General features: G+C 41.1%; 1 protein-coding gene across 2 annotated transcripts; it reads right to left on the bottom strand.

The window, feature by feature from the left end:
* Window positions 1–16,858: 16,858 nt before the first annotated feature.
* Window positions 16,859–51,448, bottom strand: CXADR (CXADR Ig-like cell adhesion molecule). Of its 2 annotated transcripts, XM_050331576.1 has the most exons (8): window positions 51,307–51,448; window positions 34,018–34,187; window positions 33,172–33,376; window positions 32,651–32,806; window positions 31,036–31,158; window positions 30,626–30,764; window positions 30,089–30,275; window positions 16,859–17,435 (listed from the first exon to the last, which is right to left on the bottom strand). In XM_050331576.1, the coding sequence occupies exons 1-8, from the start codon at window positions 51,380–51,382 to the stop codon at window positions 17,394–17,396; spliced, it is 1,098 nt and encodes a 365-aa protein (XP_050187533.1). In that variant the 5' UTR covers window positions 51,383–51,448; the 3' UTR covers window positions 16,859–17,393. The 2 variants fall into 2 exon arrangements, with proteins under 2 accessions (XP_050187533.1, XP_050187532.1); XM_050331575.1 differs by lacking the exon at window positions 16,859–17,435 and having other exon boundaries at window positions 25,829–30,275.
* Between the last annotated feature and the right edge of the window lie 20,641 nt (window positions 51,449–72,089).

The raw sequence follows: 72,089 nt of genomic DNA, 5'->3' as shown, positions 1-72,089 counted from the left end.
TTCCACTGGGCAGGTTTGCATTCACTCTCCCCCAGCCTGCAGCACTGCCTGGGGTTGTTGTGACCCAAGTTCAGGACCTGGCACTTGGCCTTGTTTGAATCTCACACAGTTGCCCTCAGCCCATCGATCCAGCCTGTCCAGATCCCTCTGCAGAGCCTTCCTGTCCTCCAGCAGATCAACACTCTCACCCAACTTGGTGTCTCTGCAAACTGATTAAGGGTGCACTCAATCCCTTAATCCATATTGTGATTAAAGATATTAAAAATTTATATAGATATTAAATAAATGTTTTATTTCACACCCCTACATTCATTTAAATAAGTAGGTGTTCTCAGGAGAGGTCAGCACACCTTGAGCTGTGTGCCTGTCTCCTGAACACAGCTGAGTGTTGACAAGCCCAAGTGCATCCTGGACACTCTCCCTAGCAAGGGATCCACTGGGGCATGTGCTCTCTCAGCTGAAAACTCAGTGGCATGAGAGAAGGAAAGACCTGTGCTTTGCCCTTACACCGAGCCCTTCTTGCAATCCTCATAAAGAGTTCAGAACACTGCAGGGACAGACTGATTTCAGGAGTAAAGATTTATTTTATCATCATTAACTCTGAAGGATGAAGGTGGCTAAGAGGAGAACTTCACATATTACCAAAGGTGCTCAAGGTCTTGCACGGTCAAATCCTATATTATTTATGACAACTTTTCACCTTGTCTCTAAAGCACAGTCTTGAACTGTAGCAACTCTAAAATCATCACTTGGAGCTTATGAATTCTTAATATGATCAGCCCTGATTACATACCTGGTCAATCAAGTGGTGCAGCAATGTGTCTGTCCTCATGGATGTCAAGGCCTGGAATACATCAAGCAGCTACTACAACGATCACAAATAAAGAGCTTACTTTGGGGTGAAAATTAGGGTGGAATAAATTTAGGAGGCCCATTTCTGTTAAAATAAATATTAGAAGCTGCATTGGAGTACATCTACTGTCACAATGGTGGTTTTGAACACACAAAACAACTAGCCTGCTTCTGTATTAGGATACTTGAGTATAGCCACTCATTCCTAGGAAGAACTGCTGAAGTTTGAAGCCTTGTTTATATGAACCCCAAACCCAAACTAATAACTTAGTTTTTTTAAGGACTTCACAAAAGTTGTTGGGTGTGGTTATTTATTTAGTGACACACACATGAAATAAAACCCTGGAACACAGCATTAAAGACAACCCTTAATTAAGTTGGCTTGATGTAACATGCCAGAATAATCCAAGGGACCTGTAGTATGGCCATTTTCTTCAGGGCTTCTTGGATGTCCACGTATACATACAATTAGATTGTGTGCAGCTCTGACATGTTTGGCTCACTCAGAGGATATGTGTTGCTTTGGTGGCTATTAATATGCTGTTTGATCCTATCTCACCAAAAAAAAAAAAAAAATTGAGTACACTGGGACATTGCAATGAAGAGTATTTAAAACACAGTAAAAAATTCCTAGGTCAGGCATTCCTAGGAGTAGATGGTTTCTGGAAGAGCACAGAGGCAGCTGCAATTATTCTCCCTGCAGTGAGAAGTGCTTATTTACAGGCCTGAACATGCCTCTTCCCCAGCAGTCCCTGGAGTTTTAGTCTGGGAAGGACCAGTGTGGGCCACTTAACTGAAACAATCAAACAATAACAATCATCTTCCTAATGAGAACAAAGGATATCATTGTCTCAATGAAGGTTTCCATCCATTCCCAGATAGGTCTCACTCACAGGAGTCACAGGAGGCTCATGTGATGATGGTATCATTCACCTTCAAAACTGCAAATACATTTCTGCAACAGAAGTGCAGAAGGGATATTGGAGGTGGGGAGGGCAGAGAGGGGGATGCTTCATCTGTAATCACAAGGCTGGTGTAGATGCTGGATCACAGTTATGGTCCTGGTATCCTCTCTACAACAATGAATGCCCAGGAGAGAAGCTGAGAAGTCTGCAAACATGCCATGACACTTCCCAGAAATATGTTCAGAGCTTTGACCCACCTGATGTTGTTCCTGAGGCAATGCTGGGGCTTTGCCACAAACAATATGAGACATCAGATAAAATACATTCCAAGCTCCACCACGCAGACAAACGAAGGGTAAAACAAAAGTTTCTGTGAAGTTGTATCCATTTCAAGGAAGCTGGGTTTTTTCCACTTAAGAAATCAAGTGATCCAAAAAAGGATTTCAAATCTTAATGAAGATGTGATTGCACACATTTGAGAAATATATTGCAATTGTGTGACATGTCAGTGGTGAAAACCAAAAGCGATACTCACAGAGCAAAATTATGCCTGAGATTATTTGGTCAGAGATTGGATCTTGGAGGATTTTTCCAAACTAAACAATTATATGATTTCATGGCAAAGGAGAGATGTGCAGTGCAGGTCCCCACTCAGCCAGCTCAACTTCAAGGGCAGTTCCACCCTTCCCAAGGTGTCCCATGCTCTCTAGACCATAAACCGTGAAACCAAGCCAAAATCAGAGGAACCAGTGTCAGACCAGGACCTTTGTTGGTGCGAGTCACTCAGTTCATACCAGCTCTCCTCCGGCTGACGGACATCAGTTCCCCCAGCTGTCCTGATTGCTGTCACAGGACCAAGTGTACTATTAAAATGACACAGAGAGCGTTTACATTTCCTACCAGTGCTGCGAATCTCGATTCTTTTGCTCTCCTCCTGATACCCGCAGAGGAACAATTTAACACTTAGAAAAACTTCCAAGAGCTGCAGCACAGCTGTTTGCCGTGTCCCTAAGAATGTCAGCAGGACAAAAGCTCTCTCTAGTGGTACATTTCGGTAGTCGCGCTCCTCCTTTCCGCCCCTTCCCTTCCAGGCACGCTGAGCAGCCCAGCGCTGTCACTCCCTTCCCTGAGGAACCCACCCCAAGGTGCACCAGCATCAGTGACAGAGCTGGAGGAAACAGGGCGTGAGGCATCGTCCTGTTTGAACAGAGCAGCACACGCTTGGGATAAGAGAGAGTGTAGATGGTGAACAGGAAATTGTATCTAAAGCTGTGAGGTCAGAAAATTCCCATGTATTGGCATGTCTGACAGCTTCATTCATATCATTAAGCCCAAACACATCCAGGAGCTCAAGAAACAGAAACTACCCTAGGTTTTAATGATTTACTCATTCTCACAGGAACAATTTATTCCCACAGCAAAATATAAGCTGGTTGCCTTTTGAGCCACAGGGGAAAGCTTGGAACAAACATGCTTATGTTCAAATCCAATTTCTATACGTTGCCCTGACTGCTGAGCAGCTATCACTCTAAATTCACTTGCCACTTCCAAAGAGGAAACATAACAAGTAAGTTAATGCCCTGGGGGACAGAGATACCCACAGCTTGTACAGATTGCTGCTGATTTCCCTGAGTACAGTTAACATCAGTAGAAGATTTATCTTTAGTAAGGATAGTGTTAGTACAGCTAGTAATAAATTATAAGACAATGTGTCTTCCTGTCCTTTCACATAATATCATTACACATCTTCTTTTAGGGAATATGTTCTAAAAAAATCTTCTACAAGATCAAAAATACACAAAACCAAGGAATCCTTCAGTCTCTAAGCCAAAAGCTAAGCCACAGACTGTGTTGTTTCTGCACGTGCACGTAATATTCAGCTGCCTGCCAACTACAGCCCAGTTACATTTGAACACTGAGAAAAAAATCAGATGTCACACAGAGAGTCATATTAAGGCTGTCTCCTCATTAGGTATTTATCTGTATTCAGCACAGGTTTGCCATTCACCATATTATGCGGCCAAGGGATTTCACAGAATTGCCTTCTCATTCCACTGACTCGTTTGTACCTTTTAGTGCACACATCTAAGGAAGATAGGAGAGACTGGAGTCAAAAATACCTGGGTAAGGCTCAGAAGTTCATCTGATTGCTACTAGGTTGTTACATACATCATTATCTTTTGTACAGATATATATATGTATGTACGTATATGCACATATACATATTTATACATAGACTGGATTTTTGCTTTCTGTGTAATGAACTAGCACATGACTGGGAAAATCACATGCAGAACTTCAGGCATGTGACCTACTGCTCATAAGTACAAATGAAACAGAGTTCAAGAAGCATTTGGATGATACTCTCAGGCACATGGTGTGACTCTTGAGGGTGGTCCTGTACAGGGCTAAGGGTTGGACTCGGTGATCCCTGTGGGTCCCCTCCATCTCAGCACATTCTGTGATTCTGTGAAACATTTGCTTAGGTACTTGGCTAGGGTTAAGGCCAGGGTAAGGGTTATACCTGGTACCCAGGCATCTTGGAATGATGTGCAGGGACAAGAAGCAAATTTATTTACTTCACAACGAATGATTGCACATGCCAAGCTTAAGGTGCCTGTAGCACCTTGTCATGTCTTAGAGGAATTTTAAGACAAACAAATATATTTGAAAAATTTGTTGCCAGTCTGTCACAAGAGGGAAAACTTATTAAATCTTATTTGTTATTCTTCTAAACTTTGCCATTAGTGTTCAGTAACAATGCTGGTGGGCTTGCAGCACTCCTAAAGCAACCAAAGAGCTTGGGTCCTGTCTCACAGTCCTATCAATACTTGTAGGCCTGAATTTCCATGTCTTTGAACGAGAATTTCTTCATTAAAAGGATGGATTCTGATGTTTGCTCTATGGCAGAGGATAGCTGGTGTGCTCAAGGAGCAGCATGTTGTAGATGAAGAAGAGCATACAGAGCTGTGCCACCAATATACATAAAAGACAATAGGTATTTATGCTGCTTCTTGCAGAAACATACCTGAACATCTTTGTCACAGCCCTGGTGGATAGAGAGGCTTTCAGTGGCGGTCTCGAACAGGCAGGGTAGAACATATATCTGGCGTGGCCAGCAAGGGCTGTCTTTTAGAGGAGGATTTCTCCAGCTGATGTAATGCACTTTGCCAAACTTGACCTCATTCCATCCCAGCAGTTTAGAGGTGTAAGTCTCCCTGTCACTTTTCATATTACTTTGTTCATGGCTGAAACTGGTGCCTCACCTAGGACAGTGGGCACCAGGGAAACAACCTTTTCACCCATTTCAAATGAAGCTTTGGGAGGGATTGTGTTATTTTCTTCTTCTCACTTATGTCTAGCCTGCTGCAGGGTCCAAAGGAGAGAGCAAGCTGCTGATATGGGGGAGGAAATGTCTGACAGAACGACCTGTTTGGGATCAAATCAGAAGCAACTGGTTGACCTTTGTCTGGAGCAGGGACCAAGCTTCCCAGTGCTTGTTCAGACTTGCTCTGAACACAGAAACAATGGTGGAAACCCACTCTTCACCAGTGACTCCTGAAATTTTAGCTTGCTCACACCTCTCCCCAGTGTGCCAGGGGGTGAGGGCAGAGTCAGGACTATGGTCTGGAGCTGTTACTGCCTAATCAGAGGAGACAATAGTGCTGCTGGATCTGGACCTGCCTTAACAGAAAGCTGCTTGGAACTCCAGCTTTAGCATGCATTTATTTCCATTGTCACAGTAAGACCTAGCTACTTGTGCTCTTCTTCCCCAGGGATTTTATATTGCCCAGGAAATTGGAGCTTTCCCTCAAAGACTGCTTTCCCTGTATACTGAAACAGATACCATTTCACACCCAGAATACGCAAAATTTGCCTCCTTTTAGTGCATGATGTCCAAGCGAGTTCTTGTTCTTCATTCCTCTTCCAATCACCAAAGACTGGTTCTGGACAGATGGTGCTTCTTAAGCCAGCTAGCCAATGTTTTAAAGTGGGAAATGTAGCCAATAACGGTTTTATCTCTATTAATAAATGGTCAGAACACAGGTCCACAGGGAGGCAGCAAACCAATTTATTGTGTACAATAGTGACCTCACAGCTACAGGCATGATGGAGTAAAACATTAAACTGAAGAAATGGGACACTGCTGTTTATAAATGGGTAAGTGGTGTTTCTAATCATGTTGTTACTTACAACAGTCCCACCAAACTGAAAAGCAGATTAATTTAGCAATAAATATTATCAGTAAAATGGCATTAAAGCTCTTCTTTGAGGGCAGTTCTTGGGGGTGCTGGTGGGTGAGAGGCTGGACATGACCCAGCACTGGGAGCCCAGAAACCCCCCGTGTCCTGGGCTGCATCCAAAGCAGTGTGGGCAGCAGGGGAGGGAGGGGATTCTGCCCCTCTGCTCTGCTCTGGTGAGACCCCACCTGCAGTGCTGCCTCCAGCTCTGGGGTCCCAGCACAGGAAGGACATGGACCTGTTGGAGCGAGTCCAGACGGAGGCCACCAAGTTGATCAGAGGGATGGAGCCCCTCTGCTATGAGGGAAGGCTGAGAGAACTGGGATTATTCAGCCTGGAAAAGAGAAGGCCTCAGGATGACATATTTGCAGCCTTTCAGTGCCTGAAGGGAGCCTACCAGAAGATGGAGAGAGACTTTTAGCAAGGGCTTGTAGTGACAGAACAAGGGGGCAATGGCTTCAAACTGAGAGTAGGTTTAGATTAGATATTAGGAGGAAATTCTTTACTGTGAGGGTGGTAAGGCACTGGAATAGGTTTGCCAGAGGAATTGTGGCTGCCCCATCCCTGGAAGCGTTCATGGCCAGGTTGGATGGATCTCTGAGCAACCTGGTCTAGTTCAAGGTGTCCTTGCCCATGGCAAGGGGGTTGGAGCAAGATGACCTTAAATGTCCCTTCCAACACAGGCCATTCTGTGATTCTGTGATTCAAGCATCACTAAAACATGACAAACTAGAGAAGCACTGGGACTGAACCGTGGCCAGACAGCACTGCCTTCTCCCTGTCTCACAAATCAAGTTGTAAACTGAAATGGACATTCAAGATAGAATCTTCAAAGTAGGGTTTAAATCTTCATGCACCTGTTCTCAGCCAAAATGCAGCTTGGGCTGCTTCCTACCACACCTCCTCCCTCTCCTGAAAGTCTGGCCTTTAATTTTCAGTTGTTTAGTAGTGTGTCACATAATCTGTCTTCTAGACACAAATGCTGCCAAAGTACTCCTAATTAATGTATGAGAATCCACTTGATAAACTAATGTTCTTTAAAGAAAAAAAAACAAATCACAAAACAAGCAATGAGTTGGCTCACATTGGAGCTGTCTGCTGCATTGTACAAAGTGCCTGCTTCACTGGACAACTAATCCAAAGTAATACTCTTTTGAGATCACCGATTCACCATCTGATTTGTACTCTGATTTGCACTGGGAATGCCTGCTGCTGCAAATTATTCCAAAGTGGCAGATTAGATTATTTTTCACTGCCCACACTTTGATCTCCGGAAGCTGAGAGACAGCACAGCCTTTCCAACAGCTGATGAAATAAAACTGAAAAAATAAGATCCACACATTTTTATAAAGACTCCTACTGGGAATAAATCTAAAATAAACATCCTATTTTGGCAGTCGTACCTCAACTCTCTATGAAGGGAAGGTTCACAGACTAAAAGCTTTGCTTTTAGCTTTTCCATTATCCTATCCTCCAGCTTCCCATTTCCTCTTTTTACCTAGTGACTCACAATTCTGTCAGCCTCTTCAATTAATGCCTAGGTATTCTTTCTCCTCTTTTACTCCTACAGCTCTCGTTGCTGGAAGAATGCTGATGTGGTGAATGCACTGGACTTTGATACAGGAAACCTGATTTGGGTTTATCTTTCTGTTGCAGGGCAGCTCTTCGATCTGTGGCGTCTCACTTAACCAGTTTCTACCTTGGTTCCCCCTCTGTAAAACAAGGACAAAAATCTGGCCACTCCTTCATCTCTCAACATTTTGAGAGGGTCTATATGGTAGGACATGTTTCTTACTGTTTTCCTGTACATGTGAATATGTGTGTGTGGTGGGTTTTGTATATAAAATGTTGTGGGTTGGGGTTTTTTTTCACTTTTTATACTTGCTTCATATTCTTAATCAAATATTTCCCCTCCAAAACTGCCCTTTCATTAAATAATTCCAGTAGTTAGAGACCAGGGTGAAAAAAATATCAAGTATCATGAATTAAAACAAGACTGCAGATTCTAGGACCTTCTTCATAGTTGTATGTGACATTTCAAAATCAAGAATGTATAATACCAAAATCAGTCATTCTGGAAGGAAGTTTTGCCATGTGTTTCTTTTTCTCATCAGTTACATAGATTAGGAAGTTAATATTAACTGAGTCCATAAGATAAATAAAGACTACAACCTGGGAACAGAGAAGTACAGGGGATATAAAAGAGCAGAAATATTTTCAGATTTCTGAAAGTTTTGGATTTAGGGCTATGACACTTTGCCATATCTACTGAATACACAGAGTGCTGGTCCCCACTTGCACTTCTGGTTGATGTGTGGCAATAATATTAACAGTCATTTGAAAAACACTGGCATTACTAATTAGCTGGAGGCTGATTTTATGAAGGCTGTCAGATTTCTTAGATAGCTCTATGATATATCTAGCAGAACTGATAATTGGCAAGAGGCTATTAACCACATTTCTCTCTTTCACGCCTGCCAAAATATATTGTAACTTCCAAACAGCAAGTGTTCCAATGCATATAAACAAATGCAAACCCATTTCCCAGCAGCCTAGCTGCTTCTGTAGTGAATCTGACTGAAATGGATGTTTTCATAATGCAGCCAGGTCTGATCGACACAGATTTCCACAGGCAACCACAGAACACCCTTTACGTTGCTTTTAATGAAGCTGTAGTTTTCATTCTTAGCTACATTTTGTTGCCTGAGCAACAATGGCTTGCATTTGGCTTTGTTTTTCAGTTTTACCCAAATTAAAAGGAGGAGTGTGGGGGGGGAATTAGCATGGAAGTCAGCAAAAAGTGCTGTGCTTTTCTAGCCCCATCTCCCTTAGATTCGCTGCCTACCCAAAATGTGTCCCAACAGAAATCAGTTGAAATTAAATGGTACTTCCTGCACAAGTTTAAAGGCATGGAGTTTCATCTGCAGCATCCATAACTTATGGCATACGTTGGTTCTAACATTGATGTTACTTGACAGGGAAAACTGAAAAAATTGAAAAGCTGAATTGAGAAATTGAAAAAAAAATGGGAAAGGCAGGAAGCTGAAGAGGGGAAAAGTGGTCAGCAGGGAGGCTTGGGAGGCTCTCTACCATGCAGCAGTTGGCAATGATGAAGCCAACAATGCCTTTTTGTCATATTCTTCCTTTAGTACTAAATCCCAGTTCTTACTGGCCCAGCACTCATGACCAACAGTCAGGTCGATGGATCTGCAGTGGCTGGAAGAAGAGGCCCCTCTGGTGATGTTACCTGGCCAGTGGGGACCGAAATCAGCGGCACAAACAAGCTTCACGTAGATTCCCAAGCAGCTCTCCAGTGGCAAGAGCCTTTCATCCGCTTAGACAGGAGTGGAACTGACAAGCTAAAGACAACCACAGTCTGCGCTGTGGTTTTGCTTTGTAAATCTTATTTTTCAGGGCTTGTACACCAGAAACATGTTGTCATGCCTGGGTTGTTCACAATGAAGACAGGAGCTGAAATCTGAGCAGAAGAACTGTTTCTTTTTGTTTGTTTGCTTGTTTTTCTTTTTCTAGAGGAGAGAGTTCAAATGCAGATTTTCTGAAAGTGTCTGTTTAACATAACATGCTGTTTGGAAATTGGGCACTTATGTCCCAATGAAAATCTTTCAGAGAAAGCTTTCTACAGAGAAACATGTTAAGCTTGATGTTCCCTTTCCCATCAGAATAAATTCATTGTATAGAAAGAAAATGAGCCACATTCAAGTGCACGGCTTGTTATATCCCATGAATTTCCACTGTGCCTTAAAAACAAGTAACAAACATAAAGTGCATTTCCTACAGTGCTCATTGCTGGAGAGAATTCATGCCAATTACAGGGTTATGATAACATCTCTGGGAAAGCATGAATGTTGAAAGTTGAGAAACGCTTTCATTTTGCTAAATATTAGCTCACATCTTTCACACTTTAGATAAAGGAAATAACAGTTTGACATCCAGTTTCTGTTACATTAACTTTATCCAGCCCTGTTCTAGTAAGTGTTGATGTGGTACTAAAGCAAAATCTTGTAACTAAATTGGAAAAACACCTCAAGAAGTGCATATTGTAAAAAAATACACATAAAATACCTAATATATATAAATATGTATATAATACCTAAAATCAAAGAACAAGCTACATCTAAAAGCATTTTGAAAATAGAATAAAGAACAGCAACTTCAGCAGACATGGTCAGACAAGCAATAACTGCTTAAGATTTCAACTTTAGTTTGAATTCCTTTTATTAAATACATTTTCCCCTGCTCAGCTATTGGTTTGCCGCTGCTTTTTATTACAAGCTTCTCTTCAGTGATGCATTCTTGAAATCTCACTGCTTCTGAGCATGCACATTCCCCATACATGAATCATCTCACAGCAGGACAAGCCTAATCCTTATTCTTCTGCATGAAAGCACAGTGCCAAGCCAGAACATTCGGGGGACACAATGGAAGAGAAGCCACCACCAATATCAGCACACAGGATATTGTTTATCTTCTTCCATACATTTTCTTGCTTCAGGCAACTCACGGACGTGCTAAAATACGGTTTTATGGTGTAATAAATACAAGACAAGAATTTAATCGTGCCTTTTATGAATAGTAATAGTATTGTTTTAGGTCAAATAACAGTTGTGCTTACTCTCCAACTAAAGGGAGCAGTGGAGTTGATCCTGAGTGGATCCTGATCCCTAGGAGTGAGAGATAGTGGCTCTGAAGCCCACTTTCCCCTTGGTCCCCTGGAGCTCCATGCTCTGTTAGTCACTCTCCTGCTACTAACAGAAAAAAAAAGCAAAACGTGAGTTTTCCATCTACCACAGCCGTAGCCGGGGAGTTTGGGAAAGGAAACTCCTGTTTTGCAGGAGACGGACACCAGAGGGCATTTAAAACCCTTGAGCCCATGCCATGGGGATACCTCTCCTGGCCCACGTCACTGCTTGTCCTGGCTGTGCGTGGCACAGGAGCCCAGTGCACACACCTGATGCCTCCCTGCCTCTCCTGGGACCCCCCAAAAAGCTCATGATCAACAAGCCAGAAGGAAGATGAGATTGCCAGGTCCCAGGGCTATGTGCAAACTGCTAAGAAAGGGAGGGCAAAGGCCCAGTCCCTAAACTGCAGCTTGTCCACCTTGATTCCTTTTTATAGTAGACAGAAGACACCAACTCTCTAACAGCTTAATGTCTTTTTTTATATCCTGATGCCCAAAACTGCACACAGTAATGTAATCAAGGTATTTTCTTTCTTACACATCACAAAACTTTTATAAATAAAGAATTATTACAGCTTCCTTTTATCAGCTATGTAGAAAAGCACATGCAACTTTTCATACTACAAACATGTATTTCTTTTTTTTTTATGTTACCATTTCCATTTCTTATCACCAAACAAACTAGGCCAAGAGAGGCTCTGCAGAGATCTGCACAAGAGTCATTAAAATTTGTCTTGTGATATCAGGTCAGACCCGTTGCTTTATCATGTCTCTGTTCTACACAGGTGCTCCCCAACAGCATCTCCTCTTCTGTATCTAGATGGAGCAGATGAAGATATTACCCACACACCCATTCTGCTGCCAGATATTTCTGAGGGCATAGTAGAGGTTGTACACACACACAACCTCCCCCCCCAAATTAACTCCAGCAAAAGCCTACCCACTACCCTACTACTAATTTAATCCATCCTCATTAGCTTACTGCACTGAAGCCAAAGCAAAGGTCCTGGAATGATGAACAGCCATCAGACAGCCTAACACTGGTCAGTGAAATACGACATTGAGAGATGACAAAAGATTCTTCTTTCTTTAAAAAAAAAAAACAAACCAAAAACAAAACAAAAAAAAACAAACAAAAAACAAAACAAAACAAAAAAAAAACCACAAAAAACCAAACTTGAGCAAAATGTAGGACACTTGCTACGTCCTTGGAAAGTAACCACCCCACCTCCCCAGCCTCCTGCGGCACATAGCCCAGGGAGAGAGACCAAGGGCTGAGAACTGTGTGGAAACTCAAACTCCCCATAAAAGACCATTTGATCTGGGAGAGAGGCAAAAGTGCAGAGAAAAGAAATCCCTCCCTCAGCTCTGGTTTCCAGAGAGCCCAAGAGCTCTCAAACCACCTCACCTTCACCCCTGGGAATAAAACCACCCAGGATGGCAGCCAGCACTGCGAACTCCAGGGCATCGGGTCCGTGGTTTGGCTAATCCAGGGCATGGCTGCTGCGGACCAACATTTTGCATGCACAGGGATTATGACTGGCAATGCTTAAACACAGTTAGCCCAGTGAAATTCTGCTCTAAGGTTTGAAACTAGCTTAGCTACTTCTAAACGCATTCAGGACAGAAATGTCTAGTTCCCAACTCAACTACAAAAACGTATATAAAAATTTGAAGGTATGAAACTTTTTTGTCTGTCATAGGACAGGTTTTGGTGTGCTAGTACTCTCTTTCCCAGTTTCAGTGATTCACTCCTTTGAGGAGTCCAGCAAGGCTTGTATGCACCTTGTTTCCACGTTAGTGCGTGGTGTGAGATGCATTAGAATTACCACCTTCTTTCCTGTTAACCTCAGGACTACTGGAGCCTTTGGAAAAGTTTGATTTATGGTAAGAGGAGTGCATGGAAAAGGGTTCAAAGCTGAGAAAAACATATGTGAAGGGAACATGATCTTTCCATAAGGACAGCAAATTCTTGTTGCATTAATGATGACTCAATCATGAGGACAGAGAGAAGACATTGGCGAGTTAAGATATTCAGAGACAGTAAAATGCAGAATGACCCAGCATTAATGAAAGAGGCAGTAATTCCATTACTATATTTCTGTTGGACAAAACTTGCATGCCTTATTTTGTGATATTCATAATTAATGTATTAATCATAATTTTGCATATTCAGTGTCAGCCCAGGCTCCTGCTCATGTCCAGCTGCCTCCTGAACATCAATGCAGCCTGCATTATATTATATAAGTGATTCAAAATGACTTGAGATTCTTAATGTATCAAATTTTCCTGTAAACAGTGGCAGTCATATGAGGCATACAAATGAACTAGAATGAACCACACTAAAGTTGCAGCCAGGCCACGTTAACAGCCTTGTTAAAATCCAGTGAGCTGGGTCTCCAGCGTGAGGATTTCAGTGAGCACTCTTTGAATGTGGCATCAAATTGCAGTGAAAGGATGCTGTGGTTTCCTTTTAAGTAATGCTTTTCCCTCTGTACCTTCCACGATGCTGTAGTTGACACTGAAGTAAGCTATTCCTCTTTTTTAGCATTTGACCCACCTGTATTTTGTCCATAACACAGGAGACCTGGAGCCTGCAAAGGGAACTGCAGTGCCAGTGACCCATCTGCTGAAGCCAAAGGTGATTTGCCCACGTGGATGTTCCAAAAGATGCCTCAAGAAAAGCCTTTGAATTACTTCAGAGTCATATGAAATAACTACACACACCTTTTGCAAGCTCACAGTTGATGACAACATCAGCATTACCAACTACCACCTCCTTTAAGTCTTAAAAGTGGCAACAGCTGTCAGCGTGCTTTGTTCCAGCACTGACTGGAGCAGGATGCCCTGGGAGCACATTCTGGGTACCCATGGACACTCCTGAAGGTTCATGTGTGCAGCAGCCAACAGGATACACTTGCATTGCAAGCTGTGCATCCTACTCAGAGTAAAGGGTTTCTGTGCACGGTAGGAGGTTAGAGGTGCCTGGAAACATCTGTATCAAAAGCTGAGGAGTCTGTAGCCTTCTGGCACCTTCAGCCGAGGATCACCATGCAGGGAGAATTTGGCTATGTGCATCGTTTTTACAGGACTGCAGAGCACTGAAGTTGGAAAGCACCTGTGGAGTTTGCCTGGGAAAAGCCCCAGCTCAGAGCAGGGCAATTCAGTGCCTTGAGCCCTTTTAGCTGAAGCCTCTTTGTTGTTGTCTGCCTTTCACTTATACTTTGATCCTTCTTTTCCATTTTCACAGTGCCTCCTTCCCCTGTTGTCAGCACAAATACAAGTGCACCTGCCAGCTCAACTGCAACGATGAACGTACCTGAGTTCAAACTACACTTCACATGCAAGGAATTTTAAACTGCATCGTGTCTCTGATGTGGCTCACAGCAGCTGCACCAACGCTTATGCTGACACGATAAGAGGCAGCCCAAGGCCAGCAAAGAAAAGTCAAGAGCGCGGCAGGCTGGGCCAACTCTTTCTGTGGCGTGCCAAACGCCGTCGTTCAAAGTGCATATGCCTCTGACAGGAGTCATGGTTTGAGGTTGCTTAATTTTATGCAAATACTTACAATGATACCAATTCAGGCACGGCTACAGCTGCAGCAGTGTGAAATTGCCTTGCACTGGCGTAGATTTTCCCATTTCTGAGCCTGTTGCAACCACACCGCCTGCAGGGCATCGTTTCAATCTGAATCAGCCCCTCGACCACGGTAAAGCTGCAGGCTGAGCCCACAGAACCAACCTCAGGAACAGCTTGCAACACAAATTTTCAAGAGCCTACACCAAACCTACAGGTCTACATGAGTGCAAGGCTTATTTACCACAGAGAAGGTCTGGGCAAGCGTGGGAATGGCCGAGCACGGCGCTGCTCCTCAGACGCCCGTAATTCAAATGACTTTTGGAGAAACGAAACTGAAGTGGTCGAACTAAATGGATAAAGTATCATTTGCAGGGATGGTTGGAAAGCACAAGTGAGTTTATCTGCTTTGCAGCAAAGATACAGGCTGCCACAGGTGACATTTAGGTTGGTCTGGCTCTCCAGGTCCAGGCCAGCTTGCATATAAAACATCAGATGAGATATTTTTGGGCGTGGACAACAGCTCAGCTACCAAACAAACTTTACGTGCTTCAACTCTCCTGTAACAAGCAAGCCCTGGCAAGAAGTAAAGTATGTGAAATTCACTACTTTTTCTCATTTAATTGTGTTGGCACAAGAGTCAGGGAGTTTTCCACCTGCTGACCATGTTATGACCAAGCCACTCAATGTATTACAAAGGATAATGATCGAAAAATTCATCTATACCACGTAAAAATTCCCCCTGACATCTACAATCAGTCCTAAACAGCCAACTGGTCATGATAATCTGCAAAAGGCAAGACCTTCAGGCTTCATGATTGCATCTTCCTAGTCTGAGAAAGGTGGCAGAGAGCAGACGGGGAGTGAGAATTAATCTTCACACTTTCTGTGTGGCACTAGGCAAGCTTCAAACCTGTATCCTGCTTATACCACAGCAATATAAAGTTACCAACACTTCCTTGGTGACCTCATCAGGGTAGACTTCTGGATTAAATGCCCAATTCACAATAACTTTCAAAAGACTCAGTATTGGTCCCTGAACATCTGGTAAGAATATGGAGATTAGCCAAGCAGCTCCTTAGACAGGTGAACAAGGAAACTGGACAGTTACAAGTTTCTTGGAGGAATAAAAAAACAAAATGGAATTTTCTCTGCAAAACAGACACACATTTAATTTCAATAACAGCAATGTACATTCTTCTTTACTTAAAATATATACCTATTAAATTAATTTAGATAGGAATATTAGTACAAAAAAGTTTATTTCACTTATTCCTTTAAGAACATACTTTGGCGCATCAAGTTTTGCAGATGTTTCTGAAAAAAAAATTCTAAAAAATTCATTTTTTAAAGAAAACTATAAGCTTGTACAGTTATTCCTACATTTCTCCTACCTTCCAAAACACCAGCACTTAGATGATGGGGATTACTGAGGGGGGAAAAGACACTTATCTTATATGGAGCACACTGTAGCAAGAAAGGTAAGTTAAGTTCTGTCCATAAATCATTATATTACAGAATATACACTAAACAGACAGTTGCTGCTTCTTGACAAGGCAACTTTCATGCTGCTCCCAATGGAATTTTACCCTGATTAATTACTTGCCAGATTCATTCACAGACAAGTTTAGGCAGCGTGGAGTCAAAGGAGAGTGTGAGGAATGCAGTGTTTTGGCATAAAAACAAGCACTTCTTAAAGGCAAAGCATCTTTTCTGTAATTATAACATTGCACTTAAGTTAGATTTGCAATGATTTTTTTTTAGTTGGCTACTTAAACCTGTGATATTTAAAAACCCTCCATGCTTTCGTTTTTCTCATGAAGATACTCCTGTTTTCTCAGATGGTTTTACTTGGTTTTCCATATGCAGTGACAAAACTACTTAATGGAACTTTTGCTTGGAAGCATCTGAGTTTGAGTTTATACTGGAATTAGCCGTGCTCCTCTCAAAGACAGAAGCAAAAGTAATTTAATAAGTAACATATTTTTCAGCATTATAACCATCAGTTTCACCACGGATTATATGGTTGCTTTCAGACAACAGCACAACACATACCACTGGATTAAGGTTTAAATTAGTATCTACATATTTACAATGGTAAAAAGTCATCACGTGCATATACACCCAGTATTTCTCAAGTGCACAGGAAGATGTAGTTGAGCAAAGACAGGTTTGAGTTTGTAAGTCACTGCTATGGTCACTGCTACTGCCTGAATGCTGGGGTGTCCTTCAGCGTGCTCAGATTTGTGTGGCCTGTGACAGGGAGCGAGTTACCAAAAATGCCCCAAGTACCAGCAGGGTACCATGCTCCAAAAATTAATTTATTAAGTTCCATCCACTAGATCAGTTTACAGTGGCCTCATCTTTAAATGGTTGGGTAGATTAATATTTTCATTATGAAATCAATACCCAAAGTCTCCACGTCGCAGGAGGCAACGAGGACCCCGTAACCAGCCAGGTTTAAAGAGCACCTTCCTCTTCCCTCTGTTTTCCTGCATGGTAAGTCGTGGAGCAGGAGGAATAAGGAAGTGCACAGACATGAATTACCACAGCACCTGCATTAACAGATCATGCTGAAGCACGTGTGAACTGTAACATTCAAGTATATTTTATTAAGTGTTATAAAATATATACAATCTTGAAACACAGCGCATTTCACACACCGGTTTTAAGGTCTTGTTGGCATCACTACAGCATCGAATAGAGAACACATTTCCTATCAAATGAGCAGACCCAAGAGCTAGGAAAAAACAAAACTACTCTATTTCAGATTACAACCTCTTTCAATGCCCCGCTACTTAAGGCTATATTTCTGCTACCTGAGTTGATTTTGTTAACTTCGCAATTTTTTGCATTTCCGGGAATGGGGCGTGGGGGAGCAGAGAGGATTGATGGTGCACCCTTTTCAAAATACAAAAGTAGCAAGAAAAACGTTGGTAGTCGCTTTGTAAACTTTGCATCAAAAATATGAAAAAGAAAAAATTTGGTACTTACAAAACTGAAAATCTTGAATCTAAAGTGAGATCAAGTAAAAAAAAAACCCTGCACTTCATTTCACAATGTACTTCAGTTTCACCATACTGGAAAGTCATGCAAAAACTGATGCCTGTTTCTTCATGTTTATACCACTGTTATGTCACCAATCTTGTGTGCGATGTCATACTACAAAAAGAAAGAATATCAATAATCTACATTAACAAGATGCTAGATACTGGCATATACAGTAATTAAATGCACTATTCAGATCATCACCCAACTTGTGGTCATTCAGCTTGGGGTTTATACCAGTGTCTCACAGCAAACCGGTGCAGTGGTGCAGCAAACTGACACTCTGTTTATTAATGCATGTAATTTAATGAATGAATGTAAGTTTAAATCGATAGCAAAATTTCAGTATCTTCACAAACGTTATTTAACAATCCTCATGGATTTCCCAGTGCATACCTACTGCAGTGCATTTCTGAAGTACCTGTCAACATCTGCTAAGATGTCTCTTTCCTCAATTGCATACCAGTAACCTGAATTATCAAAGAACAACACATTTTTGTTGTTTACTGTTATAAACACTCTTTTCTTAATGAATCCAGTGACTCATCCCAATCTGCATACTGGCTTGTTTCACCATTTCCTTAGAAGTCAGTTCTAGTTCCCCGATTATTTTTATTGACTTTTCTGAGGATACCTTTTTGTTGCACAAAGATAATAAATAATTCTTTGTTCCAGTTACAGTTCTTTATCAACTCTGCGAACTGACTTCATATTCTAAGAATTATATTGTAAGAAAAGTGATAACTCAGCATTTTTGCCACCACTCCAAGCCACAAAATGCCCCTTCTACGTGCTGCCTGTGCTCAGTTGCTGCTGAGAGCCACCATTATTAATTTTGCAAACATGATATTCCACCAGAAGGCAACTCTTCCTAATTAATAATCCACAAATGTATATGGATGCATTGCATTTACTAGAAACCTCTCATTTTCTTACTCCCCCATTTCAGCTTATTACAGGCCTTTGTATAATTACACCAGTCCTCACAGATTTTTAAAACATGCCTCAATGCCACAATAGTTTCTCCAAAGGCCAGTAATTAAAACAAGTGACTCAGGCTACCTCTCTGCAACACCTCACTTTCTTCCTTGCAAACTGTCACACTGCAATTAGAGTTACACATCACACAAAATCTTCCAGTTGCACGCGACAGTAAAATTAACTGAGTCCCTTCCCAAAGCCTCGCTTGGAAGTGTAACTGGAATCAGTACCAAGGACTGCTTGGCAGGAAACCAGGACCTTTTGATTTAAGGCTATTACCTGGCATGAGAACCTGTTTCACTGCTTCATTCTGGCTATTTCTTATGTAACTATTATTTTAAGGAATATTAAGCGGTGTATTAATTGGCAATGGACGCTGAGGTGAGAAGAGTCCTTTCTGTCCGTGTTCCTGTCTTTGCACCACGGATAACACAAAACACCTATTTCCCACCTCTCGCATTAAAAGCCCTCAAACAGATAATGAGTTAATCATTAGCAGACATATGCTTTCTAAACAAATATTAGGCTGTTCCCCCATACAGCTCATCCTGTCCCATTCTATCGGAAAAGCCCGAAGGAACAGTGCTCTTACACAGCAAAACGTTTGTAAATCCAGCTTTTCTCGGGGATAAAGCAGGTAGGTGTTCATGTAACGATGTGTCTCCATCAAACACATCCTCTTTGCTTCCTTTCATGAATGAGTCAAGAGACAATTAACACACCTTGCTTATGGAGAAAATTCTGCTACGTGGAACACAGATGAGCTGGGATGGGGGAAGAGCTTTTCATAGTCCAGTTGTTTGTAAAAGCAAATGTTTTTTAAAATCTGATACTTAAATGAGCTAGGAAGGCAAAACGGAACAAATACAGCATAATCTGTCCTCCTTTGCCTGTGCTGCCCTGATACTTTCAGTCTTGATTTTCTTTTCCTTTCCTTCTCATCTAAGTAAATCTCTAGCAATGGGGAAAAAAAAAGAAAAAAAAAAGAAAGATGCAGTCTGGCAAGTGAACTCTAGCATGCAGCTAGAGGCTATTCATGCAGCTGTGATAAAGAATAAATAAATAATAATAAAAAAAATTAAAATCCACTCCCCCAGTGTTGTAACTTATAAACAAGATGTGGTAAGTCCTTTGGATAGTGCAAGGAAAACTATAAGTTAATAAGAAACTACTGTCTGCCCAGGTACTTGTAATCATAACCCCATTACATTTAAGCTGGAAAAACAGGGACTGGTTTAAAACACACTCTATGTAATATAGTTTAAAGTGCCTAATGCCTAAAGCAGAGGCAAGTGAGTGAAAATGGTTAGGAACAAAAAAGACAACAGAAAAGGAACAACCCCCCACAAAAGCATGATCAATAGCAACATACCATACTCAGAAAAAAGGGAAAACCTGTCTAAAACTCCATCCTGCTTCAGTAGTGAAATCCATCCCGCAGTCAGAAATAAAAAGGCAGCATGTGACAGAAAGAGGAAGGTCAGGCACCGATTTAAGTGGGAAGCTGTAGGCAGAGGAAAGTCGTACAGAGCACCAAACACAGAGTAATTTGTTGCTGACAAGGCCAGTGATGCCAGGAAGGAGCTTTCCATCCCTGGGTGTGTACCTCAGCCTGGCAGAGTAAGTAAGCACACATGTTAGACACCTCCAATACCAGCAACGATGAAGGAAAATAACACACCTTCATTCTATATTTCCATTATCCTACTCTAAGAATACCTTCCAAGTCACCCCCAGTGAGCAGCAGGGAAAGGGTGGTGAGAGAGCATGAAGTGGCCCAGCAGAGTGATTAGGACCCCAGCCCAGGTGAACACTGTGTCCTACACAATACCGAGTGGGAGCAGAGAAGCTGCTTCACTCCGAGGGGATGCCAAGCAGGCATCCAAGCTGGGATCGCTGACCAAACCTCTGGAGTGAAAGCACTGGCAATGGGCTTTGGGAGATCTTCCACTCTCAAAAAAGCTGCATAGTGAGATCTGCCCTACTATTATTTTTACTAGAACTTGAAATATCCAAGGAGTGCTGTAAGTACTGGAAGAGTGACTGTTGCCAGGGCAGAATTAAAAACCAGTAAGCAGCACAGGGACAGAGAGAACCACAGACAGTCTGACCAAGACAATTAACTTTAAATACATCTATTTCAAAATTTTCTAAGACTATGGAAGAGGGGAAAATAAGCACTAAGGTGGGCATCTGGTGAAGACTGAAAAGATTTGCCAAGGATAACTTTTAAAAAAATGACAGTGTGACGGGAAATTCTAGTTCCAAAAGTCACCAAGAGTCAACAGTACTATTTCCACTCTAAAAGCTATGGAAGACAATTAACAAGGAGAAAATCTTAACATTAATAAAAATTACATAGCTAAATCATTACAGAGCCAGGTCATCAACCCTAATTCTCTGCTTCATTAATCAGACTCCTCTGCCTTGGGATTCTTTTGTTATTATTTTAATTGCTGGTGAGTGAGCTTCTGTTAGCCACGTCAAGCACTAAGGGTGTCCTCAGCTTCCTTGCACATTCAGCAATTTTCCCCCCATGCACAAACCATACAGCCAGCAGCAAATTAACTAGTTAATACAGCTGGCACAGACCTGAGATGCTGTCAGAATAAAATTCACGTGTGTAATGTAACGACCCAACTCTCGCTGTCGTGTTGGATGCCCCACTCGGAGGGCTGATTAAAATCCCACTCTGCTCAGGTAACAGCAGGGGCAGGGAAATTATGCTGATTTCTAACAGGTAACAAAAAGCACTGTTTAGCATAATGGTTCTTCTAACCCTCCTTCCAGCCCTTTCATCTAGGAAAAAAGGATTTTAGTGGGTTGCCTGAGATTCCTGCCAGCCCATCCAGTTCAGATATGCATACATCATATTTAAAATAATACGCCTAAAATACTTCAAGTAGCAACATAGCCCTGATTTTAAAGACATATAATTTATGTTTAGAGCTCCGATGCCTTTCAAGTATGCAAGTCTGGCATGATCAGAATTGTAGGTTATCTGTGCAAGAATCACAGTTTTCATTGTCTTGCTCCTAAAAGAACAGGCACAATTAGATCTGTCTGAGGATTTTTTTTCACTCCAAATGAGCTGCAAATGAAGAAACATTGTTGGTGACTCAACTTCAGTCAGAGGAATACTGACATTTTAATGACTAACTCTATGCTCTGGTCCATACTACTCAATCAGGCATTGGCTACACTTTTTTTTTTTTTTTTTGGTAAATTAAAGGGATATAGAAGTACTTCCATCAGAGTGACTGTGTTTGTAGACATACATAATATAGTTTCTCACCACAACTGTTAAAACCTGTCAAAACTTACATTCATACATCAGCTGTACATTTCTACACTTTACAACTTTTTGTTAGAGCTTATTAAAAAAAAAAAGAAAAAAAGCCTTTACTGATGTAGATTACAAGAATCATTTTCTCACCTAAAATTATTTCCTGAGTAAGCAATAAGAAAATAACCATCTCACACCTAAGAAGGTTTCTTAGCTTTCTGTTGGGAAACATATTCTTAGCAAGTCACTGCAAAGCACAGTACAGTCAGTTGTGTCTGGCCACAGAGAGAAAGGCAGAGAGGATGCCAAGGCATCAGCCATGGGGGACATTCCTAATTCCCAAACAAAACATTTATTACTTGGTTTCAATATAAATCACTCATATTTCACCATAAACTGGTTTTTTTCCAAGTGGGCTGAAGAGAGTATGGGAGACCACAGCACTTTACATTTCTTTTTAAAGTTCTGTTTTTAAACACAGCGAGTTTTCCCATCTTAAACAGGGATACGAGGTCATTAAATAGGTTACTTAAAGAGGTCACACAAACCACAACTCAAGGCTGAAGTGAAAGAAAAAGGATATTGCAACACTTAAGCAACTTCATATCGAATTACAAAATACAAGGACAAAACCAGGGCAAGACCAAACAGCTCAATTCAAGCTGCGTCCTTTTAGTAAGTATGAATTTTTCCCATGTACCAACAAGAAACAAGAAAGAATACATGAAAAGAAAGTAATTGCAAGGTTTATTTTTTATTTTACAGCTGAGGTGAACTGTTTCTGGTCTTGACAGTTACAGGATTGGAAGTGACATGGAAGGGCATTTTATTCATCTGAAAGCGCAGTGCTAACAGTCACAACATAAGCTTTTTGACATGTTCCACAAAACACCAGCTGTGCCCCAGAGTTGGCACTTTCTTTAGCAGTCACAAGCACTTCAGCAGTTTTATGTATTACCGCTGTTTGCCTTCGTTCCTCATCTAAGGGTATCAGTTTCCCTCCCACCTGAGCTACTCTACTGGCAAACAGAAATCTAACGCAATAATTTTATCTTGGTCTCCTACAGTTAGGTAAGGCACGGCACAAGCGTTTTGACTTGAGCAAAGTTTCTTAGAAACACCACCCACTCAGCTGCCTGTCATCAGCGAGTGACTGCTGCCGAGAGCTCTAATCAGAGGCCTTAAAAACCGAGAACAAACACTCACTGCAACTTCAACTTCCGTGAAATCTGACTAATCCCTGCTGCTGATCCACGGGTAAAATATTACCAAGTGAGATGAAGCAGGGAGCTTCTAAGTCCTGTACGGGATAATACACTTACAAATCCCAGAGCAGGCCAAGTCACAGGGTACAAAAAGGTGCTACTTCACTTGTAAAGCTGTAACTGGCCACAAGAAACAATGGCTCAAGTTTCTTTCCCGTTCATGCAGAATGTAAGTTGAAAAATGAACATAACTGGAAGCTGTTATAACAATGGTACTATAAATCTTTTTAATGGACTTTAAATGGTACTATAAATTGCTTTTATAGCTCCTTACCATGTGATTGAGTATTCCTTGATACCAAATTCTGAGCAAGCTGCTACCTAACCTGAGTGACAGGAGATGTTTGTGCCCTGAGCACCAAGTCTAGGGTGTTCAGGAGCCTACAGTTTCTTCTGTTTCTTTATACAATACTGTTGGTAATAACATAACCAAACACATCAGATGCAGAAATTATGCACGGCAGGAAGAGTACAAGTCTCTGCAATTTAAGTAATGAAGGTATGCTGGCTATATGAGCAACTCTAAATGCAAAAAAGTTTTGCAGACTCTGAAAACCCCTGAATCAGATGTTACTAGAAACCAGAGTAAGGGAAAGGCTCCAACAAGTTGGAAAGTCTGTGCGTGCTTCCAGAATCCCCATCCCTGGCACAAAACTCCCCAGACTCACTGCTTTTCTCTCCTCATTTTGCAATTAGGAAAAATACTTCAGGAAAGAGAGCACAATACCCTTCAGGTACAGCACTCGACTTTGGTCCTGCCTGCAGCTCCCACAGCCACAGCATCCAGCCCTGAGAAGTGGGACAACTGTCAATGCATCACGCAGCTTTCTGCGCTTCCCAGCGGACAACGCTGCCTCCGGAGGCCTTTTCCCCCCAAGAAAAAATTAGATAAGCAAAGATAAAATTATGTGCTTTCAGATGTTAATGTCTCTTCTAATACTGCCACTTTTTTAAACTGTTACATAATCCAGTTGCGTAACCAACACGCTCAACTTCTCCGTAAGGCTGCTCCCCTCCCGCCATCCATCAACCCTGGCATCACAGAGGGTTCCTGCGTGAGCTGCACAACTTCCTTTGTTTCCCAAATAATACGGTCACTTGTCCTCCATCTATTTCTTGTGCTAATCCACTAAAAATGAGGCCCCAGACAGCACCTGCTGCCACTGCATGCTACTGACCCTCCCTATTCCAAGCAACCTGACTGACCAGTAAGTACTTCAACAGCTGAAAGCTGAAGTCTTCAAAATGCCAATTTACAAGGGTGGCACTAACACTGACTTACAACAATGTGAAAATCAAAGGATCCTTAAAGGATCCCTCTTTTCAGAAACTTGACTTTGAATGGTAGTCAGACACAGGGACGGCACAATCCTCCAGGCCAGTTTTCTGCCAGAGTGGTTATTTTAAAAAATTAAAGGTTCATACTCTTCCCCTGATAAGCTGAGCCTGCACCATTCTGCAAAAAGCCTAAAGCAAATTAAAAGAGCAACAGAATTATCATAAGTCAAGTGCACGTTATTTTTATACTAAGCTGCAAGTCTTCACGTTGTGAGCAGTCACCTATAGTCATACACAAGTGAGAGGTAGCTTTAGAATAATCTGAGATTTGAAAAGGTAGGCAACATTTATAGATTTTTTTTATCCTACTCTTGCCTTTGCTTCTTAATCAGCTGTTTGTCTTACAGATTCTTTTGTTTTATGAGTTTTACAGACAGAAAACAAGGCTAAGATGCTGTCATGAACTGCTTTCTAAAACAGCCTTTCAGCATTATGAACGATGCTGATCCACCCAAAAAGTAAATTTTTGAGATAGTAAGCTCAAAGGACACAGCCAAAGACGTTCAGAGAAACAAGCAAACAACCAGACAGACTTCTAACCAGACAGACTTTAAGAGAGACTTTATCCAAGGCACTGTCTAATACATATACAAGGACCATAAAGGTTCTGTAGAACCACCACGTGATGAGTGCCCTCTGTTCTTTCAGGACACTCAGGAAAGCTCGAGATGGCTTGTTGGAATTCCGCAGAGAAGCTGGAGGTACTCAGCTTCTGGTTCACGGTCACCTACTCTCCAAAAAAAAAGACCTGGAGCAGCTGAGGCATGCAAGAGCCATCTGTGACAGAACTGCCACCTTAAGTTCAAGACTTCCATCCTAAGTCTTGATGTTGATGGTAAAAAGTGCAGGAAAAGTTTCTTAGAACTCTACAAAAAGAGACAAATCCGAACCTTCATTTTTATTAGGGTTTCTTTTTGTATTTAGGCACAATTCTTAAGCTGAAGTAGAAAAAACTCCTAAAGGTTTTCCCACCAGTACTTCATATGCTTGTGCACACATGCATCGGGGGTTTTATTTACACAGAAAGACTGGAACATCTGGCACGGCACAGGCACACATTAACATATGAAGATATGCATGTATTATAACATAAACATGCCTACACTATGAGCAAATGTAAGCTAATTATACCTCCAATGATATGAACATCAGACATGTCATTAATGCAAACAGAGCTCATGCTGGACTCTGCTTCCTAAAACTAAGTATGTGCCCAAGACAACACTGGAGAAATCACATTAATCTCAGGTAAAATTACAAGGAAAATAATATCAGTTGGTCTGCAAAGCCAAGGGGTGCAGAGTATGCCAAGTCAGCTTCCTTTGAATTGAAAAAGTGCACATTAAAGTGACAACACAAAACTGAGCGTTTTATCAACATCCTTTGAGTGCTGCAAACCTGCTTTTTTGAACTTTAAAGGACAAAAAATAATCAGGTTCAGGATTTTTTTGTTCTACTGAAAATGAAGAGGGATGAAATGTAATCTAAAGTTCCTTTCCAGCCTTATGTTTCAGAATGACTATTGATATCTACACTTAGTTATCAGTAAGGGCATGTAATAAATATCTAAAGATTTAGTTCTCCTAGGAATCAGTGGGGAGGGAAAGAAACAAATAAAATGATTAATGCCAGCAGGGTATACACAGCCATATTTATTAGCTCACTTCCAATTACATAAAAGAGAAAGCTGAAGCCATACACAAGTACTGCTTTAAAATAAAAGACAGACTACTGTTTTCTCCAACAGTTTTATTTCAAAAAGTACACAAGTCTGTCATGGAACTACAGCATTTTAAAATTTTGAATTTTGTTGTTTTTTTTTTACAAATTCACTCACAATACTCTTATTTTAAATTACCATTCCCCCAAAAGTGTGAATATAAAACCTCATACTGAAATTCATATCAATATTCAAAGTCCATGCTTTGTGCATGAGAAGTGTAACGTAACATCGTAACATTTGGGATTCCAGGAAGTTTTATTGCTCCGATTTCAACTGAGCTGTGCCTCAAGGTTAGAGGACCAATAACCAAAGGGTCCCATAAAGCACCTATCAAGTGTATAAAACAAGGTTTAAGTGACACAAAGAGCTTAACGCCTTTCGACTGGAACAGAGACCTAAAGTGATCCAGAATATATACACTGCTCAGAACAAAACTAAAAGCTTGTCATGGAAACCAGTAATATACAATATTCAGCATTACAGAAAAAACTTAAGAAGTCTTACTTGCACTATTAAGCAGGAAGCATACATCTAATACGAATGCAACTAGCCAGAGTTGATAAAGACGTATGCAATGTACATTTCTCTCAAAAGTCATGTTTCACCCCCTCCAACAAGGCATTTCTGTGCACTACACAGTTTTGGAAGAAGTATTAATTTTCCAGGGAAGGAAGTTTCACACAATTATCTTTAAATATCCACTGCAGGAAGTTTATGAAAATGTTTGAACTGTATGGACAAGTGTTACGGAACCTCTACAGTATTACAAGTCTAACACTTTATTCACACCATGCTAAAATTGAGGGGTTTCTTTCTATATAGAGTAGTCCTCAACAGGCAAGTTTACAGTCATGACATTAACTAGAGGTTTCTTGAGCTCACTTAAGAGTATTTACACAATGGTACCATCCTCCCTACCCCCTCCCCTCCCCTTTTTTCTTTTTTAATCAAATGAGACATTAAAAATGCCACCTCCTAAGTGGCATATCAGCTGCCATTATTTCCTAAAAGTGTTCTGTTAGCAGAGCTATCTGTAAGATTGCACACCTCACGTGTTTAACCAGTTCATCTCCTGCACAGCTAGAAATCACTGTTAGACTACAGTAGCTGCTCCTGAGAATCATAATCCAGTGTAAGTGAACAATCTAGTGACAAAAGAAATAATTTATGATTTATAATAGTAGTGTTCTATCCATCCAAAAAGGCATGATGATAGCAACTTGAGGCCAAGTTTACCTCAAGTCAGGGGTTCTTTATTTCAGATAAGGACTATGTCAGATTCTATTTCTCCTCTTTTTCCATGCAATTACATAAATAGACAGACACTGTCAAGGCTGCTGAGCCTAACAGCCAGGCTCTGAGGGCACATCACGCTGTCCTTCTGTCCATTTATTATTTTGCACAAGCTGACAGAGCATCAAGCATGTGTAAGCTCTGCTCTGTGTGCTTTACTGAGATAGGTTTCTGGTTCTGAGTGTCCTAGGGCTTAAATGACTTTAAGTACAGGGTCTCAGGCCAAACAAAGAAAACAAAAAAAACCCAAACCAAACCCAAAAGAAACCAAAACAAAACCCACCGAAAAACACATATGACCACAGATGGCTAAGAACCAAATTTAGTAGGTTTGCTGCCTGGTTGCTTAGGTTTATAGCTCTCTCTCAGTCTGTGATTCAGCTTAGTTTTGTACTCAACTTGCATTTATAATAACTATACCCTTTTGATTAAGGAAGGCCTTAGTTTCAAGGTAAACAATCAGTGTATGATTAACATCTTGGAAGTCTCTTCTGTCACAATAATTGGATGCAAGAAAATGTCTCCTCATCTATTGTTCTTCAGAAGCTATGTTTGGCACATTTACTAAACCTATTATTTACCACACAAATAAATGTCAATCATCCATCTCATTGGTACAACAACTAAACAGTTTTCAGGAATATAAACACTTAAATCGTAATTAGCAATTGAAGGTGTAAGTGACATTTTGAAATACAGAAGAATACAGAGAGAGACACTGAAGTCACATCCAAAAATAGGCATGAAGAGGTATATATAGTACATAAGAATCAAGAAATCAGATCACAGTGTCATGTTTTAAGAACTGTACCATCATCTAAGCACCTGTTCAAACAGTATGTTTAGGCACCAGAAATTTCATAAAAACTGAAGTTACAATCAGGCAAAGTTTATTGACAAGGCACACATGAAAGATAAAAAATCTGATCTCTAACAGTATCAGTTTACAATCTAAAAAAGTCCCAAATGTGTAAAACTAAGTCTAGAATACTTAATAGCTGTTCAAGTTTCTAAATTCAGTATGAAGGGTATGTTAGGATTATAAAATGGTTTGGGTTGGAAGATGACCTTGTACCAACCACCCGGCCATGGGCAGGGAAATTTCTTTACATTAATAGTGCCAGCCAAGGATTGTGCACCTAAGTACAGATAGGACAAACATTTAGTAGTAAGCCAAAGAATTCATCACAGATCTATAAGCAGCTACAAAAAAAGCAGACACTCAACCTAGAAGTTGGGGAAATGTTTTCTCTCACACTGCTGCTACACACGAGCAATCCTAACATCTTTCAACAGGCTATTCAGATATTTCCTTCATCAACATCAGTGCCACATACTATGTGCTTTTAGTTTTCCAAAATACCTTGCAGTTCAACCTCTATAGCTAGAAAAAGCTGAAGGGACTCTCCCCCACCTGCACCCCCAGCACAGGATGACGAAGGTAGAAAACAGGAAGGAAGATTCAAGCTGCACTAAGCTTTCACAGGTATGTAATATCAGTTATCAGAAGCTATCAGAAGTCCTAAATACATGTGAAAGTAAGAGAAAGAGTTGTTCTGTTTCTCCTGTATTGCTTTAAGTTTGCGAAATCGGGAAAAAGCGCTTTCAATTTTGAAACATGAGATTTGTATGAACAATTCTGGATAACTATTTCCTCTCAGCTGCACAAAACTCTTGCTCTTAAGAAGTCTGAACGTTGGTTCAGAATATCTAGAGCTGTTGAAGAGGCAAGGAGAAATGAGCTTTAAACTCCTTCCAAATTCATACAGGAAGACATTAGCATCTTGAGTAAAGGCTGACTACTGCTTACATGTATATGGGAAAAGTTGTTTCCACAGTGATGTTAGAGGACAGATATCCAATACCAGTTACATAACAGCTTAATAGCTCTCATTAAATCCCCATGGAGCTTCTAGGTAATTGGTTTGGAAAAAAAATAGGAGCACTGCCTTAGTATCTAAACAGGCGTTGGAAAATGCAAGGTACAACTAACTTAAAGACCTGCATAAAGATACATAATCCATTCTTACTGTGACAGTAATAGTTGATTTATAGATCTCAAAGTTTAGGTACCAACAACCTGACAGGACCTCTTGCATCAGATAACACAAGTATTAAGTCAACGTGACTAGAACTAGTTATTACAGATAAATTCATGTTTCAAAGAGCTTGCAAGGTCTCCTGTCACACTTCCACTCACTGACATTTTAGATTCAGAGTAGATTAATTAAACTAACTGAACCAATTTAATAACTGGCTGCCCCTGAAGTAAGAGCTCAAGTGCTCCAAACAAACATTATCGGATCAAAGAACCACATAAATATGAACAGAATTCGAAGTCATCCTCAGTATTTCAGCCCCATGCAACTCATCAGAGTTCAATATCAAGTTCAAATATTTCTGTTATTCCATAATTGAGGATATAGCTACAGGAACTCTGAGAAACTCCATGGTCTACACATGAAACACTTTTGCTAATTCTCATTTGTCTCACTGTTACACATTCAGAACTGCACATTAGCTGACAGTGTCAGTGTCTCTTCAGCAACCTACCACAGGTCCAAATACCTTCAGTGTCCAATATTTATTTAGGAACTTCAACGCTTTTAGCAAATAGTTCAACTGTCATATTCTAATAAGTTTAAAATTAAATCTGAGAATTGGTGGCTTTTCACACTAACTTGTTCATTTGCTTCAAGGAAAATTTCATGCCAGTGTTTAAATGAGGGATGGAACACAGTAGTTTTCTCTAATACTTACAATGAACACTTTAAAAAACAGCTTTTAAATTAATAATATTTTATACTATTGACCCATCTTTGCTTTGTGCTGGAATCATCACAGGAACAGCTCCCATTCTACTTAAATTAGGTGCAGCTACCTTTGAAGGTGCAAAGGTTGGGTTTTGACCAGAAGCACGTTCAAAGTCTTCACTTGGGACTTGGCTGTATGGAGTTTTGGTATATCCTTCCATATTGGAGGGAGACATTGAACCCAGAGAAGAACGATTGCTGCCGATGTAGCTGCGAGCTGTTGAACTGCGGCTTTTTGGAGGTGGAACATCTTCTCTGAAATAAACAAAAAAGAAAAGAGTTGCAGAACAAGAGTTCAGTCACCACTGCTACATGGGAGCTTACAAAACAAGTATTCAGTTTGTTTCTTTCTATTCTGATGCAGTAGCCAAAAAAAACTTTACTTCTTCCTTTAAAGTAATAAAAAATTCAAGTATCGATTGCCTTTAAAAATGTTTACTGAAATTAGACATGACTACAAAAAGTTCTCTGACAAACAGTTAGCATGTTAATAAGCTTTCCAGATTAAGACAAATCTCAACTGTTAAGTATCTTACTTGCAGAAATACACATTTAAAAGTTAATCTTCCAATAATACTGCTCAGAAACCAGAGACATGTTGTTACCTGATATCATGATGTACTTCTTTCTCATATTTCTTCTCTCTGTGCTTCTTACAGCAACAGAAGACGATAAAAGTCAGTACAGAAAGACCCAGCAGAGTTCCTATAATAGCTCCAACAATTATACCAGCTGTATTTACGGCTAGAATAGATAAATAACAATACTTTTTGTTAAGCATCAAAGTTATAAGACCAACTTTCTTTTAACATTAAAACCAGTATGTTTCACATGATCCAAGTTAATAGCACACCATTGAATAAGAGAGATGCTCAATCACACACATTTAAAACAATAATAAGACTCGAACTGGCACCCACCGCTTACAGAGTGTTGGATTTGAGTTTAGAGATAAAAAGACTATTCAGTTTTCACGCACAGAACACGCTGTGACCATTACAGAGCGAACACTTACGAGGGGTGACATTCAGCTGAACGGAACATTCATCTGTGCCAACTCTGTTTGAGGCCACACAGCTGTAGGTACCAGAATATTCTTGAGAGGCGTTTTTCAGAACGAGTTCCCCTGTATCTTTATCTACGAACAACAAAAGGGAGAGGTTTATCATTTTGTTAAGTTTAATTCCATATACAACACTACAGACTTATTAATCAGCATATACATGAAAACTTAACTTAAAAATGCCATATTAAAGAGATACAAATAAAAACAAAAGTCTATCATGCTGTAAACCACTATTATCTGTAAAAGTCTGTTAGAAATTTATTCCACAGTATTTGACTTAATATTAAACCTACTGACTAATTGCTATGTCAACGGACAGGAACAGATGCTACTCTCAGTGCTCTAAAGCCTTGCATTAAGTTATCTGACACAACTGGAACTAGTTATGACATAAAAATGCCTGCTGAACAAGTTGTCTAGACTCTTGAGAACATGCTCAGTGTCCCCATACCTACATTCACAAGCCCAAAACTATCATAATTTTATTGAGTTACATGCCACCTTTGCACAGTTCCTCATTCACTCACTGATATTGTCAATTGATTTTTTTGTTACCATGAGATAAATTTGGGATGTGGGGAAAAAAAGGGGAACAACAACAGCAGCCTAAAGTCCTGACTGGTGCTGAGAAAGACATTAATGATCAACCATTCACTGCCAAAATAAAAAATAAGAGATACCAAATAGCATTACCAGGACACCAGTTCAAAATGAAGAACAGTATCAGGTTCTTCCTTTGTAGCCGATTTCTGGGGATCTGTGTTCTAAGGTATTACAGATTCTAACAGATTATAGAAGCTTACAAAAAGCTGAAGATGTTCACAGAAGTCAGTTTTTGCTTGTTTTAAATAAAACTGAAGCCACATCTGAATTTCCTGAGGCATAAACAACAGGAGGATAGGAGACCCCTATGAGGAAGAACCACACAACTTTTTATTCTCTCTCCCCTAGAAATCCACTTTGGCTACTCCTAGACACATGATGTCACTTTGTTTTTCACATCCTGTGCTATCTAAGTTAAAATATGTCTATTTGCAAGTAGATTCTTAAACTTCTACGTCTGCAAGGAAATCCTATCATCTCAAAGTTCAAGGTTTTCATAACTACAAAGGAAATCAAAAAGAACTGGTATTAAGCAGTACTTTGCCAAAAAAATATTCTAGAATAATTTCAGAAAACTCACAAGTTAACTTCTTCAATAAAGCTGTCACAATAAAAATCTGATATCACCAGTGTAATAATTTGGAATCCATCAGTCAAAATTCAGAGTATCTTAACCCTATCCTCACAACACTTGGGCACAGGTGAGCATGATACTGCAGCCTAATGGTAAGAATCTCCACTTAAAGCTTGAAACATTTCCCTGTATGAATTAAAAAAACAAAATAAACTCTCAACTTATTTCAAAGTCAGCTTTGTTACCCAGTGAGGGGGCAGAAGTGACATTCATCTTGACTACACTAGATTAATACTAATTATGTGACGTTCACAAGTCAAACTAAGCCAAAAATATTAATCCATTCTTTTTAAAGATTTCAGAGTAATAAATTAAGTTTGACAGTACTCAGCATGGAAGTGGTAGGAAGTTCATGTGTGCCAGATACTCTCCTCCAGTCGTAAGACAAAAGTGGGGATCCTTCTTGTGATGCACATTTCAAGGTAATGTCCCTTCCAATCTCCTGTGGTCCCTCAATGGAACATTTAGTTCTTGCTGGCTTTACTAATAAACAAAATATCATAGAATTAGCAACAGTCACAATCAAAATGCTTGGTAGCTGTGTTTTAGTAGGTCAGTCCATTTTGCTAAAGCTCAAGCTTGTGAAACAAACCATTTTTATGCATGGAAAGATTTTCTATGAAATATGAACCAAGCACAGAAATTTTAAAAGTGCTCATTGTTCTGACTATTATTCCCTTCTTCTCCCAGAACAGAATTATGTCTACCCTTCCCAAAGCCTCAATAACAAGTGCATCATCACAGATTCAATATGACTTTGCTCAGCAGAGGTTTTCATTTTAGACATCGAAGACAGAACAGAGTAAGCACATACAGAATGTCACTGAAAACCCAAGAAATTATCTTACCAAGTACAGTCAACTGTATTTTTCTGCTTTGAACTCCAGGAGCTTTCTTCACTTTGCACTGGTACGTGCCAGTGTCTGCTGCCTTTAAATTCCGGATAACCAGTGAAGCATCACCATTTCTGGGATCAGGAGAAGTAAACTCCATCCTCTCAGTCAGAGCAGCATAATAATTATTATAAATCCTGTCCACAGCATACATAATTATCTATTAAAAAGAAAAGAAGTGTGATTCAGAAATCCACTTGGCATGCAAACATTTAATATAATTTGGTCGCTTCAGATTCTTGACAGTTTTTTCCATAGTTTTAATCCCAGAAGCATGACATATCCAAATACCTCTATCTTCAAAATATCACCACACATCTGCCCAGATTTCAATATGTCAGTATTAACTTCTAACTGAAAAAACCCTGCTCTAATTCCATTCTGTAAAACCTGTCTACTGAAAGGAATATATCATCTTATTGATAAGGTTTCCAATTAAAGGAAAGTGTTTATAACTAAAAGAGTTAATTTATTTAAAATTAAATCCTCATAAACCTGTTATTAATCAGAAAGATAATGCAGGTACAAAAGCAAAGTTTGCTTTCTGGAACTGAGTGTATTTAATTTGAGAGTTCTTCATTAGAAGGCAAGCTTATAGTGAAAAGATTCTAGACATTTCATACTTAATCTGCTATTCCAAAATTTCCACTATATTTCATTTGACTGGGGCTTCAAATTAATTTAAGATCACAAGCATCCCAAACAGAAAAGGTTGAAGCTTAAAAAGTCAGTAACAAAACCTGCACATGGACCTACTCAAACAATGGAAATAACACCGTCCAAAAGGAAGTCTCTACTTACTATTGTTTCCTTCTTTTGATTATCTGCTGGTATCAATACCCACTCAATATCTAGTGGGCCTTCATCTTCCTCCGAGAGTTCAAAAGTACATGGCAACGTAACCTTCTCTCCTTGTGCTTTTTCAAACATTGATTGGTCAACTGAAGTTATAGTTAAGCTTCTTGTTAGACCTACAAAAATATATTTTTTACATTTTAAGAGCAAGTCACATGCAGTTTTCACCATAAATGTAATGTTATATATGAGTATATATTCAAACCCATCAGATACTTTTCCTGTACAGAAATCCTGCCATTAGTCAGACTCGTCACCGTTGGACAGAACCTGTGCAGATCCTGTTACCAAACACAATGCAGAGTCATGTGCTGCTTATTTGGAATCACATCCAACAGGCAGCTACATCTTTCAAGCGACATCTTATTTTTTGTACAAATCACGTCCCATACAAAGCTAAACTGAACATTTTCAGCAGCAGGTTTTCAAGTTATTAGATAATCACCTTACCACTACTCCTCTCACTGTAAAACGCAAGTTTGGAACAACCATAAAGACTGCCAGGCTAGACGGAATTGTTGAGAAGTCCTGGCTTAGATCAAGTGAAGTTACTCTATCTTGAGTTATAAGGCTCCTTTAACTAGAGAGAGCAGACAAATCAATCCTTTCCAAAAATCTCAATGAGTTTTTTACATTTCTTTGTCCTTTCTGCTTGTCTTACTCCTCTAAAAAGGCTGTGTAATCCTTATCTGCCTGCCTCTAGGCAAAACATGTTTCCAAACAACAAATTTTCCTCAATTCAACCTTGAAAAAGAATCCATATAGTGACACAGAGCTACTCAAAAGGCCTGAAGCAAGATTCCCCTCTTTCACAACAAACTCAGGCTTCCCTTCTATCAAGTGTAGGACTTGCACATCACAGTCAGGAAGTGGAAAGTGTGCCTTTAGCTCAGTATGGAAACAGGTTTGGAATTGGTACATCCACTGTTTTGTCCCCTCTGCTGGGAACCAAGCTCAGATTTTCAGCCATTTTATGTGTGCACACTGCTGGACAGCAACAGAGATGTGACCACAGCCACAAGAGATGCAAGACCACAAGGAGAGTGGAGAGTGTAAAGAAGATGGATTGCTTTGGTGCACCTGCAGAATAGCAGCTTCAGATGAAATAAAGTTTAAAATCATTACAAACAGTGCATTTGTGCTCAAACTTGCACTTCTCCATATAGCAGAGAAGCTGTAGTGCATTTCTGCAGAGTTGGAAGGGAACCGACAGCTATCCTACTTTACTAAAATCCTGCTCTCTGTCAAGTCTTTCGATTCTCTTCCTGATGCCAAAACAATAGGATCTTTAACAGCTATTAAAAAAAAAAAAATCCCTTAGAAAGAGAAATCACCTGATGTACTGAATTCCAAGCAGCCTGCAAGAAAAGACCTTCACAATTGCTAATTACAAACATACGGTTACAAATTAGGTAGGATTATTTTGTTTCCTACCATTCATAGTATTACTTTGTATATTACCTTCAGACCAGGGGCGGGGGAAAAAAAACACACAAAAAACCACCCCCCACAAAACAAAACACAAAAACCCCACCAACTGGAGGTAGGAAAGAGATTTAGGTGCAATGTCTCTTACCAACTGAGGTACACCTTTTCAAAGACAGTTCAAACAAGGTTTGTAGCACACCTTTTTTGCCCACAGCAAACAGATCTGAGCAACTAATTCTCTGCTACTAGGCTGATACTGTTTCCTAAATGATAATGATGTGAATACGTGTCACAAATGTTATCCCGACCTAAAGGATCTTTTCAGACTTCCAAGTTTAAAACCAGCCACTCTAAACCTCTTTAAAAGGTCATTTTACAGTGAATCCATTACAGCGTAATCCTTAAATTTGATCAGCTTTGCATAAACAAAGACAATGCTACTAACCATCATCTCTATAAATGGGTAGATTCATGTTTCCATAAAGCACAGTGGCAAATAATGCAAATTCATCATGTTTTTCATGGACTTCCATGTTCTTCTGTTCCCTTTTCCTCCATGGCTTCATTAGGGAACTGTAATACAATATTCTCAAGTTCATCTCCAAATTGCATTTCTGCATCTTCAATTTTACTACACTGAAGAAACTAGATGGGATGTCAAGTACAGTTTAGGGATGGATGATGAAATACATTATGATGTTACTTCCTTAAAAGCCTCAAATCTGTAACCCAGGAAATTAAAAGTTTTCATTCTGAAGTAAATCAGAGCTTCTGCTCTGTGAGAGCACCTCCACTTTCCCACCTGGAGTTCCATAACAAAGGATCACAGCACACACATCTCCTTCCCGCTCCCCACAAGGGGACCTGCTGAGGACTTCACAAACTGTTCAGTAGTTCAGGTAAGAGCAACACGATGACATTTGCCTCTTCACAGTGGATTGGGAATAAAGGAATTCATACTGTGGAGATGCTATGACACATCCCTACTACCAAAAAGTATAAAACCTCTGATTTTTAGTTGCTAACCTGCTGAAACAAAACACAGCCAAAACAAACCGGACAGATGAGTATTCAAATGTTGATTTTTTTGACCACTTTTCTAAACAAATGGGACTCCTACAATCGATGTTTTGTTTCTCTCCCTCTTCCACCATCACTTGTTCATCTCTTTGACAGTTTCAAACCAACACAAAAGCAGAAATAACAGTCCTGTGCAACCAGAAGTCCCCACAGTTATTCATTGGTTCTGACATAGCTAAGAAGCATTAGATTCTTCAAGTATCTCTTGCCTCTTCATTGCCAGACAACTCCATGTGAGTATAATTTCAAAGGGAATATTACACAAACTGTTTCTTGTTCCAATGACAGAACACTTAGAAAGGGACGCTGGGAATGGGAAAGAAAAATTATATTAAATGCTGGAAGTGCTAAATTTCAGAGACACACTCCTAGGAAACTAGACTGCCTATCACAGGGCAGCTTGCCTAAAGTCCTTTAAAAGCCAAAAATAGCACACATTTCAGCCTCAGTTTCTACTATAGCACTCATTTCTCTGATCCAAAATACAGGGATCAATATAGCAACTGTGTGCCAAATAAAAACAGAACCCAACAGCCTAAAGTGCCTTGCCCAACATACAAGACTTTTACAGAACATTTTCAAAAGCTTTGAATTTTTGAATCTTTTGAAGCCTGTGAGCAGTATTTCCATACACATTCACTGCATGCAAACATGTCAGTGAAAGTTAAAGCACACAAAAACCTCGGAATAGCACTCAAAAATCATTCCTGCACGTGAAGGTTGTAGTACACATTAGCTGTTACGAGAGGTACTCAAATATCAATCCGAGCCTTCTAATTCTCAGAGATTTTTCAAAAATCTAAATTCCTTTCTTACTGCACATCTCCCAGCACCTCATTTTTACCATAAATATTTTTACTATTTTTACCTCCTACGAGTGCTCCACAGTCTCTTTCTTACAGTAAGGACTCAAGCACATAAAGCTTTTTTCCATTTTCTCTTTTTCTTTTGGTCAGTGCTGGCATGCAGAAGCAGCAAGCATCTCAGTTAAGGTGCCTGCCAAAGATAGCTGGGTTTGAACTGAGCATTAGCAAAAAAAGGGAGTGGTAGGTAATACTAGTTGGAGATTCCCTTCTGCAGGGAAGACACACACATCTGCTGCCAGATATGCTGGTGAAGGAGGTTTGGCCAGATTCAACATGTCAGATATTGTCAAGGGTCCTCCAACCCTTATTATCATCACCACTATTGCCTTCCACCCCCCACCCCCCTTTTTCCTTTTTTGCTCTTTTCCCCCCTACCTATTACCTGCTCACACAGCCACCCATCATGCTATTAACAAAGGAGGCCTGGAGCAAATCAAGAGTGGCTAGAAAACTCCAGGGGCAAAGAAGGACATGGGACCAAAAGCGCTCTTTTCATGTGAGAAGTAAAAGGCTTGTAGAGACACATCCTTCAAGTTAAGGACTTGTTGCAGGATTGGCACTGCAAGCAGGGTTTTAATTTTTATGGCCACAAGTGCCCCTGAGAAACGAGGGCTGCCAAGCTGAGATGGGATCCACTTGACGCCGGAGGGGTGTTAAGAACAACCTCATCAAATTTGGTGACAAGTCCTGTAAATGAGAGATCCACCACGGAATGGTAATTGAAGCTTGCAGTTAAGGGAGGGAATAGAGATTGAGACATGCTAGGTACGTGGGTCAGGTTGGTGGGAGGAAGAAAGACCTCGGTGATGAGGATAAAGCATGTTGAAAGGGGATCCACCTAAGGCACCTGTACACAGAGCTACGACACCAGAGCAGGTAAGACATGTGGGATAGCTTGCATGACTGGAGCTTTGTCACAGATGTGCACAAGCTTTCTAACAAAGCCAGGAAGGAAAGAACGGCAAATGAATTGCCCTCTACCTGAAACAGAAGCTGGAACACAAAAAGCTGCTCTACAGGATGGACCACAGCCTGGCTAGAGCTTGTGGGTCAGGATTAAAGGAGAGGACCATATCGACAACATCACACTCTTTGTTACAAATCACCTGACCGGGGTAAGAAAGCTGATGAAGTGTATTTCAGCAGTTCCATGAAGACTCTAAAAACCACGGAGACTGGTTATTGTGGGACACTGATCTCCCTGACATCTACTGGAAGGGCAACACAGCAGGGACAAACAACCCAGGAGACTTCTGGAAGATTTTGGAAGGAAAAAAGAGTGCTAAATGAGTCAATCCCCATTTGACACTTTCTTGAAATTGCTTTCAAGGAAAAAAAAAGGAAGAACCTGCTGGGGATGGGATCAACAGCAGTCTTGAATGTAGCGACCACAAAAATAGTGAAGCTTAAAATCCTGAAAGGAGAGAGGAAGGCAAATTCAGCACTGACCCTGCACTTCAGAATTGCAGGCGAACTCGTTCAGTGGCTGGAAGTCTGTGGGATCCAGTTCTGAAAAGCAGAAGAGCTCAAAAAAGCTGGGAGGTATTTAAGGACAACTGCTTCTAACCACAAGAGAAGTACATCCCAACACTCAGGAAAATGAATAATCAGATCAATCAGCAGCTTGGCCTAAGCAGGAAGAAGCAAGATTACTAAGGGACAAATACACAAATATTGCCCAGGCATGCAGCACCCCTGCCAGGGAAGTCAAAACACAACCAAAACTGAAAGCAGCACAAGACTTCAGTGCCACATGAAAAGCTTCTACTGTTACATGAGCAGTGAAGAAAGAAAAAGAATAGGACGGGTGATGGCTGACACAGAAGACCAAAGTACTCAGTGCTGAGGCTGTTTGGAGCTGGAGGTTCAACACGACCTCAGTCACGTCCAACACAAAAAATATTCTGTAACTGCCTTAAAGATCCATGTGAAGCCAATGCACACAGCGACAAGATGACATTTTCTCCAAATTTTGCCAAGCTTCACCTCCTTCTATTTCCTCTCAAATCAGGGAGATTCAATTTCTTTGCACTTCCCTGGAATGTTCCTCAAAATGTGAGTGGATTAACGGTGGTATTTATCTGCCAGTATGTGACAGGCAGACATTTTATCAAGCTCTATTTGTTTTGATCAGCACGGTTTCATGAATAAAATTTCAGACTTCTTTTCAGACTTGTTTTAATGCACCAGAAAGATGAGGGTTTCTCAAGTCACTTATCCCACTTATTCAAAGATGATTAGCAGTAAAATATCTAATTTCTAACAGTAGTAAATAAATCACAACAAACTTTGCACTCAGAAGCATGCAACAGATTCCAAAAAAACAGCTGAAAGTCAACACAGAAGTGCAAGTATACTGTTCTCCAAGTATTTTCCAAGGAGAAAATGTGCCATATCCAGTTTGGGCAAACAAAAGAATGAACCTTTGCATCTGGGTGAGAAGAGACAAGCACCTTTCTTTGATGAAGAATAATAAGTAATATCCCTCATAAAAGTTTGTATCAGAAGAAGGTAAGAAGTCAATACACAATCTCGATCCTAAACACTCAGATTTGAGTTTCTCAGTGTGGAATAAAATACTCTTTCTCTAGGAATCTGACCCTAAAGAGCATTGCAAACTATATCTGTATGACTGAGCAGGTTTTTCACATGATTTCTGAAGGAGTGGAAACCCGTATACTATCTTTAGAAAAACTCTTTCTTTCTGAATATCTGAACTTACTTTTAAATACCACTCAAAGGGAACAGGGCTTAGCAAACAATGTTATTATTAAGTATATCATATTATGAAGTTATTATTAAGTATAACAGGGAAAATGAAGTATTTGACAGAATTTGCTGAAAGATGTTTTCTAGTATAAAAGAATCCTCAAAGAAGAAAGTAGATTTTAAGTTTTTTAAAAAAATTAGAAGGGGGCAAAGCTTTCTCCATTCCAACACAGATACAAGCAGAGCTGTGATACCAACTTATAAATAACCAAAAGCAGATTTTTATTGTATGAATTTAGTATTTTAGTATGCATTTAGGATTTTCTTATTTAATTAGGATACACCAAAATTCTGGATTGCTGGCTTACAGAAATTTAAGTGTACATCTAAATTTGCCGTGAATGTTTCTGGCACCAGGTAAGGCTGTCACAAAAGTGTTATATAACCCAACAGACAGAGTCCCTCCCAAAATGGGTAACAGGACTGTTTCTGCACTAGGTAAGAGCTGAGTTCAGAGATGCAGTTGTACTTAAAGTCATATGTGACCCACCTGCAACTGCATCTGGAAAGTACTTTATTAGCAGACTCTCCAAAAAGTCACTTGCCAATACCTGGTTACAAACAATAAACAAGTGGCTGTAAATAATGAAATGCTTTTCTTCAGAGAATGAAGCCCTAAGCAGCAAGTGATGATCACAACCAGAAATGCACATTACTGCTTCTGGAGACACAAGCTACAAAACTCACTTAAGGGACACTTCAGCTTAGACTTTTCTTTCAAATACAGATAACAGATGCAGCTGTGATCAAATCTTTTCACTGGGTAGACTTCAGCCTCAAAAACTACCTCTTCACCACCCCCGTTTTACTTCCAAATACACTTCTTGTCCGCAGTTAACCTCCTACATTTTCCAGCTAGCTGCAATGATTTTATAAAGCAAAGTTCCTCAACTCTCTCCTTTCCTACCTTCCCTCAGAAGCTGTACAACATCTTATTTGAAACCTGCACTTCTGAAATAAGGTCCCTTGGGACTGAATGAGCCAACATAAAGTTACAGCCTTAGCAAGCTGGGAGTGCACACGGAGGTGGGTACACACTGCGAGTGCCGTGCCGAGGGAGACTTCCTGGTGTTTCTTGGCACAATCCAACACAAACACAAGTCCCTTCTGTGGCTGAAATTCCCACAAGTTGCCACCACTTCACAATCACCTCCTGCTTCCCCACAACACAAAACATCAGCGTCCTCAGTTGCCAAAGGGAGCCTCCGCAAGGCAGGGTGCTGCTGTCAAGTAACTGGATTAAAAGTTGCTTCACAAAAGAGTAAAGGGAAAAGAGTATTTGACATTACTCATTTAAGTGATTTTTGCAGCACCCAGGAGCTGAGTCACATCAGCACAGCCAAGATGGCCACAAGCTGCAGTTACTTCACGCTGTTTCACCACAGTTCATCACAAGTGAGTGCACAACAAACCAAATCCCAGACTTAGCAGGGAGACCCCCTGACCCCTAAAGGCCAAAAAAGCATTAAAAAAAAAAAAAAAAAAAAAAAAGAGCTTATCTTCAGATTTGGTTAACCACAGTTTCCACATCTCAACTGCAACAGGAAGAGGGAGAACCCAGTACAGCCATAGGTTTCAGAAGCTTGGGCCCAAACCATTATGAAGCTTTGCTGCCTCTCAGTCTCCACATGTCATAAACTCTACAACTTCTGGCAAGCATCACCGTAGCACAAAACATCCCAAAAACACTGTGTCCCTTGTCCTGATGAGGTCTAACGCAGCTTAAGGCAGAGTTAGCCCTGTTTAATTTTCTGCAGAAATTGTGTAAGACTTTGGAAATTCAGGCTGGGCAGCCTGTGGGTACCAAAAAGAGAAGGGAAATGAGTCAACTCCAGTTTTTCAAGCAGCTCTCATCATACTTATTTTCTAAACTTTACTGTTTTTCCACAGGACACATGACATGGAATAACACGAACAGTCCCTAAACAGTCTTCTTTAACTTAACAACCATTAGAGGAATGATGTCGATAAAAGAAGAACAGAAATTTAATAGAAGGATTAAAAAAAACCCAAACCAGTTATCTTCCATTTAAAAAGCAAATCCAATGGATCTGGGGACTTCTGATGTGAGAATGAAACAGAAAAACGTTTCAGGACAGAATCCAAAATACATATTAGCTCAATACACATCCTATTAATTTAGCCAGGTACCATGGTAACAAAGAACAATTAACCTTCACAGTAACATCACCTGAGGTAAAAACAAGGAAGAGATGAGGGACAGGAACAAGTAAGCAATTGGTAACGAACTAACAAAAGCTAGATAGTCAAGCAGCCGTAAATAAAACAACATAAGAAAGAAAAGGTGGCACAGCATTACTGCACCTACATCTATGTATCCAAAGAGGCTTGATTTTAGCACATTACAATTTTAGAACTCTGCAAATAATTCAGATTTTTAGGGTAATCCACTGCTGATAAAGGCAAATCACAAAGCTTTTTTTAACAAAGGAAGTACTGTCCTGCTAATATCATGTGTTAAACAGTTACTGTTTAACATGCTCCACAGACCACATTTTTTCCATGCTTGACACTCTAAATGTTATCAATGCAGCAGTACAATTTTCATAGATAAGCACAGTTCACTCTATGTAAAAAAAAAATCAAAACAAACAAAAACAAACCAACAATCAAAACTAACAAAACACCTAAAAAACAAACAAACCCAAAACAAACAAAAACAACCCAAAACATCTTAGCAAAGCCAAGCCTACCTAAACATAACATTTTCAGGGCTAGTGACAGTAACATACTACATATTCCTCTACTTAAACCTCAAAAAGGCCCAATACAAAAAGGTTAGAGAGAAGATAAAAACTTGTGTCTCTATACTAGCCTAAGTCCACTAGGCAGAAAACTGGTTAATTCTCGAAGATAGAGATTTAATATTCAGACAAAAGATGTTCACACCTGCATTTCAGACCTCCCAGGACAGTGCTCTCTAAACTAGAGTCACAGATCATAGTGAAACTCTCCTCCTATGCAGAACACATACAGTTTACTGGAGCCAGAGGAAGTAAAGACAACTCAGGAGTAAAAGCACTCGCCTAGGAAAGAAGAGATTTGGCTCCAGTCCTTCCTCCAACAGTATCTCCTCCTTCTTAGTCCATTTAGACTCAGACTAAATATAAACAGACCAGGAAACTAAATCCAGAAGACACTTCTGTAGAAAAGAGCTAGTTTTATACAGGCACTCAGTAGAAGCAAGATTTTAAATCCCTTTCTATGTTTCTAAATGTTTCTAAAGCACATTTTATCTCAGCTGGCTCATCAATAGCTCAAAGAAGCTGAATGACCCAAGTCCCACAGAACTCTGGTTCAGTTTTGAGGACACTTTTTCCACAGATGGTGCAGCTAAAAGGCTTATGTGCATGGAAGAAGGTTCTGCGACAAGCTACACAGAGAAGGCTGATGACACAGCAGGGGCACTTGGAGCAAAACACAAAGCAAACATAAAAACAAACAATAAAACTCTACATATCAGAATAAGCCTGGGAAAGTTCTACCACCTGGATAGTAAACTCTGCTGTTGGGTCTCAAAACAGTGGGCTTGTATTTCCAAACTTCACTTCCTTTGAGCAAACAGCACAGTGGAGAAGCACCACTTACTCTGAGGTACATTTACTTGAATCCACAAATCCTCTGTCAAATCACACGAGAAAAAAAAATACTGAAACGACAGTAAATAGGCTAAGCACACTTCTTCAAAGACAGAAAAAAAAAAATTTCTTTCAATCTGGATGTCTTCAGACAGCATTAAATTAATGACTACCTCCAATTCATGTAGTGTTGCATACCCGTGCCCCAGTTTAAAGGGTACTGCACAATTAAGCCAGAAGCTACTCATCCTCACAGTTTAATAAAAAAAATTCTTAACTTTAAGACTCATAAACAGGACTACCAATAAACCCAGCCCTGCACATACACAGCATGAGCTTCATTTCATTCCCAACCACAGTTCACCAAGATCAACTATGCAACTATGAAAACCTAAAAAACACAGACTAAGGCTTTAATTATTTTTTTTAATTTCTCCACAACTTTCATTTTTTCCCTAACATCCCCCTTGCCTTCAGATTCTAACATCCCTTTCTTTTCTACAACTGTCCTTGTGCTCCTTTCTTGTTCAGCACATTCTTGACGCTTTTTGGTTGCTAAACCCAAAGCCACCCGCCTGTATCCTAGCAACTGCTGCCTGATGACCTTCCTCGAGTGGTACGTGCTTATCAAGTGGAGAGAGGGGGCATTCGGATCTCCTTACTGAAGGAAAGGATAAGCTTTCGGAGGGCAACTGAAAGGGGGAGGGGATATTGTAACACAAACTGGGATTAAGACTGGCTTTAAGCACGTGAGCACTGTTTAGCCCAGTATCTACAGAAGATCACAAAGAGTTCCAAGTTTTGATGCTTGGTCACATTTAAATGACCCAGCACGGCCCTAATTCAACCTGCAGTGTTGTGAAAATGAAAATTAGCATAGTTTGGACTTGCTGAGGTCCTGCCTTCTCATCCTCAGCTTTGATCCGTCAGCTCCCTTTATGCCACTCTAACAGTTTATGAGAAAAGGCAAAAAGCCACAACAAAGAGCTGACTCCCCTAAAAACTGACCCCACACAGTAAATTTGGCTTTTTCTCTCCTACTGGGGTTCTCCCAACACAGGTCCCCTGAACACAAGATAAGTGGGACAGGAGCACAGTGCCAGAGAGGGAAGAGCTGTAAGCCTGCCTGAGCCTCAGTCCGGGTTTGCTTATCCTGCCAGGGAGAGCCATTTCCCACTTCACCAACTCCAGCCACGCTGTGACCAGCTCTGAGCAAGCACTGCTGCGCAGTCACGAAGTGGTGTGAGTCAGTGAAATCACCCAGCAGGAAAACAGCATTATTAAAAAATGAGTTTTATTTGGTGTCAGCTGAATGGACTCAGGCAGCAGCTGCATTAAGGCTGCCCTGACACGAGGGAGGGAAGAAGGAACCAAACAACCACCTCGGCAGACACACAAAGTTACACCAGATGTAACTGCACCAGATCTGTAAGGGGGCCAGGTGGAACGTGAAACTGTACCTCATGACTGTACTTCAGAGCCATTAAGGAACCACCTAGAAATAGTTTTATGAAGTGTAATATGAAATGAAGGCCAACCGCTACAAAGACTTTTGAGTAAAAAAGAAAGCAAAGAAGAAAAATATCAGAACCCAAATCTTTACACGACTCACACAAAACCCTGACTCTCCTCTACCAAGTCTACGTCAACTGCATAGGGTGTTTAGCTTTCAGCTCTGCAAGTCACTTTCCCATTACAAACCGATATTGAAAGCTTATACAGTCACTAAGCAATCCAGTCACATGATTCGATCTCTTTCCTGCCAATTTGATGGCATTTAAAAGGGAACTGAATGAAGCAGATCACTTGCAGTGTGAATGCGTTGGGCACATCTGCCAGTCAGTGCATCAGGGAGCTCAGTACAATCAAACACTTAACTGAGCAGCCCTATTATTTTCACTTGAGTAAAGGGGTTTTGGCTTTTCCGAGCTACTGAACAAGCAATGCTTTTTTCCTAACACATGCAATTTTGCATTGAGATTGACAACTGTTTCATTCAGTAGTACAGGGTTGCCTTTTTTTTTTTTTTTTTTTAATTTTAGGTTGTTTTCTTGTTGCTGGATTATTTTGGTTTTTTTTAAATAAAGAGGTGAGGCATCACAATGACAGGAAACAGTATCTGTCTGCCTCCTCTTGCTTCCCTCCCTGCCTCACTCCCACCATGCACGAAACAGACAGAAAGGAATTTGGATATCCACCCTAAATAGCCAAAAAGTTAACTCCTCGTTTAAAAATTTAGGGACTTTTTCAAACATATACACACACATTAATTTTACATGTCTTTAAAACAACTTAGATGAAATATTCCTTGTAGCTTATACTGTCAATGCATCTAAAACAAAGAACTGAAGATGCAGGATAAGTGAATACATGAAACTTCAATTCCCTATGCAAACTAGCTCTGGACAAGTCCAAAGAGCTGTGAATTTATCAAATTCCCATCTTTCCCTTCAACACACCAAACAGTTCTTATTGCTAAATCATTTGTCAGCATACTAGGCACGAGCTTTAACTACAGGGCATGAAAAAATATGTTATTAAAAAACGTAGCAGCAAGTGGAACTGCAAAACTTGTGACCATGAAGTACCTTAGATGCTTCTTAACAGTAGCTAAAGGATATCACAGCACCAGTGAATGGTTACAGCATACAACCAGTAAAGCTCCAAACCTTGCCTCTATCACGTGCTCCAGTAAGTAGATGACATAAGGGGGGGAAAAAAAAAATCAATAGTAAAAATATACTCCACCCACGTGTGTTTGAGGTTCCAGCTGACACTCCTTTGTTATCATTCAGAGTTGATCTCACTGAGTTGGATCAGGAAAAGGAACAGGTAGAAAAGTGACCTCACAAAAATTTAGTCTTTTTCTGACTTTGAAATTCCTTGAACTGGCTTGCTATGAACCCTATGAATGCCAGGTACAACTTCAAATGGGATGCAGAAATAATCTTTGAGGTCACTTCTCACCATTGCCTCATTTAGGGATGTAGTCTGATCCCCAGCTAAGTCCCCCTCCAACCTCAGCAAAGACTTCACAGACATTTCCCTCCTATGGGAAAATACCAATCAAACACATTGGGGTTTCCTCCTAATGCTCTTCTGCCATCCTTCCTGCTCTGTACCAGGACAAATTGATGGAAAAAACTCTTGTTTCAAGTCATACAATCCAACCAGTTAAAAAATTAAAATTTTCAGCAACTGAGACCCATTTTCCACACGCTCACACCATCAAGGCAGTTGTGCAGTAAAGGAATGGCCCAGCAAGAATGCAGGGGCTGCTTATGTTCCAGCTGCTACTGAAACAGGTTTCTTTCTACAGAACTGTGGCTTCACTGCCACATAATCCCACGGCAACAGGTTGAAGTGGCTCTTCTTTCAGTCATCTCCTGAATAGGTGCAAATGAGTAAAAAAAAGGAATTCCCTAAATAGAAAAAAAAAAAGAAAAAAAAAAGGCAACTAAATTGATGTAGGGGGAGAACACACTCTTACGAGCTGGTGAACCACACTTTTGTCCTGATTTATAATCACAGAATTGTTAGGGTTTGGAAGGGACCTCTGGAGATCCTCAAGTCCAACCTCCCCCCACTAAGGTAGCATCACCGATAATGTTTCACACAGCATTTAAAAGCTCCATGAAATCAACCAGAAGTTGCAACAAGAGCAAAAGGAATCCCTGTCATTAAAAGCTTATGAATGCATGCAAGCAACAAATTATTAAATGCTAGTATGTTGAAACAATACTGGCCCCAAAACTAAGTTCCCCAGTCTGCACAAATCTCTGCAGGCACTGTGGCAAATGAGTTTTGAAACTCCCCAATACTGAGGCAGATTCAAAGATACTCAGAATTAATTTCTTGAAGCATGAACAGAATCAGTAGCAAAGGACACGTGTGTTCATATAAAAATGTATTTCTAGTAAAGCAGAAATAGAAGCTAAACCAGACATTTAGAAGTGGGAGTTTCATCTCTCTGTTAAGTGGATTTGGCTGTGGATGAGGCTGTGACAAGAACTGAAGACAGAGAGGCAGCCAAAGTTTGATGCAACACAGAGGAAGGCAGCACGGGGAGGGTGGGCAGTCAGAGGAGACCAAAGTGTCAAGCTATAATAATCTCTGACAGCAGCATTCTGAATGCATAAAATACCTTCTGATAAACACAGATTAGTCAGGGTAATTCAAATGTCACGGCTGATGCCACAGCAGTTGACTAACAGTTGATTAAGTAATTTCTGGTTAAAGTTTTTCATACTTCATAAAGCACTAAGATCTGGGAAACCTTGGAAAGAAGTCCTGAACTTCAAGTAACTTTTTTTATCAATGGACACTTTGGAAGAACTTGCACCCTCCAACTTGTTATAACCACTGCCCAACAGATGAAGCATACCAGGTTTAGCAATTAAGAGACTGGGAGAGGAATGATCATTAAACTCCTGTGGTAGTCAAATTTCTCCTAATTTAAGCTTCTGTAAGATCCTGTTGCATGCATAAAAACATGAACAGGCTTAAGTTCCCTATTATACTTATTTGACAAAGTGTATTAGCCACCAAATAATAACTTCCCATGCCTGCATTAGGTTCTACCCTGCATGCATGTTATTGGAATTACTTTTGCAAGATTAATAATAGGGCAAAACCCACAAACTTTTCCTGAAGCTTACCAGAACTTCAATTTTATTTAAAAGCTTACTATTCTATTAGTAAAGCATCACATATTGCAGAATTTCAATTACCATTGTAAACAAAAAAACCAAAATGCACAAAAAAACTATAAAACTCACTACAAGGTAGCAATAAAAGATATTCCTACAGACTAAAGAAATTCCTGCCTAGTTATTTACCTTAAAACTCTACTCAAATTCTTATCCTCAATTAGGGCATTTAGATGTCCAGCATTACTGTTTTGTGAAACATATCTTCTGAAGGTTAAAGTGATCACCATGTATGTAATCGTATTTTTAATACCTATACAAAGATAGATGCTAATCTTGCTATGTTAATATTTCTGCAATTGAAAATTTGTGTTCTGATGCTACCCATTTTTACAAGTTTAACAGCTTTACGTCACTACCTTATTTGTTAAATTGGGATCACGAGTCTGGTACCTGTACTTGTTCTTGGTCTTATAAAACCCTACACAAATGTGAATTTGCATCAAACAGAGATCATTTTCTTTATAATCAGGAAGATGGAACCACACCACAGGATGTCACGCTCAACATGCAGAGCCGAATGAAGGAGGAAGTGAGGACAATTGGAGTGATGATGTTTGTCTTTCCAAGTCACCTCTGTGTGTGATGGGGGCCCTGCTCTCCTGGAGATGGCTGAACACCTGGCTGACCATGGAAGTACTGAATGAATTCCTTATTTTGCTTTGCTTGCATGCATGGATTTTGCCTTCCCCGTTAAACTGTCTTTATCTCTACCCACAAGTTCCCTTACTTTTACCCTTCCAGTTCTCTTCCCCATCCCTGCACAAGGGGAGGGAGTGACCATTTGGGTGATCCTTAGTTTCCTGCTAGGGTTAAACCAAAACTAGTTTCTTGCTAGGGTTAAACAACGAAAGCCACAAACCCAGTAAAGATTTCAGCACCTAGACAATCCTTCACTGCCAACAGCTTTCACCCAACTGCATAAAAAATAGCTTCCTCTAACTGTGATCCATATGGAGAACAGGTACTTACTGACATCCGTTCCCTCAGTGAAGGAAGTCACGTCTATCTCGTGCACAGACCCAGAAATATGAACCCAATCCGACTGGAAACAACACAAGCAAGCCTAGAGGATGTATTATGATCTCCTATAATTTTCATATTATTCAATTATTTCCTTCAGAGGACTGTGTCTTTTAGGGTAGAGTCATCCAAACAACTGTACAAAAGATGTATCTGTGTTTTGACTGGGAGTATTACTTCATTTACAAAGTTATCCAATTTCACACTGAGGTCTGAAGACACCTGTATCCTTCAGTAGGACTAAATCGTAACATTTTGTTCTAGCTTGACGTTTCCTCATATATTAATTATTCCTAGTTTTTTAGTGTTACAGCCTTTGATTTCCTAGCAGTGATCCAGCTCAATCACAGTACGTGTGGTTCTAGCCACAAAAGGCTTTTTTCAAAGCTTTTGTTACGTAAAGTGTTTCAATATAAATGTTGATTACTAACCCTGTCAACTAAATGCTGGTAACTCACAGCTCTTACAAAGCATCTATCTTGTTTCTAACTCTGCTTAGGGAAACCGAGTTAATGTGGAACTACCTCTTCCCTTTCATGCAGGGGATCAGAGTTCACCATTCCATTATAGATACAGAATTTTGATCCCATGACTAATTTCCCAAAACCATGGTGACATCAACACGGCAACATTAACATTTCAACAGGAAATAAAAACTGGCCTTCTGACACCGCTGATACACATGTTACTGTGAACCTGAACCTCGCCATAGGTGTTTTGTCACCTTTTGTAGTTTCACATAAGTTTGGGTCAACTTTAGTGGAAACTTCCTTTTTTTTTTAACGATATATTTAGGAAACACTGACATGGCAGCCAGGTTCGTTACAGGACCTAAATAAAACCTAATATTTGAATTGAAAAACATCCACCTACATTTTAGTAGCCCTGGCACGCTTGGTTTGGTTTGAATGTTTTTTCGTCAGTTGCCTTTTTTTTTGTTTGTTTGAGAATATCTACTCCTTTGTTTTCTTTCCCCACGAAAACTGAACGAGCTCAGGTCCACCCAATTCCACTCCTTTCCTTTCGGAATCAAATTCACTCTGGTTTCCTCCACACGGTTCAACCGCGGCCATCGGGGTCTGGACGACCGCACTCAGGGGTCTCTGCGGGAGCCACCCAGAGGGCAAAACTAGAACCGGCGTGGGTGCTGGAGGTCTTCCACACGCATGGCCAGGGTTTGAATTTAAATCCCTGTGGGATTTTTTTGTTTGTGGTGGGTTTTTTTTCTCTTTTCACTACCGTGTTCCCGTCCTGCGGGGAGCGACGGCGGGCGAGCACCGCCACAGGGGACCCTCGGGGGGAAGCAGGAGAAGGGGAGGGGGCGGCAGGAGATGGAGCTCGGCGGCAGCAGCAGCAGCAGCAGCTCTGCGGCCGGGCGAACAAAGCCCAGGTCGGCTCCGCGGCGCGGCCCCGCCGACAGCGCCCGCACCGCGCCCCGGGCACCGCCGCGGGTGGGCAGGGCACGGGGGCTGCCGAGGGAACACACGCACGACAGAGACCCCCGCACACGCCGTGGAGACCCTCCTCTCACACCCACACACAGAGATACACGCGACGGAGACCCACAAAGGCGCAGGGGCGGAGGTGCCGCGCACCCCGGGCGGGCAGCAGCCCCCCGGCCCCGCGCCGCCTTCTCCCAACCCCACAGAGCCGCCGCCTCCCCGCTCCCCTCTCGCCCTCCTTCTCTCTCTCTCCCTCCTTCCCATCCTCTCTCCGTCCTTTCCCTCCCCTTCGGCGCCCTCCCCTTCCACCTGCGCCCACCTGCGGAGCAGAGCAGCACGGCGGCCACCCCGAGCAGCAGCAGCAGCCGCGGCCGCGGCGGCTCCACGGGCTCCATGTCGCGGGCGGGAGCGGCGGGCACCGCGCTCCGTGCGCTCCGTCCCCGGGCTCCCGGCGGGCACCTCCCCGCGCCGCCCAGCAGGTGAATCAGCCCGGGCCGTCACTTCCGGCCGGTCCCCGCCCCGCCGCGCCCCCCGCGGCCGGTTCGCAGCGCCCGCCCCGCCGGCGGCACCTGCGGCCGCGCCGGGGCCACCCGCACGCCGTGCCCGCTCCCCGCCGGGGCTCCCCGCCCGCCCCCCGCGCTCCCCGCCGGCGCCCACGGCGCGTCGCTTCGCCCTGCGCGGCCGGAGCTCCCCCTGCGAGCGCTGCCCGCGGTGTCCGGAGCGCCGCCCGCGGTGTCCGGAGCGCTGCCCCGGGGTTGCGGAGGGCACCGCGCCGCTCCCGTCGGCGGGCGGTGGTGTGTGTGTGTCCCCCGCCGAAGCGACTTGTGCCGGTCCCCATGGCAACGCCGCTGCGGTAGCGCCTTGTGCTCCCCTTGTGCGGCGCACACGCCTTCCCGCTGAAAGATCTGGAACTGCGGGTATCTGGCGAAAGGAGAGACAAAAGGGAGGCGAGGGGGTTCGCGAAAAAGGGTGCAAATCGGGCTTGGCAGCCCCAGCAGATCCCCCCCCAAAAAAACCTCACGGTTTGTGCTCCACGGACAGCCAAAGCATCAGTCGCGTTTCTCAGGAGACAAAGACGACTTGCCGAGGTTTATTCTCCGTGAATTTATTGCCATGCATATATTACTATACACTGCAATAGCACAGCTGTTCACTGAAATAAATGTGTTTCTGACACTTACAGAGGGCTAAGTTGTGTTGGTACCATGTCCTTTGTTAAGTCCATGCTCTGTCTGTGTTAAGAAGTCCCCACAACCAAATATTTACACAAATGGAAAAGCTGTGTAGTCCAGATTTGCATTACAAACAAATTTTGAAAGATGTTACTGGGGTTTTTTTTTTTGGTTTTCTGTGATGTCCATAATAAATAAAGTTCAAATACATTTTTATCTGATTATGCTCCGTATGTACGAGGTAAGGGTTTAAAACTAAAATTTCTTTCTGGCCTTATTGAAAATACTAAATTAAGTGGATATCATATACTCTTGGGGGTTTTTCCAGAACACTTAGCTAAAAAGGAGGTGCTTTACATTTCATTCAATAAAGGATTCCTAGTGATGACATCAGCAGTGTCTCCATTTCTGCTGGAATTGTGAATATATGAACATGCACTGACGTCTTTCAAAATGGTTGGTTTCTCTGAGTAAAGCAGAAGCTTTTACCTGCCAGCTCAGAATTAGGTTTTTGATAAGTAGGGCAAATTCACTATCATTTTCCATGAAGGTTCAGATAAGTAGCGCTTACACCTTGTAAGGACATGACAATTCACAGTGTCTGTTAGAACTCCTTTTAAAAACAAATCTATCCAGTAAGATGCTGGATACTATACATAAAGCACAGAATTTTAATTTGGGAGATTTCAAGCATTTCATTTAATGACAGAACTACCTTTTCCTTCTTTGAAGAAAAAAAAAAATATATAATCTGAAGCTAAAGGAAGCAGAACCTCAACGTATTCTTTTGCTTTTTATTAAGAATTTGTTTGCTTCTCTTATTTTATATGTGCTGCAGACTTGTGTTTTTAAGAGGAATCTGACTCGAGTATCCCAGGCTGACTGGATGAGTGAGGTTTTTTGCTGTACATCCACTTGTGTCAACAGAGAAATTATATACCATGGAAAGTATAATGAGGCAATCACAGTCATTACAGAAAGAGAAAATGATTCGTCATTAGAATGGAGATGCTCACCCTCCTGTGAAACAAATCCTAGCTAGTAATTAAAATTAATACTGTACTGCATCTAGAAGACATGAGCTCCACATTTTGTCTAGCCTAGACAGACTATTCCTGGTCTCATTTAAATCAAAAGCAACACCAATGCAGTCATGTTCACGCTCCTGAAAATTGTTCACACTCCTGCAAATGAAGAGTACAATGTTTAATAACTATTTTTAAAAAGCAAAAAAAAATCCTTCTTCTGCACTACAAACATTGGTCCAGCTAAAAAGACATAAAGCCACCAGATTTATTAAAGGATGTGACATTCTGTAGATTTTGAGTGACCTATACTTCCTGGAACACTGAACACAATGAGGGAAAGAGATAACTGTGAAAATGACCACTCACAAAAGGAAAGGTCAGGCTCAAAACTTTATGAACTGATTTCTACTAATGCCAGCATATTGGACCAAGCCCAAAAAAGGCTCCAGGGTGAAGGTAGAATCCAAACAACAAAGAAAACATATCCACCAGAGCAGAGGTCTGCAATCCAGACCCACGGTTTGCAAATGGATAACTTTTTAGTATATTTAGTGTTAAGAAAAACTTTGGTACTACCCCTCCATCAGCCTCAGCCTAAACTTACAGATAGCTTGAAATAAAACATAAAAGCAATATAATATTTTCTAAATTTTTACTTATTTTTAAAATGAAGAGCACAAATTGAGAAGTAATTTTATAATGAATTTACAAAATGGAGTTGTGATACTGTTTGATATATCCAGAATTAAACTTTTCAGAACCTGAATAAAATGGTTCGTGTAGCTCTGTAACTTGCCTCTACTTTTTTAAGAGAAATTACCTACTAACCTCAGTTGTTGAAGAATTTGCATTCCTTGCTTTGAAAATGCTTTCTTATCTGCCTGATCTTCCACAAAGTGAAATTACTGTTGATTTAGTTTTTTGAGGTGAAAGTGTATGACATAGTGAAGTTACTCATGGACTAAACCTACAGAAGCAATGATATGGAAATCATGCATGCTTGTGTTACACAGATCACACAGGACATGACTGTGCCACACAAGGAAAACAGGCTGATTTTGTGTTTCAGTTCCTGTCCTGTACAAGAGTGAGCTGCTGTGGTCAGACACTACAGTTCCCAAAAGAAAATTCCCCACAGGACTGTTACAGTTCCTAACATGGATAACAACATGCCTCAAGACAGGCAAGAGAAAAAAATAGGGAAGATAAAAAGGAGTAAACGCTATCCTTAGGACTTTGGATCTGGAATTCTACTTTGGGTCTGGAATTCTACTTGGAGGGAGTCATTGCATTTTTTTCTCTGGGACACATCTTCTGGATCAGCAAACTCCATTGCTTTACTCTGTAATTCAGGCCAGGGTCAGCACAAGGGAGGACACGGGTTTATTTGGCCAGGAGAGGGGGAGTGGGTAGGAGGGGTCATTTCTGTTTCAGCAGTTGCAGGATGCTGGTGTTTCACGTGAATCCACCTGGAGTTTGGTCATTTAAATTGGAGGTGCCACAGTACTGCTTCCCTCAGACCCCAAACTCTCCCGTGTGTACTTACGCTGTCACGGGAGCTCAGGGCACCAGCAGATGAGATAGTTTGGGAAGCCAGGCTGGCCGAAGATGAAGACCTTTTGTTTTCAGCCGCCTGAGCTCCCTGAACTGTTTTCCTGCTTATTTGCCTGAGTGCCAACTGGCATTAAAAAGACAAAACCAAACCAAAACAAAAACCCACACACAAACAAATGAGGGCTGGGTGGCAGGGAAAGGGCAGGACTGTGAATCAGTTTTGGATCGGTTTAAGTTGGCACCAGATCTAGAGCGGTGTGAAGGGAAAGGTCTAGCTTGTGCACCCATTTTTTCCCAAATAATTTTGGCAATGCTTATACTGGCATCCGTGCCCTGATGTGAGGAACGGGCACTTGTTGTGCTAAGCCTTTTTGTGCTATCTGTCCCTATCAGCACTAGTTAACCCAGCCCAGGGCGAGTCAGGCTGATATGCTGAAAATAGCTGCCAAAGTCAAGAGATAGTCCACATTAAGGTCTCATCACCTTGGGGAGATTACAGCAAAGGATTTTAGAATGCAAAGTTACAGAGCGCTAAGCATTTCATAATAAAACTTGGAGTGCAGGCTCTCATGTTATGTCTCAGCTGGCAGAGCCCGGAGCAGCGTCCAAATCCCTAGAGAAGCCTTCCAGCCTCCCCACTGGGACAGGTCCAGCGAGGGGTCTCCACCCCCTTCCTCACCTCAGCTTCCCCACAGAGCACAGCCCGGTGATGCCTTGGAGGAGTCAAGGATCTGCACGCCCGGGGTGATGGGATGACCGGGTTCTGCCTTTTTCTTTAACAACCTTGGACTGCTTCCAATTAAGCTTTCATGCACTTACAACCTTTTTATAATGATAACTAAACACAATCCATTACTGGAGAAAATAAGAAGTAAAGGAAAATGTATCCAATAATAGCTGAAGTTTAATTGTCTTTAATTCGGGTTAATGTTTTTCAAAGATGGTTTGTTCAGAGTTAAAATAACAGCTTTCACATTTAGCACCTCAATCAAGTGACAGTTGCTCTCAGGGTAAAATTCACACCTTGCCGTGCTCCTCATTTTGGAGAGACAATTTTTAGCAAAGACGTTTTTAAAGGGCAGCAATTTACACCTTTGTCTCCCTATGATATTAAAGCTTAGAAATATAATTTGCCTTGAACAATTTTCTCTCAGGGGTTACTTGGATGTTTGCATCATTTTAATGCAGAAACAGCAGAAAGAAGAAAGAGCAGTCCCCTACCAATGGTGGTTAGAGTTGACCCAAACGTAGAGTTTTATATTTTCGTGGTGAAAGGGAAGCAAAATCCATGCAATATGAAGTAGATTTGGTTTGTTTGAAGTCCAGAGGAGGAGTGCATGGTGTGATTCGTCTGTATAGAAATATGGGTGCTACGCATTTTTTGTTAATTATAGATTGGAGTTTTATTTGTATTCCAGCTTCCATTGTATATGCTCATGACAGTAAAAGTGCAACATCTGTTGGGTGGAAAATACAATAGATAATACAGACATGTCCTGTTGCAAAATGGTTTTCTGATCTTATATTCACCACAGTGACAGCTCGATTGAAGAAATCTTCTCTCAAAAGGAGAAATAGATGTGATGAGGAAGTGCATCTTTAGCAGCTGATCTGAAGATTTTCGGTTTGAACCCATTACTGCTTCTCCTGTCGCTACAGTTCTTGATGAAGAATCCATCTCCAGTTTCCATTCAGCTCCCTTTCTACTGGAAGGAACCCTTCAGGGAGTACAGTTGAACAGGAAGAAAATCACAGATATGCCAAAGGCAATGGACTTTCATACTTAATCCCACAATTAAGTCAGTTTTAATAGTGCTGAACTAGTAGCTGATGGTGGTTTGGGCAGCATTATGAACTCTCAGATTATTTTCTTTGTGCAAGGCACTCATAAATGGCACTTTAGCACTTAGAACCCTCTTTGGTGTCTGTATCTACCACTTAAGACACCAGTGACATTTTCTGAACTGCTACTCAGCTGCCACTGCCCTACTAGGCAGCCAAGTTTCTCCTGGTTGGCACTGCTGACATTGCCCAGTCACTAACAAGCTGCTCAAATCCCTTTCCTGAGATGTAATCCCAGAACCCCTGAGGAAAGATTCTTCATAATCTGCAGAAACTGCCCTTTCATACCAAGCCTGAAGCATATTTTTAAGTGGTACAAGGGACAGTCTGTGTCCTGGAGGGCACAAACCTGCTATACAGTATTTGCACTAACAGCTGTGTTACCACTGTGTAGAGCTCAAGAACAGGTAGGTAGGTGCTATTTCAGGTCCATCAGCTATTCTGTGGAGTCAGTAGCTTAGATGCCTACACTCCACTCCCTGTCCCACACTTCACCTTTCACTCTTCACCGGTGTGAGACACTCTGTGCTCAGCTGGCTGCTCTCTGTCATGTTTCTTGCATAGGTGTCTGACACTCCCCTTCCCTAGGGAAGCCTGGATGGTTATCTCAGGGCTGTAAAATCTGCTTGTCACAGGAGTTTAGGTGTTTTAGAGTAACTGCAACAGTTCTTACAGCCGAGCTCCTCAAAGGCATCTCAGTGTTAACTTCTATTTTTCCCAGAGATTCTGACCAGTTTTTCCATTGAATATGTGTTGTTGCTATACATGAGGTCACTGAAGAATGATAATTCTCCAATTTGTTTGAAACCTTGTGCTGCTCAGTGTGAAAAATTGAGGAACTGATTTTATTCCAAGCAAATTAAAATGAACAGGGGGTACTAACAAAAGAACTATTTCTGTATATTTACTAACTTATAGGCGTACCGTGGAGACTGTAAGGTGAAGGGTCCTATCTGGACCTCTCACCAGGGAATCTTTTGCGGCCGGGAACAGGGAACAAATTATGAATAAAAATGTATTCCTCTGTGCCATGTGGATACACAGAGAGACCCTCCATGCCTTGGAATGTGAGGATGATGCAAGACCCCCCTGTACGAGCCCAGGGGAGGTATGTTGCAACCAGCCAAAAGATAACACCCACTTCCAAAACAGAGAAATTACCTTTTAAGGCAACAAGCGGACAGTAAAATGAATATTCAACAACTGATTTCAAAGGGTACAAAAAGCGCGGTTTTCAAACAGTGGTGTGCTCTTTGCATGATTCAAAGGTGCACCCAGTGCTGGAAATGGGTACCCAGCACTGCAATAGAAATCTCTTGCTATATTTCTTTGTTCTGCAGGTATTTTTGCCGTCTTCAAAATTCCAGAGAAAAAGTAACTTATAACACTCAGTCTTCTAAATCATCAGCTTCTACTGTCATGAAAAACAGAACTTTCATTAAAAATTAACAAATATCAGAACCTGTTTGCAGCTGATAGACTGTGAAAAAGACACGTGGAAATCACAAAACCTACCCAAATATAAATACTCTTAACTTTATTTTTTTCAAGAAGATTGGTTTTTAATGCAGTATCAGTATTTGGGGATATGTGGAAAAAGAATTTGCTCCTAAGTTTTCGATTGGCATTACTGCATAATTGTGTTTCCTAGCCCTTTCTGAGGTGGATGCCACCTCCTCCTTGTTGTCTTAATTTCCATACATTCCATCTGCCTTAACCTTCAACTTTGCTTCTCTAATTTCCATTTCTTAAATGCCATTTTATCCTAGGTGGATGTGTATGGATGATATACTATGGGAATCCCTAAACTCCCCAAATTCTGTCTAGCAGCACCTCAGAGCTTGAGAATGCTGAAATTGCTGTGGTGTGTCACAGATGTCCCTGCTGTAAATAATGCCATGTGTCAAGGGGATTCTGCACAGGGAAAAGAACGGATGTGACTGCCTAAATAGCAGTGAAATAGTAAAGAAGTCATACTGTTGACTCTTTTGTAGTAGTAAAGTAGTTGTAGTAGTAAAATATTGTTGTAGTAAATTAGCCATACTGTTGGCCCCATGTTTCTTCCACTCCCATTATGTTGTCCTCCATTTCCCTTACCCTGGGTACTGATCAAATACCCTCAGAACAGGTTCCCTGGACTGCTACAATGGCAAATGAGACAGAAACCAGCCTTTGCCCTTCATTGCATCCCTCATTACATCCACACCCACTGGGTACGGCAGGGACCTTGGCCCGGGGAATCCACATTTTTTTTCCAAGGTAATGTTTCTGTTTGTCCATGCTGGAAGTTCCAGAGGAGCCTTCCCCCATGGAGGCAAAAATAAAGATCTAACAAGTTTCAGTGCAGAGCTTTTTCCAGTTTCTGGGAGGGAGTGTATGGCGTGGGTGCTTAAGATAGCAGAGGATGTTGCTCCCTGACCCAAAGAGAAGCCCTCTCATAGGTGTCCTTTGTTGAAATTTTTCTTCCCTATCCAGTGCATTTAAACAGTGTCCTGTCATAAGGGAGCATTTCAGTTTATGTTCCAGATTGACTTGAATGCATTTCTAGGTGCTGGTGTGGTGTGGTGTGGGGTTTTGTTTTGGTTTAGAATTTTTTTTGTTTTGGTTTGGTTTGGGGTTTTTTGTGGTTTGTTTTGGTTTTTTTAGGTACGGTTATGTAATTTTCCTTCCTACTCTATAAACAGGTTGGGTCGGTTTCAATAGTGCTTTGTAATTACATTAGCTCAGGAAAAAAATGCTGACGGTGTAAAGGATATATATTTCAACTGATAACAACCTTTGTGATGTCTTGCGTAACTATTTACCATGAAACCTGTTTGAAATGGCTTCCCAGAGAGCCTGTGAAAAGTGTTTGCCCAGGAGAAGTAGCACCCAGCTGGAAGTCTAGCACTGTTAACCTCATGGCAAACTAAAACAATGCCCACTGCTTATTGCATGCGGTGCTTACTGCAGAGATGTGGTGTAATCTGGGGACATTCTGCGAGTAGTCCTCTACCAAGAAATGAAACTGCTTTTCAAATTATATACTCTGCCTTTTTTTCCAAAAGCATTTTTCCCCTTTTTTCCGTGCTTTTAGCTTATTGCCTCTTGTTAAGTCAGATTTCAGTGATGAATGTCATCCTGAATTATATTTTAATCTTTCATCAATTAGTGAAATGCTCCAGAAGGATGAGCAAAATGTATTCAGGAGTTCAAAGCTAAGTGGCATGACATGGGGAGGAGAGTGGGGAGGCAGGACAGCCAGAGCCTTAGTTTTGCTGTTTGTTGAAATCTCCAGACAATTTGCTTCATCTGTCTGTTCCCCGTTTGCTTCATATGAAAAATGTATGATTAAATATTTGCTTATTTGAAAGGGACAGTATGAAAAACTAAAATCAATAACTTGCACTTGGCAAAACACTTGCCCTACCCCCTCATACAGGAAATACTGAAGTGCAAGGAACATTACAGGAGCTGTAACCTCTGTTTCATGGGGCAGCTTAATGCATTTTATGGCTTCTCCATGGAAGTTCAGAGATCTGTTTACAGTACAGGGTGGCAAAGGCTGGATCTGCAGTGACATAAAAAGCAGCAGTCCTGGCCCTTCCCTTCCCCTGCACTCTCACTGCTCCCTGCCACTCCTTTGTGCTTGGGCAATCTTCAGTGCCTTGCAGCCACTGGAGAGATGGGATCCAGCAAATGCCACAGTTTAGGAGGAGAAGAAGGATCATCAGCCCAGGATAGATGAGGGTTGGGGCCTGCCTCTTTCAGCTGCAGAAGCAAACTCTTATATCAGCTGGGCACGTTTCGATGGTGGTTGTTGATACTTCACCTAAGCACAGGCTGCAGGAGAAGTCCTGGCACTGCTGGAATGAAGGGCCCAGCTCCCACAGGGCTCAGAGAGCTCAGAGCTTCCCCTGGCAAGGTGTGGCTTCCTATCAGCCCCCAGGCAGCAGCATGGGGTGACTCAGGCGACACAGCCCTGCTCTTGGCAGCCTCTGTCTGTGCCCATTTGCTGAATGAGTGCCTGAATTACTCACTGCATCTGAGGATGGGCTGTGAGCATGTGTGTGAGTGCACACATGAGGATCAACAGGTGCATTCCTAGCAGCATCGGCTGGACAGCAGCATCCCTGGACATTAGGGAACGTTTCTTCACAAAAAGGGTTATCAAGCATGGGAACTGGATAACACCCAGGGAAGTGGTGGAGTCACCATCCCTGAAAATGTTCAAAGAACATGTGGATATGGTACCTGAGGACGTGGTTTAGTGGTGAACATGGTGGTGTTGACGGTTGGACTTGATGATCTTAGAGGTCTTTTCCAACCTTAGCGATTCTATTATCTGCTATTAAAAGACTGTCAAAATGATGTACACTACTGTCTGGTTTTGCTACAGTGGGGTCTAAAGGCTCCAGTTATGAGTCGTGACTGTGTTTCATCCAGTACACTAAGTATGCATAACAAAGTGTTGATCTGTGTCCTGAGTAAAGTGTCTGCTCTGTTCTCTGAAGTTCATATTTGGTTTCAGTACTCCTAAAGGTGTGCAATTAAACTCTTGTCATGAACCCAGCTAGATAAACTGTTCAAGATAAATTCTGTGTGGAGATGTGGCATTTTAATTTTACCACAAAGTAACATTATTCCAATGTTAATTGACCTGTCATTGTAACCTCATAGCAGGTCAAACATGATTAATTTTAAGTGTGGTTTTATTTCATAATAGGCCCTTTTTAATGGTGTAGCCTTCTAGTATATCTTTATCTGTCACTTAAGATGGTACTATTCTAATTGTTTTTATTTTCCCTCTGTTGGAGATTAATATTACAATAGCAGAAACAGAAAACCAGCAAGTGTATTCACACCTCAGCCGCTCTAGTTTCCTCTCTAGAAGTCCACAAAATCAAACTGCCTTCATCTCATCAGCTTCAGGATGAACAGAAGTGGCCAGAAGAGGGAAGAAAGTAGAACAACCCTTCTTTTTGTTCCTGCTTGTTGAAACTATTGGTAGCTGGAGGCTGGGGAGGAGGTATCTTAGCGGAGTGATTAATGCAGGGTGCTCTGTAAACCATCCCTTATTTTTTTGTAAGCAAATACTAATAATTTGTTTTAACTGACCTGAAGCTGAGTATTTTATACACACTATCCTTTAGCAGCACAGACAAATCAGAACTGCACCCAAATATTTAGAATCTTGACCAGAACTATGGAGAATACACTTCTCCCTACAAATGGAGAATACTTTTTTTTCTTTTTAAAACCCCGAACCAAACGTAAAAACAATCCAAGGTACTACACAGAGTTGTAATTTAGACAAATAATGCAAAAATTTGAAAGATGTCTAGTGAGGAGAAATACTAAGTACCTTTAAAGTGAGTATGAAACAGAAGGAGATGGTTATGATATGAGTAATAGCACCTAACTGCCTACTTGGTTGCAAACTGCAAGGATGTAGAATAAGACAACTTAGTAGCTTTACTTCTCTTTTTCTGGGGGAGGGCGGGGGGGAGGAATGCAGGAGGGGTCCTTTGATTCCACTGATGATCAAAAGAGAAAGAAGAAAGATGTTATGTGCAATAAAAGATGATGCCACCTGAAAAAGCAGGTGATACCAAGAAGGTGAACAGATTGAAAGGGTGAGAGAAAATATAGACAGAGTAAGTGTCAAGCAGCACGGGACCAAACCAAGTAGTATTTATGACATGGTGAGAAAAAAATTGTTATGGTCAAAGATATGAGGCTGGAAGAACAATGTCTTAATGCTGGAATTTAGAAAACAAGATTGCATCTGCTGAACTGGGGGGGAAAATGATGGCACCAGCTTATCCACAAGGTTTTGCTGTAACAAAGAAGCAAACATTTTGCAATTTTAAACCTTACCATGAAGTTCCACAACAATTATTTAAAATGCAGATGCATTTTGCCACTAGTTGAAGACCAAGAATAAATTGAGCTTCAAGTGTGTCTTGAGCTGTGAAGACTCCCATGGTGCCCTCAGGACCAAAATAAGGCTTTGTGTCACCTCTGCCTTGTGAGACCCTTTCCAGATGCCTTACACTTTCTTCTAATAAAATCAATTGCCTCTCTCTGTAGCTGTATACTTCTCAGAGCATTTTAGAAGTGATTGGTGTCTCTTCAGACAGTCAAAACAACCCTGGTGTTTATATGGACTTGTATGGTTTATGTGGATAGATTTAAAGTGAAGACCACCAGTCTTCCCCTCACCAATTCGTATTCAGGTATCTTTACTCCTATCATGTTCTGCTTTCTCTTTCCTCACATGCAAATTGAAACTGGGTGTCTTGTTTTGAATATTATAATATTTTGCATGTTCCAGCACACAGCAGTTACTCTCACCTACCTTTAGTTCCTCTACTGCCACTGGTAACAACCTCTTGCTGCCACAGGGACTGTTACTTTATGCAGAAGAAAGATTTTTTTTCCTCAGGATATAGTTCAAGAAATAGTTCCAGTATTCTAGTCCACCAGAACTACTTCAAACCTGCCCACACTGGCACAAATATAAACTTTTTTCTTTTTCTGTTGTTTCTTTTTTTTTCAATATCACAGGTGAGATACGTATTTACTACAAAAACCAAACCTAACAAACCCCTCGAATGCTATTCTTTTTTGCCAGAGAGGAAAAAGTTTGAGCCAGATGCTGACCTTTATATTTCCACTACCTACCTCATCTCTTATATTTGTTAATGGTTATACAATTATCAAGTACCTTAGAGCTGAGCAGAACACAGCCATGTTACAAACATCAAAGGCTGATCAGGCTGGAAAGAGGGTCTAGAAAATTTTGACACTTGTTTTATATTCACTGGGAACACACTATGACCCTGTGAAACTTCCTGGGTGGAAAGAGCTGCCCATGTGGATGTCCTGCCAGCAGCTGAGAACAGCCGTGGCAGACGGCAGGCTGAAGAAACACTACAAAGGCTTGTCCCAGGATTTCCAAAGTTCCCAGTGATGGTTATCCCACCCATTCTCCCCCTCTGGTCACTACAGCTATAGGCACAGGATTCAGGAAGAGACAAACTTTACTCTTTGGAGGTTGTTCTCCTCAGGACTGAAGGTGCAGCTCAGTGATGCTGAACAAATGCTCCAGGCCACTCTGGTCTTACCCTGCACCACGTCTCCCTCTTGTTTAGCTGTGGTCTTTTCAGGCAATTTCGTCACAAAACAAACCCTAAAAAAGTTGTTGGGACAATGAGCTGCTGGACATCAGTAGAAGCAAACAGCAAGAGTGAAGGGGGCAGATGAATGAGAAGGTTTTTAGGGCTCGGTTTGGGAACAAAACATGTCCTTCCATTGCTCTGAGGAGGAGATCACCGGTCTGAGCAGAGGGGGAACTATGGAGAGGACAGGAGGAAACACAGCCTGAGAGACGGGTTTGTCTGTGTTAAACAAAGTGTCAGTGACATATTTTAATAGATGTGGAGCTAAGGTACCCAGTTATAATCTCTTGTATTTGGAAATGCTGACCTCAGGCGATACAAATGAAGGATATATTAATAGGAGCAAGTAAGGCTCGACAAATAATGTTTGACACTTCCCTACATCCTCTGCTCAGCTAATCAGTACATTTCTCCATTCAGGGTGCTTATTGTTAGGGGTACATGGGGAACAATCACAGCACAAAATGCTTCAGGTAAAATAGAGAGATAAAGGCAAACTGTTCGACAATTTGAGTGCATTGTAGGCACTAATAAATTCATAAGCGCTGGTGAAGACATAATCTTTTAACAAAGTGAGGCAAGTAAACAAATACAAGAGCTAGGTTTGTAGTTACCCTGGGGAAGAAATAAGAAACAACCAAATGAATAAAATAACTCTTTGAGTTAAAGAGCCTGAAGGGACCATTTAAATTCAAACCAACACAGATGCCAGCTTCAGTTTTTAAAGACCAGGAAGGATGCTTAGAAATGCAATCCTGTAAAAAAAAAAAATTATAATATTCAGAATAATTAATTTAAACAGCTCCTTTTCTGAAGGTCTTCAGGTTCTCAATTGTGACTCTGAAGAGAATGAGAGTATTTAAGGAAAAAATAAGATACAGAAGCAAAGGAAAAGAAGATAATAAAAATACAGCCTTTGAAAATGTAAAAGAAGTCCAACCTTCCGAGGGGAAAAAAACCCCAAAACCAAAACAGCTCACACAAATATCCTATTGCATGTAAAACAAAACAGATTTTCAAATGTGTGTCAGAAGTTCACAGCAAATACTGTTTTAAAGTCCATTTTCTTCTAGGAATTAGTCAACATTTTTGTCGCTTTATAGTGACACTCTAATTATACTATCTTGTGCCAGTGTAACTACGTTCAGACAAAAAGCTACAGTGATGCAAATGGTTCTCCTCCCCCTCAAATGCCTACGTTCAAAAAATAGCTTTCAGAAAAAGACAATTACAGACAAAAAGAAAGGCGGGGGAAAGGAGCTTTCAAAATAAGAGATATGTCTAAAAATCCAGGCCTTACCTATATGTTGTAAAAGGAATACAAATAAATAAACATATAAATCCAGAGTGCTTTTAAAATTCTCAAATGGTTCAAGCAGCGTTTCCAGCATGAGCTAGTCCTCTCATGAACTACAGCAAGAAGTAAAAGGTGAAAGTTACATGTCTTTCTATGTAACATATATATAGATAGATATGGGTTTTGTGAATTCAGAGACCTAGAGGAGTGGTTTCTTCAGCTAAAACCAGAAGCCAAGAAGTAGAATCAAACCTGCTGTAAATCAAAGGTAGGACAAAAATGAATGCGGGACAGCACCAATAAAAGAATGAAAATTAATATAGTGGATGAAAAAGTGGAATCAAACATGAAAAAAAAAAAGCTGAAATTCTTGGTTTATATATTTTTTACACTGTTTTTTCCCCCCCTCTCTTTTTCTGAGTGGGATTAGTCTTTCTAAGTATTCCATTTATTTTACCAGGCAAAATCAAACACAAAGGGAATGCAGGGCAGTCAGGAATGTAGCACTTTCACACTGAAATCTGATACCGCCAAGCTGGATGTAGCCTCCGTAAAGCACTTTTTGGTCAAAGGAGGACTGATTAGCAAAATGAACTCTGAATCACATTTCATTGTGCGGCGTTCAGAAGAAAAAAAAAAAAAAAAAAAAAGAAAGAAAGAAAACCCATCACCACCACAACAAAAGACACCACAACAAGGGCTACTAACCAACATCTTGGTGGAGAAGAACAGAATGAAGACAAAATATTCATGTTGACCATATGAATTTATTAAGCAATTTTCCAGATTTTTCCAGGATTTTTTTTTTTTTTTTACACATTAACAAAACCAACTCGTACAGAGCTCAACGTGCAGTGGCTGCACGGGGCTCAATATACAGAGATAGAGCTGGCCAGACAAAAAAACTGCAAGAGCCTGCCAAAGCACTATCATCCTCTAGGAAAACAAATGGAACTGCCTGAAACCAAAGGACTTGAGGCAAATCCTTCTCCCCCCGCCCCCCCTGCCCCTGCGCACCCAGACACAGCCTCGGGCTGGCAATTCAGCCATTGAAAAGGTGCAATCCATGGAATAACAATGCCGCTGTTTGCCTCTGGTGCTGATAATGAGATGTGAGGCTTTCTGGGAATTCCGATTTCCGATCAGAGAAGACAATGATATTCCTGCCTCAGCGATTCATTAACGACCCGGCTGATTTTATAGAAAATTATTGTCTCTGCTGTGTGTGCTTTTTATGAATATACGTGGGTTAAAAATAATCTGTTAAAAACGCGTTGTGTGGTTGCCCCAGCCACGTGTCACAGTAAACCGGACCAGAACAAGGACGTGAGGGGTAACCCGGCACCTAATTACCATCCATCAGCTCTCTGTCCCTCCTCCCGATCCTGGGGAAAAGGAGGTCAGCGCCGCCGTGACTTGAGGGTTAAGAAATGCAGCCGCCTTCTGCTGCCAAGGGGAACACGCGAGTACCTGCCGCGCATTATTTACCATGTATTAACGGGGATCACCGTGCTTTTCAGACTGTCACTCAGGGTTTGTCTGCTAGAGCAATTTTGGGCCCCTCGCCGTCATTGGTAGGAGCTGTGTTGGCTTTCCCAGTCAGGTACGCGTTCCCGCGATCCTGCTAAAATAAGCATCATCAGAAGAGGGGCTGCTCCTATCAGCCTCCTCCACGCAGCTGGGCTGCTCGCAGCAACAGGAACTCCAGGCATTTGCTCTTTACAGCATCATTAGCACCAGATAACAGGAGCAGAGCCAGGGCTGGCTTGTTTTTATCTTCCCCACCCCTCTCTTTTTTTTTTTTCTTTTCTTCTTCTTTTTGGCGTTACTGCCCCGAACATCAGAAAGAGCAGAAAGAAGCAAAACGTGGAAAAGTAAAAAGAGGTCAGCAATCGAAATGTACAGGAAGAAAACAAAACAGGAAAGAGGTAGAGGAGGAGGTGCCATAAGGAATTAAAATTAATAAAAATTTTGCACTTCGTTGCTACTGTATGGAGTGTTTCTCTAGAAAGCTTAAATAAGCATACGTGCTCCATGCACCCATATCTCCCAATGTCTGGTAAATTGCTGCATTGGAAAATACTCCTGTCAAAAATAATTATGAAGTAGTCTTATTAGCTAGATTCATATTTCACAGTGCTATAAACCCATTTAGGTTATGTATTACCATATAAATGCTGAAAGTAACCCAGGCTGGGTGTGTACACCTGGATCTCATTTAACTGCTTCATCATACGTGTTTGCTTATTTGCTGCCTTTGTCTGGGCGGAGTCCGATGGGAACTGGTTCTTTCACAAACTTCTCAGTGTTGCTGCTTGTGAAATGTATGTAACTCATCATACATATGAACTTACTTTCTAAATATACCTCTATGCCCTTTGTTGTTCATTCTAACCCAGCAAGAACTTCCTTGATTTGTCAGACTGATAATGTGATCCTTATGTCCAATGGTTATTTCTGTGTTTACAAACTTTCCCAGACGACCTTTATGAGTCAAAACCAGGGATGAAACGCAGCCAAGTGCAGCTCTTCTGCTGAGCAACTGGTGCTAGTCCTGCCAGCCAAAGGTACTGATTGTGATGAAGAAGTTAGAAAACAAAAAGCAGATCAAGAGGAATGTGGACCTTTACTGGGTAGCATCAACACATCATCTTTGGGGTTATCTACTGAGAGTGCTCTTGAGTGGTCAAGTAGCTCTGCACAAATACATCTTATTAAGAAAGGAATATCTTACTTCTTTGTGGGGTATATTTGAAAATACTGGAAAACAGCCATTCAACACATGGGGACCTTACAGTCTGCAGGTTCTGCACGTTTAAGCAGGACTACAAAGGGATTAGGTGATGAGATGACACAGAATCTTACAGGCTTGTTTGCTTCACACAAAACAGTCTTTTAATGTTGGGAAAAAATGCTGGAGGAGAGATTGCTGCTGGTGGTGTTTCACAGTTCCTTGTTTGTTGTGGTTTATTTGGTCACTAGATCAACAAGGAACTTTGCTCTCTATTGTCAAAGTAACTTCAATTACAAAAGGACTTGCTATGAGGAAATGAGAGGTAGTGTTTGGGCAGAGATTGCTGAAACTTCTGGTTGGCTACACACCAGTTAAAATCATCTTTGTTCAAAAGCTCATTTTTGTCATGAGTTCCAGGACCTGGATAATTCCCACCCAGCAGAAGGCTAAGAATTCAGCTCATATTAAGAAAATGTACCAACTTCCTGACTGACACTTAGACGTGCCCAGTGTAGCTTCTGTAACATGTCAGAGAAGAGGGAATAACACACAACTGAACTTCAGGTGCAAAGGAAAGGAATTTGTCTCACTGAGTTGCCAGTACAACTTGTTATCCAAGTTTCAGTTGAGTTTATTCAATATACTCATCAATGGGTCGAAGAGGGATGGAACACCTCTCCTATGAGGAAAGGCTGAGAGAACTGGGGCTGTTCAGCCTGGAGAAGGCACCACAAGAAAGGAGAGAGACTCTTTACAAGGGCATGTAGGTACAGGACAAGGGAGTAATGGCTTCAGACTGCAAGACAGCAGGTTTAGATTAGATATTAGGAAAAAATTCTTAACTGTAAGTGTAGTGAGGCACTGGAACAGGTTTCCCAGAGAAGCTGTGGATGCCCCATCCCTGGAAGTGTTCAAGGCCAGGTTGGGGCTCTGAGCAGCCTGGTCTAGTGGAAGGTGTCCCTGCCCATGGCAGGGGGTTGGAAATAGGTGATCCGTATGGTCCCTTCGAACCCAAATCATTCTGTGATTCTGTGACCAGTAAGAAAAAAAAAAATTAGTAAGACACTTCATAGGAATTCTTAATTTTTTTCAGCATCTTTGTCTCTCAGATTCCAATTAATTAGAAATCTTTATTAGGCAAAGAGCAATTAGTAATTCAGATGATGGCTGAGTGGTTTTGAGCAGAATCAGGAGATAAATCTGCACAGTAGCAGCTGGTATTGATGGGACTGGGAAAAAAATGGACACACTTAAAAAAACTCTTACTTGGAAAAATGGCTCCATAAAACTTAACTAATTGGATAACTTTGAGTTAAATACTTCTATCATTCATCTGTTGAAATACACTCCATTCACCAAAACATTGGAGTAATTCATGAATATATTGTTATTGTTTCAGACTTTCTTGGATTTGGCAAGTCTGATATTATTTTGTCACTAATCTGCTCATTATTCTGAGTAGGATCTTTTGGCTATTTACGATGACCTCTACTTGCTCCTCTCATTCTCTACTAAGGTAATACTGCAGTATATGTGCCCACACCCATGCTTTTGACATGTGTCATTTCTTTCATCAGCTCCACAGTGACTTTTCAGCAGAGTTGAGCTCTGCCATAGGTCATAGGTCATAATATGTTATAATAATAAATTTCGGGGTCAGAAATTTAGGTGTGTGTGGACTACAGGACTTGACATTTAGTGTGTTCAACACCCAAGAACAAAGCTAAGGAAGGAGACCTGTGATGGATTTGAAACCTGATGTATTGTGAAACAGCAGGAGTGCAAATGAACATTTTGTATCAGTGGAGAGCACACGTTCCTAGGCAGTCTGCTGTAGGTGCCCGTGGTTCAGAACCTATCTGATGTTGATGTCATCTCCTCCTGATTTTCATAATTTTGTTTGTTTCCCAGCCATCAGAAAGGCAGATTTGGGTTGGCAGTTCTTTGCAATAGCTAAGTCTCTGGTTAGAGCAGTAATCGTTGGTGTGGACAGTTCGTGAGAGGGAACAAGTTAAATTAATCATGCAGCAAAATGTATAACAGTGCAGAAGTCAATGGAGGCACTTTGCATGCACAGCCGTGCTGCTGCTGAGAGCACATCTCTCACCATTATTTATAAATGATGCGAAGATTCCCCTCCAGCAGCTTATTGATTTAACAGCCTGTAAAGACACACAATATAATACATTCTATTGTCCTCAGCCAGAGTAAGTTCAAGGACATAAATTCCAGGTATTACCAGCTGGGTTACTCCAGGGAATTTGCAGTATGTGTACTAGTAAACTTTGTTCTACTCAGTTTTGTGCAAGACCGAATAATCACTTGGGGAAGTCCAGGAGAGAATCACATAGAAAGGAAGTGCCATGGCAGAGTTTTGCTCTAGAAACCTGATCACTGGCCATAGCCACCAAAGAATAGCTAAGCAAAGTCAGACCAGATAGTCCAGTGTTTAATCCTGTTTGATAGGCACTGGTTTCTAGACAGTGTTCCTGGGACCAGAAGAGCATCATGTACACCTAGAGGTCACTCAAGGAGCACCACCACAACTAGACAAACTTGTTTTGCTGCATATTTGTCATATGCATGACTGACTTGGGTGCTTTTCCTGATGCTGGAGTGTCCTGCTCTTTGTCTGTCTGCTTCCTCTCAGCTTTCTCAGGTAAACTCAAGTGTATTGTAAGGTATGAGCTCACACAGAGGTGTCAGAAGGTAAATATTGGAGTCTCTCTACCTCATAATGACACTTAAGGTACATGCATTGTTTCTGAGACCTCTGTGTGTGTCTGTGAAGTTAAACTGGCCAGCATGTCCTCAGCTACTGAGGAACAGGGAGGACACACAGGTAGAGACATACAGAAACTGGAGGTACGGCCACATAAGGCTTGTTTCTGTAGAAAAGCAGCTAAAAAAGAGCAAATTAAGTCAGTAAGTCCCTGAACCCAAGTCCCTTTTTATTGCAAAAAGATGTCAAAGTCACCAAATTGTCACAATGTTCATGATGGTGATGTTAAATGGAGGGAATGATGCTTTTGGTGATTTGAGAACTTCCCATGATATTGATGCAACAGCAAATGAATCTCCATTCTGAAAATATGCTAAGACAACTTGGTCAAAAACACAGACAAAAATTTGAAAAAAAAATCACAAGTGCATGTGAAATAATATAATTGTATATTTTATGCACACAAACCTGCAGATGGATGTATTGCTAGAAATTTCATTCTCTTGTGATTAGTTTTGAGGAACTAATTTATCTTTGCTTACAAATGGGATTGAGATTATTAAGTTAAAATCAAGGGAAGTGAAAAATCTTTTAGTATCATTCAGTTTTTCAAACACATTTACAACATATTTCACCTCAAATCCATTCTTCTGGACGAACCATCTCTTTTGATTGAAATAGAGTTTCTTATTTTTCCTTTTTACAAGAATAGAGTTTTAAAGTGTAAGGATGCTGTTATTTCAGCTGTTAACATTTTAGAGTCCATAGTTCTAAATATTTGGAGTTTTTAATGGAGGTTAGAAACAGGAATTCAGAAAGCTGAGCTATCAGTTGCTAGATTGAGTTTGCAAATCTAATTTATAAACTCTTGGAAAAGTGATGGTAGAAAATGAGATGGCAAATGCAGTCCCAATCAAAAATTCTTCTTGTAAAAATTCCCAGAAATTGTGTTTTTTTGCTTGCTCCAGCAGTATTTGTTTGCTGCTGAAAAGGTCAAGGTCTGTTTTGCAAATAACTTCTCTCCACTCCATACCAGTCCCCAGCTGATCCTAGAAAGTCAGTCTCCCAAAGCAGCTGCAGCAAAACTTTGATGGCTGCAGCACAGAGGCAGAAAGGCCTGAGATTTGAGAAGGCAAATTTCACTTACACAGGTTTAAAACCAAAAAAAAGCCACAATGTGGAAATAGAGACATAACTACAGATGGCTGTTAGGAAAGCGTGTGGAGATATTTCTGGTTCCTACAAGCAGATGAGGCTTTGTGGTGGGTTTGACATCAGCCTAACTTGGACCTTTATTGAAGAATGATGTCCTGTGGTTGCAGAGAAGTAGCATTTTGGCTCTGGAGGAAGTTCACCTCACCCAGCGTGGCAGCAGTCTCCCCTGTCAGCTAACAGCTGAAGGAGATTTCTGAATAGAAGGGTTTAGTCCCCAGTTTCAGATTTACATGCCTGACTTTTGCTGCTTGAGGGTCTCTTGTCACTCTCCTCCTCAGCTGTGTTTCTGGGGCTAGTATTTATGCACAGATATGTTTTTTAATACAAAAATCTCAGTGAATACACCAGTACTTGCAAAGCCATCATGAACTCGGC

This window comes from Myiozetetes cayanensis, unplaced genomic scaffold (genome assembly GCF_022539395.1).
Source record: "Myiozetetes cayanensis isolate MyiCay16 unplaced genomic scaffold, myiCay2020 scf5-8, whole genome shotgun sequence".
NCBI lineage: Eukaryota > Metazoa > Chordata > Aves > Passeriformes > Tyrannidae > Myiozetetes > Myiozetetes cayanensis.
This window is presented reverse-complemented; position numbering and strand designations above follow the sequence as displayed.

What these genes read in the sequence shown, in the direction of transcription:
- CXADR (XM_050331575.1), bottom strand. Translation starts at nt 51,382, where the DNA reads ATGGAGCCCGTGGAGCCGCCGCGGCCGCGGCTGCTGCTGCTGCTCGGG. An exon ending in ATCAAAAGAAGGAAACAATA is followed by an intron (nt 33,377 to 34,017) that starts GTAAGTAGAGAC and finishes TCTTTTTAATAG; the next exon opens with ATAATTATGTATGCTGTGGA. An exon ending in GAAGTACATCATGATATCAG is followed by an intron (nt 30,276 to 30,625) that starts GTAACAACATGT and finishes TGTTTATTTCAG; the next exon opens with AGAAGATGTTCCACCTCCAA.